General features: G+C 42.1%; 2 protein-coding genes and 1 long non-coding RNA gene across 4 annotated transcripts in view; all 3 read right to left on the bottom strand.

Annotated features, from left to right (window-relative positions):
• The window catches only part of ankk1 (ankyrin repeat and kinase domain containing 1), an 8855-nt gene extending 5929 nt beyond the window's left edge, over positions 1–2926 (bottom strand). The window contains exons 1-5 of the mRNA XM_024442070.2: positions 2580–2926; positions 2008–2290; positions 1640–1791; positions 611–669; positions 277–432 (exon numbers count right to left, since the gene is read on the bottom strand). Of these exons, the coding sequence (XP_024297838.1) occupies positions 277–432; positions 611–669; positions 1640–1791; positions 2008–2290; positions 2580–2764 (835 nt within the window). The 5' untranslated portion in view covers positions 2765–2926. The remainder of the gene's footprint in view (positions 1–276; positions 433–610; positions 670–1639; positions 1792–2007; positions 2291–2579) is intronic.
• A 7343-nt stretch (positions 2927–10269) lies between these two features.
• On the bottom strand, positions 10270–12013 carry LOC112265939. Its single transcript, XR_002955854.1, has 2 exons — positions 11340–12013; positions 10270–11126 (listed from the first exon to the last, which is right to left on the bottom strand). It is a non-coding gene; the product is annotated as an uncharacterized LOC112265939 (long non-coding RNA).
• A 7061-nt stretch (positions 12014–19074) lies between these two features.
• ttc12 (tetratricopeptide repeat domain 12) lies at positions 19075–62335 on the bottom strand. Of its 2 annotated transcripts, XM_024442069.2 has the most exons (21): positions 62140–62335; positions 57821–57990; positions 57549–57579; positions 53003–53080; positions 52768–52889; positions 52607–52666; positions 52088–52159; positions 51639–51699; positions 50221–50409; positions 49000–49069; positions 48534–48622; positions 47611–47779; positions 47053–47145; positions 44143–44206; positions 43803–43937; positions 43435–43527; positions 43025–43093; positions 32433–32534; positions 32160–32259; positions 31684–31912; positions 19075–20649 (listed from the first exon to the last, which is right to left on the bottom strand). In XM_024442069.2, the coding sequence occupies exons 1-21, from the start codon at positions 62192–62194 to the stop codon at positions 20580–20582; spliced, it is 2121 nt and encodes a 706-aa protein (XP_024297837.1). In that variant the 5' UTR covers positions 62195–62335; the 3' UTR covers positions 19075–20579. The 2 variants fall into 2 exon arrangements, with proteins under 2 accessions (XP_024297837.1, XP_042151758.1); XM_042295824.1 differs by lacking the exon at positions 47053–47145.
• Between the last annotated feature and the right edge of the window lie 9754 nt (positions 62336–72089).

The following is a 72089-nucleotide window of genomic DNA, read 5'->3' as shown; positions in this document are numbered from 1 at the left end:
GGCAATGGAAAAGTGTGAGCTGAATTGGCTACTGGAGGGCTGCTGGTGTCAGATCATTACCATTATGCCATTGAGTAAGCCACGTAGCCCCAAAAATATCTCTCCATCTTGCACTGCACAATGGCTGACCATGTGCTTCTCAACATGTGGGTGTGTCTGAGGTAGGGAAAAAAGCAGAATACTAATTTTCTTTTTAACCAAATGGACAATAACGCATCTATTCTACTCTACAGTATTTTACAGCACAAACAGATCTGGAATCAGGTGAAGTGTTACCTGAGAAGTCTGGCCTCTCTCTGGGATCCTGATCCCAGCACTGTTGCATTATTGTGATCATCTGCTCACATTCTTGTGGCTTGTCATCAGGGATATTTTCCAAGCCTGGCCTTCTACCTGATGACACCTTCATCAGGACTGTCGTTGTACTGCTTCCTGTGACACAGGCAGTTATATGTTTTGTCAGATGAGAGATGATTTTCAAAAATGACCTCTCAATGTGATTATAAGCTTGTATAGTTTAACTACCTGAACTTTGTCAAAGACTACTGTGTATGTGATTTGATTTTTTGAAAATCTGATACTTGAATCAGAATGCATTACCACTACTCACGTTTCCCAGCTTGATACGGTCTCTTCTGGGTCAGGATTTCCCACATCACAATAGAGAAGCTAAATTAAAACAAGGAACACGTAAGACCTCTCTGACCGGACAGGATAACTTCAATGTGGTTATCTAATAACACTGAAGAAAAATATCAACGCAACATCAACAATTTCAACGATTTTTCCTGAGTTACAGTTCATATAAGGAAATCCGACAATTGAAATACATTTATTAGGCCCTAATCTATGGATTTCACATCAATCAAATTTCAATCAAATGTATTTATAAAACCTGTTTTACTTCAGCCGATGTCACAAAGTGCTGTACAGAAACCCAGCCTAAAACCCCAAACAGCAAGCAATGCAGATGTAGAAGCACAGTGGCTAAGAAAAACTCCCTATAAAGGCCAGAACCTAGGAAGAAACCTAGAGAAGAACCAGGTTCTGAGGGGTGGCCAGTCCTTTTCTGGCTGTGCTGGGTGGAGATTATAACAGAACATGGCCAAGATGTTCAAATGTTCATAGATGACCGGCAGGGTCAGATAATAATAATCACAGTGGTTGTAGAGGGTGCAACAGGTCAGCACCTCAGGACCTCTGCACCTCTGCTTCTTTATATGCCACACTTGTTGGGTGGATGGATTGTCTTGGCAAAAGGGAAATGCTCACTAACAGGGATGTAAACAAATGTGTGAACAACATTTGAGCAAATGGAACATTTTTGTGCATATGGAACATTTCTGGGCTCATTTATTTCTGCTCATGAAACAAGGGACCAACACTAAACCTGTTGCGTTTATATTTTTGTTCAGAGTACATTAAATCTAAATTACATTATCAAAGATTATACCTCATTAGAAACTATATTGAAAAAATCGATGACTTTAGGATCAAATACTGAACAAATTATTTAAATATCTAGTTAGTAACTCATAATGTTTCTATTACAGAGAGAGAGAAAACTAGCCTATTAACACTGTTCTATAGTGGGCCTCTGTGTGAGTTTGTAGGAATTTGCCCTTGGCAACTACCTCACCTGTAAACATCGAACTTGGTTCCCGGATGCTCAGGGCACAGGGTGAATGTCTCTGGAGGTATGTAGAAAATGTTTCCTCTCGCAGTCAAGTTTTCAATGAATTCCTTCTTGTTCCCAGCCTCCTCCCACTTAATTAAGCCAAAATCTGAAATCTTTGGAGGGAAATTTTCTTCAGACAGATAATCATTACTGTGTACGTACCACTGAACTCTTATTCAGATATAACCCTACATTTTTTAATGTTTGCATGCCTAATTAACAAAATAGTCAAGATATCATTAAGGACCCTCGTCTCGCTCATTACACTTTTTTAAAATAGGAATAGCTGCTTAAACGGCATACCAGTCTCTCTGTGGAGCTATTCTCACCTTGATGTGGAGGTGATCGTCTAGAAGGATGTTTGAAGGCTTCAGGTTCAGGTGGAGAAGTGGAGGGTTCATGCTGTGAAGGAAGTTCATGCCCATGGTGACCTCGTGAATCATCTGGAACTTCTTGGGCCACATCAACACGTGGCTGGTGAGGAGACGATCCAGGGAGCCATTACTCATGTACTCCATCACCATGGAGGGAGGGTCATTACACACCCCGTAGATGGACACAATGTACTTGAATGTCACTTTCTCCATCTTGGATGCTTCCTCTATCATTCTCCTACAAATAAAGAACAGATAAGTGTAAGGAGGAGTTGACAGGTTTTTTTACACACCTGAGCAGCCTCAGCCCAAAGATTTTTGTTGTCACTTTCAACCTTTCTAATCTAACACACTTATTTTCCCAGTAATTAGACCACTACTGCAAACTGCTAATTATCCAAACTCCCAAATGTGCTCCCTTTTAGTGATTGTTATTCCATTAAAAATGATGTGATTTATTCTGTGAAATGTTTGCTCTGATCTAGAGTATCTCTTCTCGGCCTGTAATAAAGCCACATTAAACATACCTGTAGAGACTGGTGCCAGTAAGGGTGGTATTGAAGCTTTTCAGGGCACACTTTTCCCTCCAAAGCTTGACTTTCACTCTGTAGACCTGGCCAAAGCTGCGTTCTGTCACCTTAATCCAGTCAGCCTCAAAGTCATCCTTCCTGAAGATCCTGAACTTCTCCAGGCCCCCTTCAACACGATCCATGGGGGGGCAGAGCTCCTCCTGTGTGTCACAACACCGCCTCAAATCTCACACAAACTCAGAATAATTTCTCTGCGGGGTCACCCTTGTCCATGAAGTGTGTAGACAACTACTGAGGAGGCGAGGCAGCAAACAAGTGTGTCTAAGACTCGATTGTGGTTTACTGTGGGTTGTGGGAGGAGCCATGTCACTGCTTGTTTTCATAGCAATGTAACAAGACCGGTTTCCACTGCGCTATCTGCCAAGAAAATTGCTTAGGTTCCCACCAGAGAGCAGGAAGGAAACCTGATAAAGCAGATAGCTCTGATACCTGGAATGCTGTAGTGTATATACTCACTCAAGTGCTATGATGAGCTTTTGCGCATGAGTGTTTGACAGTGTTTGACAGAGTATCAACCAATCACAATAGAGACATCCATAATGATGGGTATTTTTTTAATTGTACTTTTAATTGTTTTAAGAAGGTCATCCTTACGATAATTTTGATATTTGATATATAATTTTAAGACCCCTTGAAGTATAAAAAATATATATTTTCAAAAACGATTTGATAATTGGCCTTACTGCAATTTGCCCATTCAAACGATTCACTACATGGAACAAAAGATAGTTCCCTCCCAAAAATCGAAAGGAAGTTTGTTCTGAAGTGTCTATCCTAAATCTGAAAGATATAAGATCAGGAAATGTTATATATATATATATATATATATATATATATATATTTTTTTTTTTTTTTTTTTTTACATGTATTTAACATCTTGTTTTTGTCCCCTAAACAGTCTCCACATACTGTATACTTCCCTAGAGCAAAACAACCGACAAGTACGTGTTGGTGAGAGTCTCACCTTTACACAGAGGGGTCATATTAGTGTGTAGCCCAGCTGTTTGGACGCTACAGACAGAAGTTGTCAGATCGGCTGTACCGACTTCAGACGAGTCCCAATGCACTTGTGGAGGAAAACAGAGAACACCATCACCAGCCGTTCAGAAGCTATAGATGATTTTGTGAGAATGTCGCATGGTCTGACAAACACCTCTCACCCTTAACTGCAGATGCGGAAGTGTTACATAGGCGGAGGTGGTGGATTGAGATGCATCCAATGCAGAACAACTGATACAGTATCTCTAGCTTAAACTGACAGATTTGAATGGGAATTGTTGTATTATGTTAATTCGAGGACATCGACCTTAGGGGGTTAAGAGAAATTGTGTGCACAGCAGAAAGAATTTGCCTGACTTGACACTTGATTACCAGCAATACTTTACTTTACGATTATGGAAATTAAACCATAATTCATGTTCTGAATGATGACACAGCATTAACGGAACATTACACAAACAAATCTGCTGTTTTCACCTGAAAAGTGGTCCAATGTTAAGATTCATTCACATTTTCCAGCTAAGGAAAAGATCATCTGGAAATGATATGGCTATTCTCTTTTCCACTTATTTTGGATTGTGTCATATCGCTGGTTATACAAAACAGACGGCCTCGGACGTCAAAGTACGTCATCAGAAGAAAACGTTTGAAATCAGAAAACATCTGATCAAACATTGATTTTGTCCTGTAATGATACATGAACTACTTGCTGAAGAGTCAGCTTCTTGGACCAGCTGAAAACGACTTTCAAAAACCTGTTAAAGAGAGCATATATGCTCATTATGATTTTTCAGACTCTGTAGGACACCGAAGCATTATCTCATATTATACTCTAATTTATTCTCAGACTTCACATGCATAGTCATCCTTGATAGCAGGGGCCTCTTCTGCACAATGAACAAAAACAATGTCACATTGTGAAACTCCTCCTGTCTGGAATCCTCCTGGAGAGAGATGCATTTCATTTGTATGACACTTGTCTTCTCTGTGCTCAGAGGAACTGCACTCAGAGTCAAAAGAAAAGTCCCCACGGAAGCTATACGCACATGCCTGGGAACTAATTGGACGACAGCACATACAGCGCTGGGCAAATTGCACATCATTGTGCTTTGAATATTCAGATTTTCGGGTGATGCAGCAGAGGCCGCCGCAGGAGGACTATCATAACAATGTCATCATAACAATGCCATTCCCTAGATAGAGAACAACCTTTGACCAGGGCTTAATAGGGGATGCCCATAGAGATCTGGTCAAAAGTAGTGCACTAAATAGGGAATAGGGTGACATTTGGCACAAACATTCTGTCTTTACCTTTCTGCTCCATTAGTTTAGCCTATCTTTCAGGAAAGGTGTGAAGCGATATCCTTTATGAGTTGCCCGGGGGTCATGTGAAGTCAATTCAGGGAGATGATAAAATAAAGATATCCTCCTCGAGCTACCCTTTTATCACCTGTGTTGTTCTGGTTATGGCTTGCACATTTATATCATATTTACACTCTTGTAAACTATTACAAGGTATATTTGTCTGAGACAGAGTGGGTCTTTGTGAACGATTTAGAAATGTAACATTGGTAGGCCTATCTTACGAATCATTCATGTGCATGGGGTTTGCTTCGAGGCCTCTACATTGTGGTACTGTACACCATGACCTCCTGCTGTTTTTAAATCACACGTTAACAAAACAAAATGATCATATGTTCAGCTTCAGGATATTTCAGAACTACTGAAAGCACATTCCAAATCTCCGCCACACTCAGATTGTTTTCGTCTTCCCTTCCGTCTCTCTTTCGCATCCGTCTCCTTCCCTGCAGTGCAGTTTTGAGGAGCTTTCGTATTAACGGTTCCTTGATTCATTTGGACTTGGGCTCATGTGTCTCAAAATGCCTGGAGGTTGGGATCCTGAGACTATTTCTCCTTTTATGAATCCAGCTGCGCACCCTTTCAATTACAAGACGCCATTAAGGAGTTTTTTAAATTATTAAACAAATCCTCTTCAACACAATTTCCCCACAATTCTCCTAAATCTGCTCAGCATCTTCTCCCTCCAGGCTGTCTGCGCTGGTCTCCCTTTGTGCGTGTGTGTTCATGCATGCGCTGTGCATGTGTGTGTGCGATCTGTGTTTTACACACAGAGCTACTGTATCTCAAAGGCGACGTCTGCCTATTGGCTGCTTTTCATTTATAGAAATCTTTGCCTGTCCAGGGAGAGAGCGTAAACACATCATAGTGATGCTTTATGCAATTCTGGCTGAGTACTTTGTCTCACAACGGGATGCTATGGATCATGGCAGCTGTTAATTTGAAAGGGGTGTGTGCATGAGAGACAGATACAATGTGATCCATCTTTATTAATAGAAAAAATAATGAAGAGTGATAGGCCTATCATTAAACAACTCAACGAGAAAACAAACAGCTTTTCTTTGGGATACTGCTACCTCCGGGACTTTTTTGTCAATTGGTAGGTAATAAAAGTCCAAACTCCAAACTCTTATATATATTTTTTAAATAGTACATTTTGCCAATACTCCACAAATGAACACTCCAGCCTTATATAGATTCCCCAGGTTACTTGAGACACCCATTTAGCTCAAATTGTCAACTACAGTACGCCAAATGTGAGTCACCTCAGCCTTTTTGTTATAAAACATCTCAGTTAGCAACGCTAGCTCGTTAACGCTATATGCTGACCACACCGCCAGCGTTGCGTGCGCAAGTGTTGCTAGAAAAAAAAATATATATATATATAAAAAAATGTTATTCAATCATTTCATTTAAACTGTTGGCGCACGTCAATGAGTGTCTGCATAGCCAGGCACTAAAATAGAACTTGATTCTATTTCTGAAACTTCACGCACTACAAGTCCCGCCTCTCGCATCTCCTCATTGGTTTTTAGGCTCATATACCCACCTGGGTGATTGAAATATGAACTGAGGTCTACACTCCAGTCCAGTTGGTGGTGGTAATACATCTTAAAGTTGGTTGCCAACCGCCATATAAAGTCCACAGAAGAAGAAGAAGACGACTGAAGGAGGAGAGATTACATTTGCATCCAACTTTTAAGGTGCACACACCGCCACCTACTGTACTGGAGTGTGAGGCCAGTCACGGCCTACCTACATTAAATTCTCTTCATTAGTCCTGTTCTTCTAAGAAAGTGAAAGAGACACCACCTCCGTCCCGTTTCCTCCCCCCACTACACCACCCAAACCCCAACCCTGTCCAGCCTCTAACCCTTTCTCACAATTTCTCCCAGTCTACGTCATACAGTTCACAAAATATCAACACATGCTCCCCCATTTCCCCCAAGAAACACTCATCACACAGACCTGTTTCATGTGACCCTATCATCCACAACGTGACATTCAGACCTGCGTGCCTAGTAGCCTACTCCACACAACTTCCTCTCTCTTACATCCCATACTCCCCAGGTTAACTGATCGATGCACAGGATAAACTACTACTAGCATCCCACTCCCTTTGCCAAAGATTGAGCCATTTTGCCCGGATCAAGGACTTAACTTCCCTGCGGCCCAATGTGACCTGAATATCTACCCCCTCTCTCCTCACCGCACACTTATCCACCACATCAGCCTTCTGATTACCCTCCGTAGCCACATGGGCAGGAACCCATCAAAAGCTTACTACCACACCCATCCTCTCCAATCCCATTAACAGCATGATCTCCACAAACAAGTCTCCCCTATCCGACTTGCCCGTCTCCACACCACTCAACACTGCAGCCTTATCAGAACAGATCTCCACTCTTGAGTGGTTTCACCTCCTCCATGCATCTCAAACCTATCATCATGTACTGACACATAATCAGTTAACCACTAAAATCTTGGATGTACACCCATGCCCCTACCCTACCACTGACTGAATCCTTTGAACCATCTGTATATATCCTTAAAAAATAAATAAAACCAATTAATCTATACTGTACATTTCTCCACACACACACCGTCTCACCCCATTCTCTCCTACCCTCAATAATATCCACATCTACACTTGGTTTCAGAAACAGCCACGGAGGAACATTTCCAATTGCTGGCCCTATCTCGCTCTCCCGAGTCCATATTCTACCACTTTCTGCCCAAATGTCCATCTGTACACCCTCTTCTTACCCACTCCCCGCATTCCCCAGTTACCGTGACCTCAGGATGTCCTTCTGAATTCCCTTTAAATCTCATCCAATACACTAATGCAAGTTTGTTCTGCCTTATCCTCAGTGGCAGTTACCCACTATCCACCTGAAATGCCTCAACAGATGTCATCCTGAAGGCACCAACACACATTTTTAAAAATTTTACCTTTATTTAACTGACTTGCCAAGTTAAGAACAAATTCTTATTTTCAATGACAGCCTAGGAACAGTGGGTTAACTGCCTTGTTCAGGGGCAGAATGACAGATTTTTACCTTGTTAGCTCGGGAATTCGATCTTGCAACCTTTCGGTTACTAGTCGAACGCTCTAACCACTAGGCTACCTGCCCCCCCGATCTCAGGGCCCTTGACTGTATCCTATCCAGGCGCTGTAGTACCGTTTTGCCCGATCAATGCCTGATACATACACAGCCGTGTTTATCTATCTGACCCCCTATCAAATCCTGCCACTGTCCTCATGAGGTTCAGTACCTTCCTACAATTAATTTTAATATACTCAACAAGTCTCTTCCATATGTGCCACAGGGTTCAATTCTTGTCGCTCTTGCTGCTGGTGAGTCTACGCAGACGACACCATTCTGTATACTTCTGGCCCTCCTTTGGACACTGTGTTAACAACCTTCCAGACGAGCTTCAATGCCATACAACTTTCCTTCCGTGGCCTCCAATTGCTCTTAAATACAAGTAAAACTAAAATCATGCTCTTCAACCGATCGCTGCCTGCACCTGCCAGCCCGTCCAGCACCACTACTCTGGACGGTTCTGACTTAGAATAACTACAAATACCTAGGTGTCTGGTTAGACTGTAAACTCTCCTTCCAGACTCACATCAAACATCTCCAATCCAAAGTTAAATCTAGAATTGGCTTCCTATTTCGCAACAAAGCATCCTTCACTCATGCTGCCAAACATACCCTTGTAAAACTGACCATCCTACCGATCCTCGACTTCGGCGATGTCATTTACAAAATAGCCTCCAACACCCTACTCAATAAATTGGATGCAGTCTATCACAGTGCCATCCGTTTTGTCACCAAAGCCCCATACACTACCCACCACTGCGACCTGTACGCTCTCGTTGGCTGGCCCTCGCTTCATACTCGTCGCCAAACCCACTGGCTCCAGGTCATCTACAAGACCCTGCTAGGTAAAGTCCCCCCTTATCTCAGCTCGCTGGTCACCTTAGCAGCACCCACCTGTAGCACCTGTATATAGCCCATCTACAGTATAATTTAGCCCAAACAACTACCTCTTCCCCTACTGTATATATTTATTTTACTCCTTTGCACCCCATTATTTCTATCTGTACTTTGCACTTTCTTCCACTGCAAATCTACCATTCCAGTGTTTTACTTGCTATATTGTATTTACTTTGCCACCATGGCCTTTTTTTTGCCTTTACCTCTCTTATCTCACCTCATTTGCTAACATTGTAAATAGACTTATTTTTCTACTGTATTATTGACTATATGTTTGTTTTACTCCATGTGTAACTCTGTGTTGTTGTATGTGTCGAACTTCTTTGCTTTATCTTGGCCAGGTCGCAATTGTAAATGAGAACTTGTTCTCAACTTGCCTACCTGGTTAAAAAAAGGTTAAATATATATATTTTTAAATCAGCATACAAGGCCACACCCTGTACCACCTCCTTAAATATGTAATCTATCATCAGGGTGAACAACACCGGACTAACCACACTTCCCTGAGGAGTACCATTGTCCACTTCAAACCACATTGACAATTCTGACCCCACCCTCAACCGTATGACCCGATCAAAAAGGAAGTCCATGATCCAGTTATGTATACAGACGTCCCCCAATGCCCAATGCACTCAACTTTATCAACAACCCGTCCCTCCACATGGTATTGTAAGCTTTTTCAAAATACACAACATTCATCGCGCCTTTTATTTTCAGGGCCTTGGCTATCTCTGTATTAACTGTCACCAGGGCATCCATGGCAGACCTCCCTCTGACCAGACTTTGCCTCCGGCTATCCTACAAAAGTACATTTTGGCTACAACGCAGCTTGCTAACATACTATTGGGATTGCCTTCTGAACGATCCACCAATGGGATCTGCCAATGATTATTCCAATCTCGCAGAGAGCAGAGTCGTAAGAGGCTACCTGAGGGGTGTGTCCATAGACACTCAAACCTCAATCAATCACTAAAACAAGCTTTTTCATGCAAGGAGATTTGATTGGGTAAGGCCCCTGGCTTCTATTCCTCCTTTGCACTCTAATTGGTTGGGTATCTGTATCTCATCTACATGGTGTGCACAGGGACACAACTCTGTTTACTTTCCCAAACACAATTAAGAAGTGATGAATTACGAACCAACACATTTCATATTCTGTTCTGTTGGCAATGCTACAGTGAACACTGTATATGAGCTTTGCATACAATGATATTAATTAGCATTTATTCATGCATGTGTATGAAAGGACCAGTCATCCATCTGAGCATTGTGGAAGTTGTTTAATCATTTGAGGTTGTGGCAAATCAGGAACAAACTGTTGTAGCATTTGAGGTAAGATGGTGCATGATGAAGTAGTGCAGACAGGGATGTTAATAAGTTGTCGGTGTCATTGGTGTCTTAGTGAAAGTAGCCCGTGATCTGTATTGTTTTTAAAAGCAATTGGCCAGAATTGGTATGATAATATGCGTCATGCTTGAGATGATGATTGAGAATCATTGAGAGGATAATAAACTTTTTTTGAACAAACACTTCCAGATAGTGGCAGGGTTAGAGGACTTAGTACAAGAGACTAGAAATAATAATATGGTGTATACACAATACACACATCGTGTTAAAAGTCACATGATCATAAAACACTCTTGATCGTCAATTCATCTTCACTGTGCACAGTTGTTTGGTGAATTAGCAATTGTTACCATGCAAAAAAATTGACCAAGATAATCGACCATCAGGTAATCTGTTCTGTACATGTGTTTATGTGTCATATTACTACAGTGTAAAGGTAAGGCATTCACTGCGACGGTGAAGGGAGTGAGATATGGGACCACAGAAGCTCGGCCCGGGTGTCACGTATGATAGGAGTGAATTGGATTGATTCTGGTCAGGGTCTGGTCTGGTCTGCAGGCTGACGTGATTGACCATTGTCTCCTACTTGGCTATGGTAAGATCATGTCTCCTCTACGCAGGCAGCCGCAGCACGCTCTGGACTCTGAGTAAACCATCCAATCGGCCCTCCGCCGTCTATAGGCCATCCAGAGAAGCAGCAGGGTCCCCGTCATCAGCGAACACCCCACCACCATCCCCAGGATGACAAGCATAATCTCCATCTCAGCTGCTGTATCTGAAATGCATACAGTAACACAAATTGTCACAAATGGCACCCTATTCCCTATATAGTGCACTACTTTTGACCAGGGCCCATAGGGAATAGGGTGCCATTTGTGATGCACCACAGTCTACACACAGCAGGCACTAATTTCTTCTCTGATAAGGATCTTTTGAGCGTATTATCAAGACTGGTCACATTTGATTCCTTAGTCGCGCTAATAATTACCCATCTCCCCCGGGAGAGAAGAATTCTCTGCTCCTTTCAACATGGGACCAAAGGATATGCGGTTCCTCAGATTGGTGATAGCCTCTGGACCCTCTTCAGAGAAGAGGTCTCTGTGCTGAAGACACTGCTGCAGTCAGAACAGAGAAAAACATGGCGTGTGTGTGTGTGGAAAACGATGAGTTGGAGGAGATAACCGGTAATTACGATGTTTCCGGGTCTCTTTCCAGGTGCATAGTGTAGTGTACATCACTCCTCTGTTATTAACATGCCTCAAACATGTTGCCTCAGTTGTTGTTGTTGTTGTTGTTTGATATCAATGTCACTGGAAATAAATAATTTTATACAGCACATAATTAATCTTCTAACAATAGTGAGGTTTTAGTTTGAAGGCTACATGCAAGGCTATATACCTCAAACAACACATAAAGGCCTATTTTGAGCTTGAAGGCAGCACACTAGGTCATATGCTAGGCAACATACTAAACAACACATAAAAGGCCTATTATCAACTTGAAGGCGGCTCGCTAGGCTAGGCTACAGGCTAAACAATAGAAATTGAAAGAAATGTAGCTTTATGAGAATGTTCCATCTCCAGCTATTCCAATGGGGGGGCATCTCCATCTCAGTAAGTCTCCTTGTTTCCCCCAATGGCTCTAAGAAAAGTGAAATAGAGCCCTAGACACCACCTCCCTCCCCTTTCCTCCTCCCACTACACCACCCAAAGCCCCAACCCTGTCCAGGATCTCTAACTCTTTCACACAATCTCTCCCTGTCGACGTCACCCAGTTCACAAAATATCAACACATGCTCCCGCATTTCCCCCACTGAACACTCATCACACAGACCTGTTTCATGTCTCCCCATCATCCACAACTTGGCATTCAGACCTGTGTGCCCGAACCGTAGTCTAACCCACACAATTTCCCCTCTCCTACATCCCATACTCCCCACCTCTTCCTTAACTGATCGGTGCATGCGATAAAATTGCCTCGCCCTTACTACTAGCATCCCAGTCTCACCCTCTCACACTCGGTATGGTTCCTGAGGCAGATGCTCAGATCACAGTGTAGGTATGCCATGGAGTAATTAATCATCTGGAAGAGACTGATGGTGAAGCTGGCGCGCTTTGACAGGATGCTGGGTAACAGCCTGATTCCTCGCGGGTTCAGCGGTAACCTGGAAGTTCACACAACAAATCACAACAACTGTGGGACTGAGAGGGGGGGTTGAGTGTCGGTCGACAGAAGCATAAAAACGTTCACAGGACATGTGATTGGAACGACACCGAACTTTGTTTTGAAGTGAATTTTATAGTGAGTGTAATTCAAAGAGCAAAGGTTCCAAATGTTTCTGACAACCGCAAGTCAACACAAAGTAAAGAAGAGTGGAACAATGGAGTTGGTTATCATTGACTTCCTGTTCATATTGATCATGAAGGCCTTGCCATTTGAGGTTATGAGTCTGCATAAATGCCCCCTCTCCTAAAACTCTTATGAGGATGTGTTTATGCGATATGATCTTAAGACAAGTCATTTGATAAAAGCATATTCAGCACTAATTCAGGGATTTAACAGACTTAAAAGATGGATCTTTGGAAATGATAGGCTACTCAGCCGACATAAGCGGAGTTCAGATTGGTCTGGGAGCAAACCTGACCGTAAGGAGACATGTTTCGCTGTCCTTCAATCCCCATCCTAACTGGGGGATTAAAAAGACACCCCTCTTCCTTGTCAACACTTTTCCAAGTAAATAAAACGTCCCTGTTCAGATATAGGCAGTGGTGGTAGTCCACAGCTAAAGAGTTTATTTACTGTTGGTAGACATGAGTTTTTTTTTTTTTTTTTTTTTTTTTTTTTTTTCGCTCTGCGCTCTCTAAATGTTTAATTTGCCATCCATCCCAGAAATGCTGCTTAATTAACTGCGATAAACTGCGATAAGACCATCAGCAAGCAAGCCTTGGGCGGTCTATATACGGCGAACAAAAATATTCCAACATTCAACACATGCCTGCTAACCTGGATCAAGCGGGATTGAGTTTTGATTCCAGGACATTATTTGACTTGATTGGAATGTTAGTCAGCATTGAGAGTTTAGTCCCATTCTGGAGCTGTTGGTAGTCGGGCTGCTGGAGATATTCCATATATGAAACACAACAATATGAACACCTACCTGGAAAACACATAACAGGTTATGTTGATGTCATCAAGCTGAACAGTGGGCGAGAGACAGCAGGACTTTATCTCTAGGTTCACCTGGCTGTTGTTGGTTTTCAGGTTGATGACCACGTGGAGAATCCCCAGAGCCGGGACCAAGTCTCCGGGCAGAACGTCGCGCTCCAGGTTCAAGTTCATCTCGGCCGTGTAGTTTCCAGTGGCACAAATATCATCGGAAATTATCGCTAATCTGAAAACAGATTAGAACAAACATGAAACCTATGATTTAAAAAAGCACTTGTGATGCAAATACATGTTTAAAAAAAGATCGATATTACTGTGTAGTCGCATAGGTATAGTTAAGTTAACTTAAGGTAAAGTGTTACCGCCTATCCAATTCAATTCAAATAACTTGACTAACTAATGTTGAATGTTAATATTAGAATGCACTTTTTAATATCACAATACATTATTTTGTTAATTAAATTAAATATCCTGTGATAATTACCCAGTGAGGAGATCAGGGGATGATAACCCAATTCTCTGGTGCAAGGCCAATGGATCTGACCCACTCCCAGACCCCAGGAGCTTTCTACCAGACTCATGCGCTGGACTTACTCCAGACAAAGCATGGTCATTCCCAACCCCATTAGTGGTCTGGTGCAGTAGTGCACGTGGCAGGGCGGGTTCCTTGGCCCTCAATCCCATGGTCTCATCAGGTCGTGATTGAGTTAAGTTAATGTGGCTGGTGGCAGAACTATCGGTAGCGAACGGCGCCGTCCATGTGCTAAACCCAGAATGCTCACTTTTCACTTCATGCACTATTGGAGCCTCTGAAGGGCTTATTTGCTCGTTATCGGCAGAAGCATGTGAGGCATTTGAATGCCGTTCCTCTTTCTCCTCCGAATCTGTAAACGAGTCCCATTGGCTTTGAGATGGAGCGCCGAAAGGCATTATCTCAGAAGAAGATTGCCCTTGGCGATGATGCAAAGCCAGGCTGGCGGTAAGTGGCCCTGTGGGCGAGTAATTGTCGGTGGGTGGACTAGTCGATGTGTCATTATACGGACGAGGCGGTAAGAGGGGAACAAGGTGGCTCCCCTTTAATGCGTCAGTGATGTCAGTGGTCATGACATCCTCTTTAACAATGTCAAAGAGAGGTGTCGCCGGTCCTACACGCTGTAGATGTTTTCCAACAGTTATGGACTGAGAGACTGAGTTTCCTGATGTTGTTGATGTCGAAATGCTTATGTGATACTTTTGAGCTGAAACATGTTGAATTACTGATGTGTGGGAAGTAGATGTCTTTACTGCAATATTAGGCTGAATAGTTGACTGCCCAACTGGGGTTAATGATTTTGCAGCGGTAAGTGAAAACAGATTTCCAACACTGTCAGGTGTAGAAAATGTTGACTTCACACTCTCTGGAGAGACGTCAAATGTTACATTCACATTTCTGATTTGATTTGGAGGGCCTGTGCTCCGCGAGGAAGTCGTCAAAAACACTTGTTTTTTACCTTTTGTTGAGTGCCTTTGCTGATTGCTTTGCTTATGTTTTGTTGACGCATCGGCATATTTTGTAAGCGTGACCCTATGGGTAGAGAATTGCTGTGGTTTAGACACAATATGTGGTTTCTTATTAAAAGATACCATTCGTGATAGTGTCTGGCTTGGGGTTATCACAGTCTGCACTGGCATTTTATGACTTGGCGCTTGGCTAGAGAATGACTTATTTTCTTCTTCCAGCGATTCAGATAGATTTTCAGCCCGATGAATGTCTCTTGCCGTTGCTCCCAACAGTTTCATTAAAAGATGGGAGGGAGACATGTTTGGAGAGGTGCGTTTTTCCTCTCGAGCCAGCCTTTCTGTGGTTTTCATTATCCCATGGTGAACAGTACTGCTCTTGTCCATTGTCATTTCTGTCACCTCCTCAAGAGAACCTTGAGGCTGAGAGAAGTCAGACTCCTGTCCTCTGTTGTTTTTCAGCTTTAGTATGTTCACATTTTTCAATTCTTTAGGTGGTTCAAGGTTCCCAGCACTGTCGGCAGAGATTCGAAAGGTGTCACCACTCGACTTTATGTCACCGCGACCTACGGCAAGTCTTTGCTCGGTTGACCTTTTCACATCGACGTGTGTTCTTGTCGTCATCATGGCGGACACATAAATGTCTAACTTACTTGTGGTTTCAGAAATACGCTTTGCGGAAAACGTAAGTCCTTTCTCTGTTGTTCTGGGCAACTGAGCATTTACTTTAGCACTTGGCTTCACTGTCTGTGACAAAACAACTGGAGGCGCAGTCCGTTTATCGATACCGTTTGCATTGTCGGCAAACGGCTTTTTGGACAATGTTCTCATCATAGTTACAGATGCACGTTGCATGTTAGGGACGTCTGGCAGGAGGCTCATAGGCTGCTGCTCTTTGAACAGAACACTGGGCTGTGCTGGCAGGTGGCCAGTGGTACTCAACACAGACATCAAAGATTTCGCACTCCCTGTCAGAGCCTGAGAGGCAGGAGGAACTTTGACAGCTGCCGTGGTCTGCCTCGTAGAGCGGAAGGATGTTGTTGCACTTTGGCTTTCGATTGATGGCATTCTCATAGGCAAGGCTGATTTGTCAATGTGGTCAGTGGTGTGGCTTTTTGATGTGATTATTTCACGAGCTTGGCTAAAGAGAGAATTAAACGAGTCTAGCATACCACTTATCATTGATCCATTGTTGGGGTCATTAGCCCCACTGATGGGGTCATTAACCCCACTGTTTTCAATGTTCTGGTCAGAGATAACATGGACAGAAGGAGATGGAGCATTGGTGAGAGGAATTGTCATAACTTGCCCAACAGCATGCTCCCGCTCTCCCCCTCCCCCATCTTCTAAACTAAACTCTGTGTCCTTATTTGTAATGTCAACACCCGCCAATGTGTGATTGCCAAGAAAACTATGAAGTAAACCGGAGGATATGTTTTGTAGTTTTACAGATGAATTATCTTGGATTTGTGAAACCAATTTTGACTGGTTTCTGAGATTCACAGTCTTCCCAGATATATTTTCTTCTTTATCTCTCAATGATAATAATAAAGTGTGAAAGATCTCTGAAGTTAAAGGATAAGGCATGCTGGTTGTTGATAACAACCTTTTATCAAAAGATTTGCTAATATCACTCAATCTGGAAACTGTCATATTTTCCACCTTTGAAGTAAGAAACACTGTTCTGGTTGTGTTTGCCTTGACTTCAATCGTTCCCGAGTTTGAGAAAGATGTACTAGCAAATGAATCATTCAACATGGTTTTACTGAGATTCATTTCAGAGTTTAATGAGGAAAGGGGTGGTATGAACTCATAATCTAGCCCATCCAAAAGATTTACAGAGAAATCAAATGTGCTCTTTTTGGATGTTTTGGCACCATCAAATAATACTGTTCTGTCCTCTTGTTTCTTTGTTGTCGCTTCAAATGAGCTCGGCATTGAGGCCTTGTGGTGACTGGAGTTTACAGTAAGCATATTTCCATTTCCTCCAAGACTGAGTGAGCTGCCTCGGTCGAACAACGCAGACAGAACAGCCATTTCTTCTGTTGACGATGGCCTTTTTTCTTGCAGGCAATTCAAACACATGTTTGTCATCACGCGCTCCGTAGTCAAAGAAACTTCCTTTCTGTCATGCAAGATGGATTCTGACTCACTCAATTCCAAAATCCCATTTTCATCTGCGTCTTGGCCTCGTTTTTCCTCATTGTCATTTGACTTGGCCCAGTTATCAATTATGTGAGGACGAGTGGCAGTCACCATAGGTACTCCCAGCCTCCGTCGTGTGGACATAAGAGTGATAGACTCAGCGATTCTTTGATTCCTGTTAACAAGTAGAGAGTGAAGCGGCAATTCTGAGGCTTTCTCTTTCTCTTCCTCCACGCCTTTGGACAAATGAGCCACAGGCATCACGGTGCCATTCTTCATCGATTCAAATCCAGCTTCATAATTAGAGATCAATGTGAGATTTGCTTCAGTGGCCTCAGCCGGCATAGGTAAATCGGAGCCCTCTTTCCAAACAAAGCCTCCAGTTGATGAAGCAGCAATTGCATCTTCAGCAGTTGTGGCATTCGTGAAATTGTGCCTTTCATGTGGCGTATGGAACAAATCTGTCCCTGTGGATGCACTTACAGCCACAGTCTGGAGGTGGCTATTCTCTGTGGGCATTGTTACTGCTCCACCATGACCTTTGTTGTTGTGCTCTTTAGACACAGACTCTATTGAGACTGGAACTTCTGCTGCTGCTGGCGGTGACGGATAGGGATAACCTTGCAGGTCTCCATTTTCAGCTTGCACTACAAGGAGATAAATCTGAGTCAATCGTCTTTTGGATGTCACGAATTGGAAATAATTTCCTATGAAGATGGTTAATATCAATCAACATAATGCAGAAATGTTTAATCATGCATGGCGAAATATCCAGCTTGGGTTCATTAAGTCGACCCAAACAGATCAATATTCATTACTATGTCACGTTTTTAATAAGAAACTAATTTGGAATGCACTCTAATTCCCGAATGTGTTGTACACTGTAGCAAATAACTAGCAATTACTCTAGCCTTAACAGATACAATATCATGATTCATCTGCCAATAAGGACACTAGTCTACTGTTAACCTATTAGTAGCCTCAGAACAAAAGCTGCAGTGAAAATCACTCTTTAGCCATTACCATGAACTATTACCAATATCTTTTGCTTAACATCATTGCCTTGCAGGGAAAACCACAAGCAGCAAGCAGCAAGGAGCCCACCAACATATCATCAATCATACATATATCATATAAAGGCACACAAAAAGCAAATACGTACCTGTGAGAATGAAAACAAATAGCATTAAATAGAAATGACTGCTCATCCTGTTTATACCAGAACAGGTGAATATTCTTCGAAATAAAAGTGTTGCTTGCAAACCCTGTTTGCTATTAATCCAACACAGGTGGGAGCTGTAGTTTTGTAGATATACAGCCAGTGTGATCACATACGGAGAGCTTTGTCCTCGGCTCATTTCATTTTGATACATGGATTAGATTTCGGTGACATGTACTGTAAACAAGCTCCAGGTCTCCTCTCTCTTCAGTCATCGTGGGGCTGATATGTTAATAGGGATCCCTTTCCCTACTGTTGCTCCATTTCTAAGATGGCATTATTAAAGAGAGAGCGAGACACACACACACAAGCAGACACACACACACACACAACCAGACACACACACACACACACATTGCCCTTTTAATTAAACTCATGGTTGTAATCTTTACATGATTGGCAGTGATGCAAAGCTGTTAACAAGCATGCAGTGTAATGATCCATTTAGAGCAGGGGGTCCTCCATGCCATAGATAGAATATATATCCTCAAGCTGTTTACCCAGTGCCAGGGTTTATAATCACATGAACAGCCCTAAACCACAGGAATATACGCTATCATCCTAATCCATTTTCCCCAAACACATCCAGTATGATAATGCTCTTTAAAATCAATGTCAAATGTGAGCATTTCAGCCATTTCCACACATGATTAATATACAGTCACCTCCAAAAAGATAGGCACCCTTGACAAAGATGAGCAAAACATTTTGGATTTTTATTTTATTTTACACGAATACAATTGCTCAGATAAAGACAGTTTGTTTAACAAGTAATATTTTTTCTCTCAAAAGCATAAGGGTCAAAATAATTGGCACCCCTGTTGTCAAAGTAGTTAAAAGTTTAGTACTCGGTGGGGTATTCCTAGCACGCAATGACTACATCAAGCTTGTGACTACAAACTTGTTGGATGTATTTGCAGTTTGTTTTGGTTGTGTTTCAGATTATTTTGTGCCCAATAGAAATGAATGGTAAATAATGTATTGTTGCATTGATGAGTTATAAAGTTACAGAGGCACAAAATGAATACGGCCAAGACATACTAACCTCCCTATTATTGGTAAAGGTGAGAGGTTAGCATGACTTGGGTGTATGATGTTTGTGCCTCTGTAACTTTCTCAATCGTCATTACTCACAATTCATTCAATATTATCCGTTATCATGGTAGCATCCACAATAATGTTTAGAAGCATATTCTATTCTCAATTTATAATAAAAATGACGAAATACTAAACTTAGCGGTGACAATGTTCTCCCCTATCTGTTTGAGAATACAAATATTACATGTTAAACAAAATCTTTCTCTGAGCAATTGTATTTCTATTAAAATAATATTCTCAATATGTGTTCAAATTGAGAATACAAAATAGCTCAGTATTTGTGTTATTTATTTTATAAAGTATTTTTTGCTCCTCTTTATCAAGGGTGCCAATCATTTTGAACCCCACTGTATGTTAGGACATGGCTGAGTGATGTTCACTGAGTGTACAAAACATTAGGAACACCTGCTATTTCCAAGACAGGTGAATCCAGGTGAAAGCTATGATCCCTTATTGATGTCACCTGTTCAATCCACTTCAATCAGTGTAGATGAAGGGGAGGAGACATGTTAAAGTAGGATGTTTAAGCCTGGAGACAATTGAGACATGGATTGTGTACAGTATGTGTGCCATTCAGAGGGTGAACGAGCCAACTTGGCGTAACTGAACACTTTGCTAATGTTTATGACCTTGTTTGTGTACAAAATGCAAAGAACAACTAAATCCAATTAAAAATAATGACTTTTTGTTTAATAGCGTGCACTCTGCTTAGCTATCTGAACATCTTAAATGCTGTTTGAAGTTAACCTTTACATATTAAATATTACGCCAGTTGGTAGGGAGGAACTTTTTCATTTACTAGTTAGTGTTACATAACAGAAAATTAAAAACCCTGTGTGAGGCTTAGCTACATTGTCCTTGGGCAACCTGTCATAATACACAACAGAACACAGGGGGGTACATGGGAATATAAAACCGTGCTACAATAAAAAAAAAAAGGCTTAAGAAACAGCTACTTAAAAAAATGTCTGCCTCGGGATATGTTAAGCGTGATATGCTGAATGAAAGGTGTCATTTCCAAATGGCATATGTGAACTTGGTTTTCACGCACAAGATAGGGATATAAAAAGACTGGGAGCCTTTTTTGGGGTTGGTTGGAGAGACTCATGTGATCAGCTTCATACAGGAGTGGAGTATCTCCAATCCGTGAAGTTCTCTGAGTTTTGCCATATGCCTAGAAACAAAAACAGACAAGAATCATGTAAGCAAACATAATGATGTCCCTCTAAATTGACCTGTGGGTGAACCTATTGTATTATTTTCTCTCCCCTGAATTGGATGTTGTCATGGGAAGTCAAAAGAAGAGTAGAGACACAGAGCATACTCCAGTTACATCCGCATCAGCAGGGTAGAAACAACTTGCTGAAGGCTGCTGTCTACTGCACCACAGAGTTTAGTAGGAGGAGCATATACAGTGCCTTCAGAAAGTATTCACGCCCTTGACTTATTCTACATTATTGTGTCACAGCCTGAATTCAAAATGGATTAAATTGCTTTTTTTTTATCACCAATCTACAAACAATATCCAATAATGACAAAGGAAACACGTGTTTTTATTTTATTTTAGCAAATTTACTGAGAATGAAATACAGAAATATTATAATCACCTTTGGCAGTGATTACAGTGGTGAGTCCTTCTGGGTCAGTCTCTAAGAGCTTTGCACACCTGGATTGTACAATATTTGCACATTATTCTTTAAAAAAATTCTTCATGCTCTGTCAAGTTGGTTGTTGATCATTGCTAGATAGCCATTTTCAAGTCTTGCCATAGATTTTCAAGCCGATTGAAGTCAAAACTGTACTCTTTTTATTCAGGACATAAAGTTCCTTCTTTGACAATTTTTTGGCAGTGTCTGTAGAAAAGCAGACTAAACCAGGTTTTCCTCTAGGATTTTGCTATGAAACTCCCTAGACCTTACCGATGACAAGCCTACTCATAACATGATGCAGCCACCACTATGCTTGAAAATATGAAGAGCTGTACTCAGTGATGTTTTGGATTTGCTCCAAACATAACTCTTTGTATTCAGGACAAAAATATAATTTCTTAGCCATATTGTTTGTAGTATTACTTAAGTGCCTTACTGCAAACAGGATGCATATTTTGTAATATTTTTATTCTGTACAGGTTTCCTTCTTTTCACTATGTCATTTAGGTTAGTTAGGTGGAGTAACTACAATGTTGTTGATCCATCCTCAGTTTTCTACTATCACAGCCATTAAACTCTGTAACTGTTTTAAAGTCACCATTGGCCTCATGGTGAAATTCCTGAGCGGTTTCCTTCCTCTCTGGAAACTGAGTTAGGAAGGACACCTGTATCTTTGTAGTCACTGGGTGTATTGAAATGCAGACTGTGTGAAGTCACAATGTTTATGTAACCACGTCCATTAGACTCACATCAGCCCCCGAGTTGATGAGTACCTGGAGAGACTTGGGCTGGTCGCCCCACAGCAGGGTGGCATGGAGAAGGGGGCGAGTAAGGGGAGAAGAACAATTATCTTTAAGACCCACCAGAGTACTCACTCCAACGAATGAGCTGGGTCTCCTGAAGGGACAAGTAGACACAAAATGACCGGCAATACCGCAATACAGACAACTCTGGGTCTCAAATCTGCGTACGTGTTCGGCTGGAGACAGCCCAGCCCTACCGAGCTGCATCGGCTCGGGAAGCGGTGAATCGGCAGTCTTCGGAGGCTCTTGGAGGAACTCGGGTAAGCTCAGAACCTATCAGGGACTTCCAGAGTTCATCAGATGCAAGGTGGGATCCTACAATGCTAGGTCATGACGTTCGGCCACGTCCTGGAACCCTTCCATCAGACCACAAAGCATCTCCCCATGTCTAACAATGGTGGCTCCTTGGGAGGAAATGGCGTTGCGGAGCTGGTCCAAGTCTGCTGGATCAGTCATGGCCAGTTCGTACTATCAGGAATCAAGGTAAGACCCAAGTGCAGACTGTGTGAAGTAACAATGATTATGTAACCACAGGGGCAGGCAAACGACAGGTTAAGGCAGGCAGGGGTCGATAATCCAGAGCAGTGGCCAAGGTACAGGACCGCAAGCAGGCTCAGGGTCGGGTCAGGCAGAGGTCGGTAATCCAGAGGTGGAGCAAAGGTACAGGACGGCAGGCAGGCTCGGGATCAGAGACAGACAGAGGTCAGCCGGGCGGGTATAGGGTCAGGACAGGCAAAGGTCAAAAACCAGGAGGATGAGAAAGAGAGAGACTATGGAAAAACAGGAGCTGAGACAAAATGCTGGTAGGCTTGAACAAACAACACGAACTGGCAACAGACAGAAAACACAGGTATACAGTGGGGCAAAAAAGTATTTAGTCAGCCACCAATTGTGCAAGTTCTCCCACTTAAAAAGATGAGAGAGGCCTGTAATTTTCATCATAGGTACAGTGACAGACAAAATTAGAGAAAAAAAATCCGGAAAATCACATTTTAGGATTTTTAATGAATTTATTTGCAAATTATGGTGGAAAATAAGTATTTGGTCACCTACAAACAAGCAAGATTTCTGGCTCTCACAGACCTGTAACTTCTTCTTTAAGAGGCTCCTCTGTCCTTCACTTGTTACCTGTATCAATGGCACCTGTTTGAACTTGTTATCAGTCTAAAAGACACCTGTCCACAACCTCAAACAGTCACACTCCAAACTCCACTATGGCCAAGACCAAAGAGCTGTCAAAGGACACCAGAAACAAAATTGTAGACCTGCACCAGGCTGGGAAGACTGAATCTGCAATAGGTAAGCAGCTTGGTTTGAAGAAATCAACTGTGGGAGCAATTATTAGGAAATGGAAGACATACAAGACCACTGATAATCTCACTCGATCTGGGGCTTCACGCAAGATCTCACCCCGTGGGGTCAAAATGATCACAAGAACGGTGAGCAAAAATCCCAGAACCACACGGAGGGACCTAGTGAATGACCTACAGAGAGCTGGGACCAAAGTAACAAAGCCTACCATCAGTAACACACTATGCCGCCAGGGACTCAAATCCTTCAGTGCCAGACGTGTCCCCCTGCTTAAGCCAGTACATGTCTAGGCCCGTCGTAAGTTTGCTAGAGAGCATTTGGATGATCCAGAAGAAGATTGGGAGAATGTCATATGGTCAAATGAAACCAAAATAGAACTTGTTGGTAAAAACTCAACTCGTCATGTTTGGAGGGCAAAGAATGCTGAGTTACATCCAAAGAACACCATACCTACTGTGAAGCATGGGGGTGGAAACATCATGCTTTGGGGCTGTTTTTCTGCAAAGGGACCAGGACGACTGATCCGTGTAAAGGAAAGAATGAATGGGGCCATGTATCGTGAGATTTTGAGTGAAAACCTCCTTCCATCAGCAAGGGCATTGAAGATGAAACGTGGCTGGGTCTTTCAGCATGACAGTGATCCCAAACACACCACCCGGGCAACGAAGGAGTGGCTTCGTAAGAAGCATTTCAAGGTCCTGGAGTGGCCTAGCCAGTCTCCAGATCTCAACCCCATAGAAAATCTTTGGAGGGAGTTGAAAGTCTGTGTTGCCCAGCAACAGCCCCAAAACATCACTGCTCTAGAGGAGATCTGCATGGAGGAATGGGCCAAAATACCAGCAACAGTGTGTGAAAACCTTGTGAAGACTTACAGAAAACGTTTGACCTCTGTCATTGCCAACAAAGGATATGTAACAAAGTATTGAGATAAACTTTTGTTATTGACCAAATACTTATTTTCCACCATATTTTGCTAATAAATTCATAAAAAATCCTACAATGGATTTTTTTTCCTCATTTTGTCTCTCATAGTTGAAGTGTACCTATGATGAAAATTACAGGCCTCTCTCATCTTTTTAAGTGGGAGAACTTGCACAATTGGTGGCTGACTTAATACTTTTTTTGCCCCACTGTAAATACACAGTGGATAATGGGGAAGATGGGTGACACCTGGAGGGTGGTGGAGACAAAATACAAGGACAGGTGAAAAACATATCAGGGCGTGACACACCATGCTCAAAGGGATATTCAATGTGTGCTTTTTTTATCCCCAATAAGTACCCTTCTTTGTGAGGCATTGGAAAACCTCCCTGGTCTTCGTTGTTGAATCTGTGTTTCAAATTCCCTGCTCGAATGAGGGACCTTACATATAATTGTATGTGTGGGGTACAGAGATGAGATAGTAATTAAAAAGTCATGTTAAACACTATTATTGCATACAAAGTGAGCACATGCACATTATTATGTGACTTGTTAAGCACATTTTTACTCCTGAACTTATTAGGCTTGCCATAAGGTTAGATCGTATGGCCAGTAACCGAAAGGTTGCTGGATCGAATCCCTGAGCGGACAAGGTACAAATCTGTTGCTCTGCCCCTGAACAAGGCAGTTAACCCACTGTTCCCTGGGTAGGCCGTCATTGTAAATAAGAATTTGTTCTTAACTGACTTGCTGAGTTAAATAAAGGTTTAAAAAAATAAAAATAAGAAAGGGGTTGAATACATTGACTCAATTCACATTTCAGCTTTTCATTTTTAATGCATTTTGGAAACATTTCTAAAAACATAATGAGGTATTGTGTGTAGGCCAGTGCCACAAAATCTCAATTGAATCTATTTTAAATTCAGTATTAAGTTATGTTTTACAATTGTGTTTTAAACAAGATAGAGTTCTGTATAAAATGATATCCTAAATAAATTATATTTATTACAAATAACTTTTAAGGGATACTTAATCCCTTATTTCCACACAGTATTTCCAGGCAAACGAGAACAGAACAGCATAAAGAATGAGCCAGAGGTTGACACACTACCTGTACGTAAGAGTATTAGGGCAAAGTGATTTTTTTTTAAAGAATACTTGGATTTTTTTGGGGGGGCACAGATAGTACTTTAAAAACCTGAAATATCCTGAGAATATAGTCTAAATAAAATAGCGTGAATAAAGTGACAATATTTCGAAACTAAAGTGGCAATATCTCGAGAATAAAGGGACAATATTTTGAGAATAAACCCAACATTTTATTTTGAGAATGGCTCCCTGTTGCTGTGTGCACCACCGTTAAAATACCTTAATTAGATGACCTGGTGAAACTATACCTTAGAATTGGCTTTAGTAACAAGAAAATCCTTGCTCTTTTAGCACATACTACCCATATTATTATAAGTATTAGGACCTGGAAGAGGTTGCGCCAGAGATAGGGTATTTTCAGAGGGAGGAACCACACTGACTTGGATAGTTCAATACATAGGTAGAGATGGGTGGGCTGTGTGTGTGTATGGAGGGGGGGTACTACTCTTCAAGTATGGTGATGGCTGCATCATGTTATGAGTAAATACATATTTAACAGGCGTGACTGTACTGCACACACACACACACACACACACACACACACACACACACACACACACACACACACACACACACACACACGGTATCCCCAAAGCAATACCATTCTAACGGTCATGGTGCATTGTCAGGACACCGAATGAAGTTCACTCTCTTGTTACCGTTACTGATCGCGAAGAGAAGTTGCATGCACCAGTCCCTTTCGTGGTACCCTTTTGAATTCGCTACAATGTTGTTCTTAATCCCATACGTATGTCAACACCTTGCATAGTATCTAAAGAGAGTAACAGTTAGGTCAGTAGCCTATATGTTGAAATGAAGGTTACATATTTGTGTGTAATGGCATGGGGTTTTTATGTACATTTCTAATGAAGGCTTCTCCGCATAAGCGACAGAAGCGACAGTTACAGGGATGATTAAAAACAGCCTGATTGCCGTAGCAACATCAGGGAAACTGGGCAGAAGAGAGTGCTGCTTCAAATACAGCAGTTCTGCAACATCTTTGATTGAGCCTCTCATAATTGCCGGCCTCAACATGCTACAGAAAGAAATTACTAACTGTATAGGAAGCTCTGGGTACAAGTCGTCTGGATAGTGAACAGCCAATAAATCGGCCGATGCAAACAGACGATCATCTTTAGCTGACAACACTTCTTGAGGGCTTGAACAACAAAAAAAGCAGATTGAGATTTTGTTCGTACTGGTGAACTTGCATTTGAATTGTGTATCTTAGCATGCATCATTCAAGACTAAGTTTCAAATGTGTGCAGCGCAATGGACATATAATGCACAATGTCTCAGTAATGACTGTCTTGGTTGGCAATACTCAGTATAGGCAGTCCAGGCAACCTGGACCTACAGGCCCTGATGAAAACATTTGCCCACAGAAAAACGCAAGGCGATGCTGTCGCATACTGTAGCTACTATAGGCCTCAAGATAGAAAAAAAGAAAGAGACAAGCACAAAAACAGAAAAGCAGGAAGGAGGACTTCAGGAGACCAGAGAAGATTTAATTTGACTTGATTTAACTTACCTTGAAACCTGTTGAGTTCAACAATAAATAGTGGCTGAATTTATCCTAAAGCCGACTACTTTTTTCCTCATTGTTAGGCTATTTGATGTGTCATTTTAATAAAGGTTTATAAACAGCAGTTAATTAGGAGCTACATACAGTATATAGCCTAGCTGTAGATAGTAGGAAATACTGCATAATAAAACAATCCCTAGTAAGCAAGTGTTTTGAGGGTGGACTGACTATAATTTGCGATTAATAGACTGGTTTTACGCACAACAACTTTCTATCCCAGCTGGGAGATAGGCTATACAGGACAGTATATTCCAAAAAATATTTTGGTAGTGTAGCTGATTAGTATGCTGTTGCATCAAAAATGTATTTTACAATCGGCAATGTTTGAATGTCCAACTTTAATTACAAGTAATTACATTATTCCTGCCAGCCAGCTGTCTAACATGACAAAATGACGGCCAATTGGCCTCCCAATAAACATTTATACATTAGCTAACGCAAAGCAATGGCTACGTGCCATGGCACCACAGAAAGCCTATCATCAATTCGTTAGGCAGCCGCGTAGACATTTCACAATTTCAGCACCATGGATTAATAAAGGAAATCTGAGGAAAATGCTACAGAAATTCTATCAACACATCTATTGTGCTACATGAACATCGGGGACTCTGGGTCATTGCTACTCTCCCTTCCGGGACGACTACAAGGCCCTCCCCTACCCTCCCTTCGGCAAATCATATCACACCTCCATTCTGCTCTTCTCCAACCATAGGCAAAAATTTAAGCAGGAAGCACCTGTGGTAAGGATTATTCAACGTTGGTCTGACCAATCAGAATATATTCTTCAAGATTGTTTTGATTACGCGGACTGGGAAATGTTCCGGGAAATAGTACCGACGTATACACGGCCTCAGTGACTTTGTTCGATTAGAACTTATCCAAACTAAAAAACGTGGATAGATGGCAACACTTGCGCAAAACTGAAAGCGCAAACCACCGCATTTAACCATGGCAAGGCGACTGGGAACATGGACGTGTACAAATAGCTATGCCCTCCGTAAGGCAAAGAGGCAAAACGTTCAACGTCTCAGACATGACATATGTGGCAGGGACTCCAGACAATCACTGATTATAAAGGAAAAGCCAGCCAGACAAGCAAAACACCTTCTTTGCCTGCTTTGAGGAAAACAACATCAAACTGCTTCTCACGAGGACTTGTGTGCTCTCATTCTCCATGGCCGACGTGAGTAAGTCATTTAGGCGTTAAACCTCGCAAGGCTGCCGGCCCAGGCGGCATCCCAAGCCGCATCCTCAGACCATGTGCAGACCAGCTGGCTGGAGTGTTTACGGACATATTCAATCTCTCCATATCCCAGTCTGTTGTCCCCACTTGCTTCAAGATGTCCACCATTGTTCCTGTACCCAAGAAAGCAAAAGTAACTGAACAAAATGACTATCGCCCCGTAGCACTCAATTCTGTCATCATGAAGTGCTTTGAGAGGCTAGTTAAGGATCATATCACCTCCACTTTACCCGACACCCTAGACCCACTTCAATTTGCATACCGCCCCTACAGACCCATGGACGACGCAATCGCCATTGCACTGCACACTGCCCTATCCCACCTGGACAAAATAAATACCTATGCAAGAATGCTGTTCATTGACTACAGCTGAGTATTCAAAACCATAGTGCCCTCCGAAGCGCATCACTAAGCTCAGGGCCCTGGTTCTGAACCTCACCCTGTGCAACTGGGTCCTGGACTTCCTGACTCATGACTGATTGGCCACTCACATTGTCAACTCAATCATCAAGTTTGCTGACAACACAAAAGTGATTACCAACAACAACTAGACAGTCTACAGCGAGAAGGTGAGAGCCCTGGTGGAGTGGTGCCAGGAAAATACCCTCTCCCTCAACGTCAACAAAATGAAGGAGCTGATCGTGGACTATAGGAGAAAGCAGAAAGAGCATTCCCCCAGTTGAGAGGGTCAAAAGATTCAAGTTCCTTGGCGTGCACATCACTGAGGACCTGAAATGGTCCCTCCACACCGACAGCATGGTGAAGAAGGCACAATAGCACCTCTTCAACCTCAGGAGGCTGAAGAAATACAGCTTGGCCCCTAAGACTTCTACAGATGCACCATCAAGAACATTCTGGGCTGTATCACCACCTGGTAGGGCAGCTGCACCGCCCGCATCCTCAGTGCTCTCCAGAGGGTTCTAAGGTCAGCCCAACACATCACTGGGGGCACACTGCCTACCCTCCAGGACATCTATAGCACCCGGGGGCAAAGATAGGCCAAGAAGACCATCAAAGACCTCAGTCACCCGAGCTATGGCCTGTCCACCCCGCTACCATCTAGAAGACAGAGACAGTACAGGTGCATCAAATCTGGGAACCAAAGATAACAGCTTCTCTCTCCAGGCCATCAGACTGTTAAACAGTCACCCCCTAACCAGCCTACACCCAGTTCCCTGCCCTGATCCTTAGACTGCTGCCCTATTTACATAGAGTCATTGAACACTGATCACTTTAATACTTATATACTGTTTTACCCACATCATATGTATACTGAGTCTAAGAGTCCAAAACATTGGGAACACCTCTATAAGAACTGCTGTAAACACGTTCTCTATGAATATGTCCGTACCGTCTATAAAAACCATTATACATGCAGTACCATTAAAACGTTTGGAAGCACACCTCCTCATTCAAGGGTTTTTCTTTATTTTTACTATTTTAGAATAATAGTGAAGACATCAAAACTACGAAATAACACATATGGAATTATGTAGTAACCAAAAAAGTGTTAAACAAAAGTATTTTACATTCTTCAAAGTAGTCACCCTTTGCCTTGATGACAGCTTTGCACACTTTGGCATTCTCTCAACCAGCTTCATGAGATAGTCACCTGGAATGCATTACAATTGACAGGTGTGCCTTGTTAAAATTACATTTGTGGAATTTCTTTCCTTCTTAATGCGTTTGAGCCAATCAGTTGTGTTGTGACAAGGTAGGGGTGGTATACAGAAGATAGCCATATTTGGTAAAATACCAAGTCCATATTACGGCAAGAACAGCTCAAATAAGCAAAGAGAAGCGACAGTCCATCATTACTTTAAGACATGAAGGTCAGTCAATGCAGAAAATACAGAGGATAAGTTCATTAGAGTTACCAGGCTCAGAAATTGCAGAGGAGACTGCATGAATCAGGCCTTCATGTTCGAATTACTGCAAAAAAAAAACACTACTAAAGGACACCAATAATAAGAAGAAACTTGCTTGGGCCAAGAAACACGAGCAATGGACATTAGACTGGTGGAATATGTCCTTTGGTCTGATGAGTCCAAATGAGAGATTTCTGGTTCCAACCTCTGTGTCTTTGTGAGATGTAGAGTAGGTGAACAGATGATCTATGCATGTGTAGTTTCCACCATGAAGCATGGAGGAGGAGGTGTGATGGTGTGGGGGTGCATTGCTGGTGACATTGTCAGTGATTTATTTAGAATTCAAGGCACACACCAGCATGGCTACCACAGCATTCTGCAGCAATACTCAATCCCATCTGGTTTGCGCTTAGTGGGACTATTATTTGTTTTTCAACAGGACAATGACCCAACACACCTCCAGGCTGTGTAAGGGCTATTTGACCAATAATGAGAGTGATGGAGTGCTGCATCAGATGACCTGGCTTCCACAATCGCCCGACCTCAGCCCAATTGAGATGGTTTGGGATGAGTTGTACCGCAGAGTGAAGGAAAAGCAGCCAACAAGTGCTGAGCATATGTAGGAACTCCTTCAAGACTTTTGTAAATCATTCCAGGTGAAGCTGGTTGAGAGAATGCCAAGAGTGTGCAAAGCTGTCATGAAGGTAAAGGGTGGCTATTTGAAAGAATTTCAAATATAAAATATATTTTGATTTGTTTAACACTTTTTTGGTTACTACATGATTCCATATGTGTTATTTCATTGTTGTGATGTCTTCACAATTATTCTACAATGTTGAAAATAGTGAAAATAAAGAAAAACCCTTGAATGAGTAGGTGTGTCCAACCTTGTGACTAGTACTGTATATTCCGGACACTGACATTGCTCGTTCTGATATTTCTTTATTTTGGAATTATGTGTGTATTATTTTGTATTGCTGGGTAATACTGCACTATTGGAGCTATAAACGTTGATTTGATGGACAGCGATCGGTAGTCTATAATCTCAGTGGCGGAAAAAGTACTCAATTGCCATACTTAAGTAAAATAAAAGATACCTTAATATAAAAGTACCTTAATACCTTAATATAAAAGTGAAACTCACCCAGTGAAATACGACTTGAGTAAAAGTCTAAAAGTATTTGGTTTTAAATATACTTAAGTATCAAAAGTAAAAGTATAAATAATTTCAAATGGCTTATATTAAGCAAACCAGATAGCACAATTATTTTATTTAAAAAATGTACTGATGGCCAGGGACACAGCACAACATGCAGACATAATTTACAAACAAAGCATTTGTGTTTAGTAAGTCCGCCAGGTCAGAGGCAGTAGGGATGACCAGTGATGTTCTCTTCATAAGTGCGTGAATTGGACCACGTTCCTGTCCTGCTAAGCATTCAAAATGTTACGAGTACTTTTGGGTGTGTCTTAAATGTTTGGAGTAAAAAAATACATTTTGTTTTTAGGAAAGTAGGAAAGTTCTCAAATATAAATAACTGCGTTATGCCAGTGTAAGAGCTGAGATGTTGAGGAGTGTGTGTGGGTGCATGTGCCTGCATGTGTATGTGTGTGTGTGTGTATGGGTGCGTGTGTGTGTAAGCATACGTGCACGTGTGATTAATTAACATAGCAATTACCTGGGCTCTGCTTTACACAGCTTCCCCAGAGTGATGGCAGAATTTTTCTGCACAGCACTTCTCTTGGCGTCGCCCGCAGCAAGGCGGAGCAGGAGCAGGACAGTGTCGGTTCCCAGGAGGCTGCTGGCTGCCCCCTGCACCCCCAGGCAGTGGCCCAGGCACAGGGCAGCGTTCCCTGCCACTGCCTCCTCACTGCTGGGACCCAGGAGCCTCCTCAGGGTGTGAAGTCCTGATGAGTAGGACAAAATAAAAGTTGACCAATGTAATCACGTACACTCACAGACAAAAGCACACACACACACACACAGGCACATACAAACAAAATAAAAACAGACGTGCTCATACACACAAACCAACACGCACACGCATGTGTGAGGACACATCTTATAATACAATATCTGTTTTTGTTATTTTGCATCTGTCACATAACACACTAGTTCAAAAACCAAGACCAATGCATCATACATGTATCTTACGATTATCACATTTCACCCACTCCTCCTGAGCCGTTTGACTGATAGCCGTGCACACAGTGAGGGTCTTGATCAAATATTTAGTGGTGGTCTTCCCTGATCCCTGCATGGCAAGATAAAACGATAATTTCTCTCACACCATATACAGTATATAGAATACATTATATCAGTCCATATAACACATATTTATTATTTTATCAAGAAGCTGAATCGGGCAGGCAGTGATCACCTAAAAGAAATATAATAAAAAAGGCAATAAATTATGCTTGGCATTACTTTCAGTAGCCTCCGCATTGTCCCCACGACTCCTCTCTGCACGGCGTCTTCAGTAGCAGTGGGGGACTGTGGGAGCACTTTACTCAGCAAACCTGTGGCTCTCTGAGGCCAAGAGAAAGAACAATATGCAGTCAGAGGGAAAAGAAAGAGAGTGAGTGGGGAAAGAAACAGAGCAGTCATCAACACCTGTTGCTGATATTCTGTCACATTTACTGACCCGGAGAGAGAGATCCTTAATGTCACACTGAATGTCAGAGAGAGAGAGAGAGAGAGAGAGAGAGAGAGAGAGAGAGAGAGAGAGAGAGAGAGACTCTTAGGAATGTACAGTGCATTTGGAAAGTATTAAGACCCCTTGAATTTTTCCACATTTTGCTACGTTACAGCCTTATTCTTAAATTGATTAAATTGTTTTTTTTTCTCTCATCAATATACACACAATACCCAATAATGACAAAGCAAAAACAGGTTTTTAGACATTTTTGCAAAAAACAATCACATTAACATAAGTATTCAGACTCTTTACTCAGTACTTTGTTGAAGCACCTTTGGCAGCCATTACTTCCTTGAGTCTTCTTGGGTATGATGCTACAAGCTTGGCACACCTGTATTTGGGGAGTTCCTCCCATTCTTCTCTGCAGATCCTCTCAAGGTCTGTCAAGTTGGATGGGGAGCGTTGCTGGAGAGCTATTTTCAGGTCTCTCCAGAGATGTTCGATCAGATTCAAGTCCGGCTCTGGCTGGGCCACTCAAGGACATTCAGAGACATGTCCTGAAGCCACTCCTGCATTGTCTTGGCTGTGTGCTGTCATGACTCTCCTGTGAGGATCCAAAGATCAGGTTTTCAATGGATCAATTTCTACCAGACCCCTCTCACCCGCAGAGGGGAGGAGGGATTGATGTGGGGGTTTTGTGACACCTCAAATCAAATCAAATCAAATTTTATTTGTCACATTCACATGGTTAGCAGATGTTAATGCGAGTGTAGCGAAATGCTTGTGCTTCTAGTTCCGACAATGCAGTAATAACGAACAAGTAATCTAACTAACAATTCCAAAAAACTACTGTCTTATACACAGTGTAAGGGGATAAAGAATATGTACATAAGGATATATGAATGAGTGATGGTACAGAGCAGCATAGGCAAGATACAGTAGATGATATCGAGTACAGTATATACATATGAGATGAGTATGTAAACCAAGTGGCATAGTTAAAGTGGCTAGTGATACATGTATTACATAAGGATGCAGTCGATGATATAGAGTACAGTATCTACGTATGCATATGAGATGAATAATGTAGGGTAAGTAACATTATATAAGGTAGCATTGTTTAAAGTGGCTAGTGATATATTTACATCATTTCCCATCAATTCCCATTATTAAAGTGGCTGGAGTAGAGTCAGTGTCATTGACAGTGTGTTGGCAGTAGCCACTCAATGTTAGTGGTGGCTGTTTAACAGTCTGATGGCCTTGAGATAGAAGCTGTTTTTCAGTCTCTCGGTACCAGCTTTGATGCACCTGTACTGACCTCGCCTTCTGGATGACAGCGGGGTGAACAGGCAGTGGCTCGGGTAGTTGATGTCCTTGATGATCTTTATGGCCTTCCTGTAGCATCGGGTGGTGTAGGTGTCCTGGAGGGCAGGTAGTTTGCCCCCGGTGATGCGTTGTGCAGACCTCACTACCCTCTGGAGAGCCTTACGGTTGAGGGCGGTGCAGTTGCCATACCAGGCGGTGATACAGCCCGCCAGGATGCTCTCGATTGTGCATCTGTAGAAGTTTGTGAGTGCTTTTGGTGACAAGCCGAATTTCTTCAGCCTCCTGAGGTTGAAGAGGCGCTGCTGCGCCTTCCTCACGATGCTGTCTGTGTGAGTGGACCGATTCAGTTTGTCTGTGATGTGTATGCCGAGGAACTTAAAACTTGCTACCCTCTCCACTACTGTTCCATCGATGTGGATGGGGGGGTGTTCCCTCTGCTGTTTCCTGAAGTCCACAATCATCTCCTTAGTTTTGTTGACGTTGAGTGTGAGGTTATTTTCCTGACACCACACTCCGAGGGCCCTCACCTCCTCCCTGTAGGCCGTCTCGTCGTTGTTGGTATTCAAGCCTACCACTGTTGTGTCGTCCGCAAACTTGATGATTGAGTTGGAGGCGTGTGTGGCCACGCAGTCGTGGGTGAACAGGGAGTACAGGAGAGGGCTCAGAACGCACCCTTGTGGGGCCCCAGTGTTGAGGATCAGCGGGGAGGAGATGTTGTTGCCTACCCTCACCACCTGGGGGCGGCCCGTCAGGAAGTCCAGTACCCAGTTGCAAGGGCGGGGTCGAGACCCAGGGTCTCGAGCTTGATGACGAGCTTGGAGGGTACTATGGTGTTGAATGCCGAGCTGTAGTCGATGAACAGCATTCTCACATAGGTATTCCTCTTGTCCAGATGGGTTAGGGCAGTGTGCAGTGTGGTTGAGATTGCATCGTCTGTGGACCTATTTGGGCGGTAAGCAAATTGGAGTGGGTCTAGGGTGTCAGGTAGGGTGGAGGTGATATGGTCCTTGACTAGTCTCTCAAAGCACTTCATGATGACGGATGTGAGTGCTACGGGCGGTAGTCGTTTAGCTCAGTTACCTTAGCTTTCTTGGGAACAGGAACAATGGTGGCCCTCTTGAAGCATGTGGGAACAGCAGACTGGTATAGGGATTGATTGAATATGTCCGTAAACACACCGGCCAGCTGGTCTGCGCATGCTCTGAGGGCGCGGCTGGGGATGCCGTCTGGGCCTGCAGCCTTGCGAGGGTTAACACGTTTAAATGTCTTACTCACTTCGGCTGCAGTGAAGGAGAGACCGCATGTTTTCGTTGCAGGCCGTGTCAGTGGCACTGTATTGTCCTCAAAGCGGGCAAAAAAGTTATTTAGTCTGCCTGGGAGCAAGACATCCTGGTCCGTGACTGGGCTGGGTTTCTTCCTGTAGTCCGTGATTGACTGTAGACCCTGCCACAAGCCTCTTGTGTCTGAGCCGTTAAATTGAGATTGTTGTTGTCTGACGCAATACGAAACCTCATGCTCGGTCGTAAATTGTATGCAGCAAAGGACTCTCTTGGCTCCTTTGTATCAACCAAAGGAATACCTTTGTCTCCAGAAGACTCTAACGTCCAAACTCTAACTCTAACGTCCAAAAAGTGAACTTTGGAGAAATATTTCTCACACCAGAATGTGGGAAATGGTCAGTGGGTAGATGTAGAAAATGTATGTCATATTGTTTGTAATTTTATGATGTTATTAAAAACTGTATGAACCAAATACTGTAACTTAGGAAGGAAACCCCCTTTAGCCATCAAGTTTTCATCCAATCTGATGTGAAAAAAACTATTTTTTGTTAAGATAAGAATGTGATTTCTAATGAGATAAAAAAAATTGATGTCCTTTTCACATTAAGTAGCCACGCCCCGAGTGATGTCAGAAAAGCGTGTCAGTGTGATGGAACCGCCTTATTTGACCAGAGTGCTTAAAAGGACTGGCTAGGAATTAACATATCAGACCAGAAAGATGTGAGACAGTGGTCCACACACTGAAATGGTTAGAAACTCTGAAACTCTCAACACGAGGTGAAGAAAATGAACTTACCAGAACAGGACACCGTCGGTCTGCAGCTGTGCGTGTAAAGTGGTTTTGTAACTTTGACTATCTACCCGAGGAAGAGGAGAAGAAAACTCCCCTCTCAGACAATCACTGGTACGGCTAAGTAGCTAATTCTTAGGAAACAGTCCATTGGAGACAACTAAGAAGGACATTGTGACCTCTGGTGGACAATCAGAGCATGTACAAGTGGCCCACAGGAAAAGCTCACTGAAACAACTTTCCGAGAGTGATTGGTTCCGACCGAGATAAACGATGAACGAATGGTATTCAACGCGTAAATACAATATATTTTTTTATTCCAAATGGCCGTCGGTTTGTGTGCAAGGTATATGATTAATGTGAGGACAGTCCTAGAATGTATCCACGACAAATGTCCCCTTTTTCTCTCTCTATTTTCCCCACTCCATTCTCTATTTCTGTGTAATAAGCCGCCATATTTTGTCAGTCCACTAGGGACCTTTGTCTCATGTAACTGTGTATGTGTATTCTGTGTAATTATTTAGTTAGCTAGTAAATAATGCTCACGGTTGGGGTTCTCACAGATCCAAGAAGGTTACGACTGTTCAGAATGAGACTGATATGAGGTAATGATTAATAAGTAACTTAGATCATCTAGAGTTTAATTTGGGAGATGGCAACTCGTTAAACAACTTCTTCCGAGGCATCCTAAATTCCTAATGAGTTAAAAAAAAAATAATAATAATCAACAGTATTATTCCCCGCAAACCTTACCACCAATTGGAGTAAACTAATAAACTGTAACACTTAGGCTTCTACCTTCAGTTTATACTTCTTATTCACATTTTAGACACAATCTATTTTACAATAGTTATATTTTGTTTGTTTTTAGTCCTTCCTCTATTTCTGATGTCCATCCCGTTTGATTTCTATTTGTAACTGTGCTATTTCACAAAATTTCTGAACCTAAACACATTTTACAGACCCCTGTTTGTTTTACATTGGTTATCTTGTTATTAGTCCCACCCTTCAGCTCCATTCAACCTCTCCCATCTATCTCTTAACATCATCCATTTTGGATTTCTATTTGCCATATATTTTTTAACTGTGCTGTGATGCTTCACAAAAGTACTGAACCTTTCTATTCTCAGGAATGGGCCAAAATACCAGCAACAGTGTGTGAAAACCTTGTGAAGACTTACAGAAAACATTTGACCTCTGTCATTGCCAACAAAGGGTATATAACAAAGTATTGAGATAAACTTTTGTTATTGACCAAATACTTATTTTCCACCATAATTTGCAAATAAATTCATTAAAAATCCTACAATGTGATTTCCTGGATTTTTTTTCTAATTTTGTCTGTCATAGTTGAAGTGTACCTATGATGAAAATTACAGGCCTCTCCCATCGTTTTAAGTGGGAGAACTTGCACAATTGGTGGCTGACTAAATACTTTTTTGCTCCACTGTAACTCCACTAGTGTCACGCCCTGGTCGAAGTATTTTGTGTTTATCTTCATTTATTTGGTCAGGCCAGGGTGTGGCATGGATTTTCGTATGTGGTGTGTATGTATTGGGATTGTAGCTTAGTGGGGTGTTCTAGTTAAGTCTATGGCTGTCTGAAGTGGTTCTCAATCAGAGGCAGGTGTTTATCGTTGTCTCTGATTGGGAACCATATTTAGGCAGCCATATTCTTTGAGTGTGTCGTGGGTGATTGTCCTTAGTGTCTTGATGTCCTTGTTCTGTGTGTATGTGCACCAGTATTAGGCTGTTTCGGTTTTCGTTACGTTTATTGTTTTGTAGTGTTTGTATTTAGATTCGTGTTACTTCAGTTTAATAAACATGGATCGCAATCTACACGCCGCATTTTGGTCCGACTCTCCTTCACCACAAGAGAACCGTTACAGAATCACCCACCACAACCGGACCAAGCAGCGTGTCAACAGGCAGGAGCAGCAGGAGAGGCAACAGGTGCAGCAGGAGAGGAGGCAACAGGAGCAGCCCAAAGAGGAGTACAGTATGGACTATACTTCTTGGGAGGAGATAGACAGGTGGGCGGTCGACCCAGGGAGAGTCCCGGAGCCCGCCTGGGATTCGATGGAGCAGTGCGCGGAAGGTTATCGGAGAATGAGGTTGGCGAAACAAGCACGGCGGTGCGGACGGAAGCCCGAGAGTCAGCCCCAAAAATTTCTTGGGGGGGCTCACAGGGAGTATGGCTATGCCAGGTAGGAGACCTGCGCAAACTTCCTGTGGTTACCGGGGGGCTAGAGAGACCGGGCAGGCACCGTGTTATGCAGTGGTGCGCACGGTGTCCCCAGTGCGGGTGCATAGCCCGGTGCGGTATATTCCAGCTCCGCGTATCGGCCGGGCTAGATTGAGCGTCAAGCCAAATGCCATGAAGTCGGCTCTACGCATCTGGTCCCCAGTGCGTCTCCTTGGGCCGGCTTACATGGCACCAGCCTTGGGCACGGTGTCCCCGGTTCGCCTACATAGCCCATTGCGGGCTATTCCACCTCGCCGCACAGGTAGAGCGACCAAATAAAGGAGTATAGGGAGTATTCAACCAGGTAAGGTTGGGCAGGCTCGGTGCTCAAGAGCTCCAGTGCGCCTGCACGGTCCGGTCTATCCAGTACCACCTCCACACCCCAGCCCTCCGGTAGCAGCTCCCCGCACCAGGCTTCCTGTGCGTGTCCTCGGTCCAGTACCACCAGTGCCAGCACCACGCATCAGGCCTACAGTGCGCCTCGCCTCTCCAGCGCTGCCGGAGTCTCCCGCCTATCTAGCGCTGTCAGAGCTTTCCTCCTCTACAGCGCTGCTGGAGTCTCCTGCCTGTTCAGCGCAGCCAGAGCTGTCAGTCTGCATGGAGCAGCCAGAGCTGTCAGTCTGCATGAAGCAGCCAGAGCTGCCAGTCTGCAAGGAGCTACCAGTCTGCAAGGAGCTGCCAGTCTGCACGGAGCTGCCAGTCTGCACGGAGCTGTCAGTTTGCAAGGAGCTGCCAGTCTGCAAGGAGCTGCCAGTCTGTAAGAAGCCGCCAGAGATGCCAGTCTGTAAGAAGCCGCCAGAGCTGTCAGCCTATATGGAGCAGCCAGAGCCGCCAGTCAGCGTGGAGCAGCCAGAGCCGCCAGTCAGCATGGAGCAGCCAGATCCGTCAGTCTGCCAGGATCCGCCAGTCAGCCAGACTCTTCCAGATCTGCCAGTCAACCAGACTCTTCCAGATCTGCCAGTCAACCAGACTCTTCCAGATCTGCCAGTCAACCAGACTCTTCCAGATCTGCCAGTCAACCAGACTCTTCCAGATCTGCCAGTCAGCCAGACTCTTCCAGATCCGCCAGTCAGCCAGACTCTTCCAGATCCGCCAGTCAGCCGGACTCTTCCAGATCCGCCAGTCAGCCAGACTCTTCCAGATCCGCCAGTCAACCAGACTCTTCCAGATCCGCCAGTCAACCAGACTCTTCCAGATCCGCCAGTCAACCAGATTCTTCCAGATCCGCCAGTCAACCAGATTCTTCCAGATCCACCAGTCAACCAGACTCTTCCAGATCCGCCAGTCAGCCGGGATCTGCCAGAACTGCCAGTCGGCCAGGATCCGCCAGTCGGCCAGGATCCGCCAGTCGGCCAGGATCCGCCAGTCGGCCAGGATCTGCCAGCCGGCCAGGATCTGGTAGATCCATCAACCTGCCTGAGCTTCCTCTCACTCCTGAGCTTCCTCTCACTCCTGAGAGTGAGATAAACATGGATCGCAATCTACACGCTGCATTTTGGTCCGACTCTCCTTCACCACAAGAGAACCGTTACAACTAGTCCTTTTTATGATATCATTCACAAATATTATACTTTTTTAAAACATTTCTTTGAAAAATATGTTTTTTTTAAATCAATTAGTATATTTGAGTTTAACCACAATATTTGTTGTATTATTTGTTCTGTCTTTTCAGGTGGATTAAACTGAAATTGCAACCAACTTTCTAAGGCTTGTTTAAAAAATAACAATATTTTGGAGATTATTTCCTTTTCAAACAACCGAAAGTGAGCAGGTGTAATCTGAATAAAGGGAAAAAGGCCATTCTTGAACATAGGATGTTCCTACCAATTTACTAGAGAACCAGTGATCATATAATTTAAAAAGCAGGTCACTCGGTGTAGGAAAAACCATAAGCAAATAGGTAAAGTGACTAAATGACTAAAGAGTTAATCCGGGTGATTTTTCCACAAATAGACAGGTATTTTCCTTTCCATGTTAGCAACATCTTATCTATTTTTTGCTAACTTTCTATAAAAATGTATTGGAGTGAGAATTTCTTTCTTTTGGGATTTGTATACCGAGTATGTCCACATCTCCGTCAGACCATTTAATTGGTAAACTACACGGTAATGTAAAATTAGCATTTTTTTAGTGATCCAATACGTAATATCATTTGTAACACTAATTTGGTTTTAATCCAGAGGGGATAGCAAGTATCTAGATCCTCCATGAGGCCGTGGAGAGATTCTAATTGTGATTTTAAAAGAAAACATGAATCATCAGCGTACAATGACACCTTAGTTTTTAAGCCACGGATTTCTAATCCCTTAATATTATTGTTTGATATAATTTTAACAGCTAACATTTCGATGGCAATAATAAATAGATATGCTGATAGTGGACAACCTTGTTCTAATCCTTTAGATAGTTTAAAACTTTCTGAGATGTAGCCATTATTTACTATTTTACACCTAGGGTACCTATACATTACTTTAACCCATTTTATAAGAGATTCCCCAAAATATAGGCATTTCTAGGCATTTACATATAAACTCCAGTCGTACTTTATATAAAAGCCTTTTCAAAATCAGCTATGAAAACCAGGCCACTATATATATGCCACTTGGGTCCTGTTTCAGTAATAATGATATCAGACCTTCTTGTTGTGTGTCTGATAATCTACCATTTATATAGGAGTGGTTAAAACATGCTAATAACGGTCAAAAAAAGTTTTGTATACTTCCACTGGTATGCCATCCAGCCCTGGAGTTTTCCCAGCCTTAAAGGCTTTAATTGCATCAAGACGTTCCTCCTCTGTAATTTGGCCTTCACATGAGTCTTTCTGTACAGATGTTAATTTTACATTATTATTAGGAAAAAAAATCCATACAATTAAGTTTCAGTTAGTGGAGATGGAGGAGACTGAAATGAAAACATTCTTAAAGTACTTTTCTTCCTCTTTCAAAATGTAATTTGGTGAATCACGCGTGACTCCATTTGTAACAAGTTTCAATACATTTTTTGGGTAGCATTTCTATATTGAAGATTGCCACAACCATGCTTAACCGTAGGGATTGTGCCAGGTTTCCTCCAGACCGGACGATTAGATTCAGGCCAAAGAGTTCAATCTTGGTTTCATCAGACCAGTGAATCTTGTTTCTCATGGTCTGAGAGTTCTTTAGGTGCCTTTTGGCAAACTCCAAGTGGGCTGTCATGTGCATTTTACTGAGGAGTGGCTTCCATCTGGCCATTTTACCATAAAGGCCTGATTGGTGGAGTGCTGCAGAGATGGTTGACCTTCTGGAAGGTTCTCCCATCTTCACAAAGGAACTCAGGAGCTCTGTCAGTGTGACCATCGGATTCTTGGCCTTGGCTAAGGCCCTTCTCCCCCGATTGCTCAGTTTGGCCGGGTGGCCATCTCAAGGAAGAGTCTTGGTGTTTTTCGTGATTCTTCCATTTAAGAATGATGCAGACCACTGTGTTCTTCGGGACTTTCAATACTGGAGAAATGTTTTGGTACCATTCCCCACATCTGTGCCTCGACATAATTCTGTCTTGGAGCTCTACAGACAATTCCTTCGACCTCATGGCTTGGTTTTTGCTCTGACATGCACTGTCCACTGTGGGACTTTATATAGATAGGTGTGTGCCTTTCCAAATCATGTCCAATCAATTGAATTTACCACAGGTGGACTCCAATCAAGTTGTAGAAATATCTCAAGGATGATCAATGGAAACAGGATGCACCTGAGCTCAATTTCGTGTCTCATAGCAAAGGGTATGAAAACCTATATAAATATGTATTTCTGTTTTACATTTTTTATACATTTACAAACATTTCTAAACACCTGTTTTCGCTTTGCTATTTTGGGGTATTGTGTGTAGATTGATGAAGAACATTTTTTTATTTAATTAAGCAATATGGCCCGAGGGTAGATGCCTGGACACAGCCCTTAGCGGTGGTATATTTGGGCGCTCGAGTGGCGCAGAGGCCTAAGGCACTCCATCTCAGTGCAAGAGGCGTCACTGCACTCTCAGGTTCGCATCCAGGCTGCATCACATCCGCACAATTAGCCCAGCGTCGTCTGGGGTAGGCTGAATTTGTTCTTAACTGACTTGCCAAAGTAAATAAAGGTTAAATAAAAATATATATAAATATTGGCCATATATCACAAACCCCTGAGGTGCCATACTGCTATTATAAACTGGTTCCAAAATAATTTGAGCAGTAAAAATACGTGTTTTGTCATACCCGTGGTATACGGTCTGATATACCATGGCTGTCAGCCAATAAGCATTCAGTGCTCGACCCACCCAGTTTACAATCCATTTTAGAATATGGCTGTAATGTAACAAACTGTGGAAGAAGTCAAGGGGTCTGAATACTTTCCGAATGCACTGTATGTTCGAGATACGTTCTGAATAGTTTTTAGCCCCTTGAGACTGCTTAGACCAGACCGTGCTATGTTTTCTTATACGTGTTCTAATCTTAACTTTTCAATGCTTCGGAATACACGCTGACGAAGCAGGAGTTGTGTTTATATCTAAAACTAGTTGCTATACATAAAACAAGTATGGTGTCGTATTGTTTCTCTCCAAATACCCATCTCTTCCATCTTTGTTTGCATATGAAAAATGCTTGCGATATGGATAGTTAGAGCATGATAGGCCAGAGGGGCCGTAGAGAAGTGTCCGTGAGAGATGCCGTGGTTTTGGTCTCATCAGCAGAGCTGCGTCGGGGCCCTGTGGTGCAAGCACTCACTGTGATGATGCCCCCGTCGGGATCACTCAGCAAGCCCAGGCATACTCCACTGATGGGAACAGCATGCTCCTGCAAGATAAAGGAGAGAAAGAAAGCGAGAGAGAGAAAGGTTAATCAAATGTTCACTGTACATATCACTTTTTCATAGGGGTGCTTATTATTATTACACCAAAGGGTCTGAAACAAAAGCTCTCAGTGCTCTCTTTGTTCTTGTTTTTCCATTCACCTCCTTCCCTCCCTCTTCCCATCAAATTGATGTGTTACCCTGATAGGTGGGCCAAGGACTAGTCAATCACTGCCCAACTCCAAATGGCACCCTAGTGTGCCATGGGCCCTGGTCAAAAGTAGTGCACTATATAGGGAATATGGTGCCATTTGGAATACGCCCAGCCTAACAGCCTCTATCGTACCTGGATGGCTGTGGAGGGATTACCAGAGAGGTTGATCATCAGTCCCAGGAGGGGATAAAGGATCTCTCTGTATTCACAGTGAGTACACCACTTCTGTAATAGAGAACCACAGTGCAATACAACACTCACTGGATTTGGTTTGAGAAATGACCATTGTACATTGTTATCTATTCTGGCTTATAAGTTTCAGTCTGTGACATTTCAAAACCTTTATTTTATTGGAAAGAGACAAAGCAAGTGTGCCATCATTAGAATTGAAAAATAATAAAATAGAAAAATAAACATCCCAGTTCAGTTTAGGAAAATAACAAAGTTGTGTGCTCCTTTAAAATAAGCTAGTCATAAATACAATATGGAGCAATATTCACCATGGCGATTAGAAAGGCCTGCCAAAACTCCTGACAGTTGGCAACCTCGTTATGGATGGCATCATCTCCAATCATATTGCCTATTGTTGATATGAGCGATGGGAAACAATGCTGGTTGAATGTGGTGATGTTTCTCTGCAAGCGGAGCACAAGGAAAGATTATCCCAAAAATATTTTGACAATGTCTGGTCGCAGATGAGCTTTTGCTGTATTGCCAACTCATATGGTTGTATGTCATGTTTGGCATGGCAGATCTAGGACCAGGCTACAACAACTACAGTATCAGGAGCAAATTAAGTATTTGATGAGATGTAGCTAACTTCCAACACAAATATCTTACCAGCAAACTTGCGAAAGGGGGCACAATCAATGTTGTAAACGTGTCCCTTAACTGCAAGCAAAATCTGTAACATGAACAGGGAGTTAACCATGATGAACATGAAATGTTCAAGAATATACAGTAGATATGCTACAAATCACTTGCCTATGCTGTATAGTGATGTAGCATACTCTATACAATAGGTTCCCACATGACAAGGAACAATAAAATAATTGGCTGCACACTGCATACAGTATGGGACACGGACAATGAATCTCAGGAGGTTACAAACACAATCAATATTATATTATTATTCATGAGTCATGACGTGCGGTACCAAACCACAGTATGTGACGACATTATCTAAATGTTTTATAACACACACAAGCACACACATACTTAATAAGTCAACACACACCCCCCACCATTAGCAAGTAAAGGTCGGCTTTTGGCCCACCAAAAAAGAAAAGACGCTAAATTAAATTGTAGAACTGAAGCCAAACAAATTGTCCTGGAGAGGCTGTCTATCATAGGCTTACACCCCAATTTCACACTCCACCATTCTCTCACTCTGCAAGCATGTGTGTGTGGTGCTGAGGATAGATAGAGTGAGAGAGGAGCCTTGGCCTAGGCTGTTGTTGATTGCGAAGATTGAGGCTTTTTTCATTGAAGTAAAACGAAACAGTATGCCTACAGTGAAAAAACAACAAGCGGAATGTCCTTTGTGTGGACAAGTTTGAATAATGTAGTGGACAAAGATGAGAAGAGCGTTGGCACAGCCAAATGCAAGCCACTGTGCAAACCGCTATTCAGAGAGAATGCAATTTTGGAACTTAAATGTATTTATTTTCGTATTTATAATCATATGCTTTATCATTAGCCTATTATTATTGTATATCATTGTTATTATTGTAGGTCTATTAATCTAAACCAGTTCTTTAAATACGCTAAACGTGCTTTGTTTAATTCTGCTGAGACATTTTCGTTGGCTAAATTAAGTTAGAATTGTCTTTTCAAATGTGTGCTCCATCTTTAGTTTAAGGTAAATTAGTTATAAGAAGGCCCGTTGTAAAATAAATATCATTAGAGGTTAATTGCTGCAATATAGCGTGTTCAAAACTCTTGTGATGTTTTAAACCAGTTCGTCTTTTTAAACCAAGTCTTTTGATTCATTCTGTTGAGCCATTTTCTTTGGCCAAATTAAGTTCCAACTGTAATGTTGTGTTTGCCATATTATAATAGCCTTCTCCTATTTTTCCTATAAATAATGGCTTGATTTACTTTTGTTATTACCCTAATAAAGTTTAGAAACGTTTGTGAAGGTTTGGTGTGGTGTGGCTATTATTAAGCTTAACTAGTGCCGGCTTATGATATGAAGGCAGTGTGTACCAGCGCTCCAACTGAATCCGACAGTTGAACTTGAGGTGAGGACCCTAGACAAGACAAAAACACACATACCACCCTCATCACACCCTGACCTAACCAAAATAATACAGAAAACAAAGATGACTAAGGTCAGGGCGTGACAATAAGCTTCCTTCTGTATGCCTATATCTGTCTAGCAGACACAGTAGCCATCTGACAAATGCATGTCGGTGGCATAGCATGCTGCCGGCACATCTCTATATCTCTCTGGGGCTCCTCTTCCTTTATGTCATTTTTTCTAATATTAATATCATACAGTGGACGCAAATGCATGCAATGCTCTGATGCACTTAGCGCTCAAATTGCCAAAAACTGAACCGTGAAGTGGACACTTATTGTTTTCGGAAAGTAAAAACCAATAAAGCCAATTGCTATTAGGTTTAGCATATGCTACACATCGAAACACAAGGAATAGTGTTTTTGTCATTTTTGGGGGGCTGTTTTTAAGGTCATGTAGCCTAAATGTTGCTAATTTGGCCAAAATCCCTCATGAATTGATGGCGTTGGCTAAACCAGTTCGGAGGTTTCATTAACTCTCTCTTTCTACAGTCGGATTTGAATGCATATAGATGTCCGGTAAATTGCTCAAATGTCCGTAAATTAAAATCTATCCAGTCACAAATCTTCATAACGGAAACCCTGACACAGACGTCAATTCAATGTCTATTCCACATTGGTTTCATTTAAATGACGTGAAAACAACGTTGATTCAACCAGTGTGTGCCCAGTGAGACGTCTCACACAAACAGCACCGTAGAGTAGGTGATAGCCTTGTTTTCGCAAACGTTAACAAAAAGCGAGTCCTTGACAAAGGCTCCAGACTCACATTAGTAATGTAATCCCTTCCAGCACCATTCAAGTCCAACCAAATAGACTGTGATCTTCCCATTTCAACCACTATACGCTCTCTGGATTTATTCCTGTAGCTCTGACTCTGCTTCTGTGGCTTAGTCCCAAATTATATCATATTCCCTTTTTAGTGCACTTCTTTTGACCACTACATCAGGAAAAGGGTGCCACTTGAGATGCAGAGACGCAGACTCTATTTTCATAAGTGACAGTGTGAGTTTAGGAATGGAGCGGCCATTCGGGCTTTCAACTGAGATTAACGGTGGGATAGAGCCTGGTGATGGATTGGGATGTCAACCCCGCTGTTCACTTTGCATTTGCTTGGAGCCTCCTAACTGTCCAGCCAAGTGAATTAAAACTGCTCTTTAATATTTACGCCGATGATATATGGCAATACAATAGACTAGCCTGGTGGGTCATGTCAGAATATGTATTTATTTTTTCCTGTGAAGTGATATCATTGTGATAGCATTGTCCTTCAAACGCTGACGAAGGCTGACGCTGAAACGTGTCCATTTGTTCTGAAATCTGCTGCTAAGAAAATACATAAAAACTTAAAAGAATATTTCAGTGACTGAGTTTTTCCCTCCTTCAAGTAAGAGCATCCACCATTTTGTTACGGAAAACTATCTATTGCATTAGCTACAGTGTACATACTGGTTTTCTGTGGCAAAGTTCTCCAAAATAGTTAGAGCTGTGGTTTCCAGCTGGCTCTGTGTGGATATGCACATCATCAAGTTTCCCACCAACCTGCAGAGTTGTGTGAGAAAGTCAAATATTTCATTTTCACACGTCATTAACACCTCTTTAAACCAAGACAATTATCCAACTTACTATGTCATTGTTTTACTGATTAAATAAGATGGATGACACAATATTCAGAATAACAGGGACCAGCAAGTGCAAATGCAGGTCTGATGTGAAACTAAATACAGCAATAGAATATCAACGTGTTTTCAATTCCCACAGTACATAAGGGGTAAAATCCTAAATTAAATGTTTATTGTTAATAGAGCACAACATATTTTGCGACCCTACAACCATACTTTCCCCCCATATTTTAATTTCCCTGAACTCTGAGTGGACGGCTCTACCTGCTGTCTGAAAGAGCTGAAAGAGCTGAAAGAGGAGAAGGCAGGTAGGTTTGATTTGATAATAGTGTGTGGTTCTTGTCAGCCAGAACACGCAATTACCAACAGGGATCTGATCTCTTACATGTGCAAATTCAGGTTCTCAATGGCCAAGCATCTTCCATGTGGAGTTTGGGAGTACAAAGACAGAAACGCCAGGCATTCTTTCCGCACCGCCGCCATTCCTGATACTAATAAGTCAACAATGTACTCTTTGGAGGCTGGGCATCTCATCAGCATCTTTTGGTTTTCATCTGAAAGCAAGCAGCCCAGGAGAAAAAATGTCTTCAGCAACAGGGACAGTTCCAGTGACAGTTGTGGCAAAGATTGAATTGAATAACACATTGCATGCACTTTGAATCGATTCGAACGCTATTTGTCAGGGGATGATTGTAGGCCTACTTTAAATGCAATAGCAACAATATAATTGCACTTGCCTCCTTAATTGGCAGATTTTTTACATCAAATGCATTTCCCCTATTTTGACATTGGCACAACAGGTTTTGGATAGCTGTATAATTGATTTGTCACCGTTTGGGAGAAGAAGCAATTATTTCCTCTTGGTTACAAGTGTTCATGAATTTTGATGTGGTAAAAGGGGCAGTCCGGGATTCAAACAACAATGAAGCAGTCACAAAGTGTGTTTACAATTACAATGTTGACAAATAATGGAGTAAAACAAGCTTATATTTTGTGGGTTCTGCAAAACACGAGGCATGTATAAATTATATTCTTCAAGAATCAATGGCTATATCATTCATAAATAATGGATGTACCAATCCCAGATTGCCACTTAAGCACACATTGCCTGTGTGACTACAGAACAAGTGGGCACTTAATAAGGAGTTGGCAAAAATGCATGACAGGCAGAATAATGAGAAAACAATGGGATAATTGAAGATGTTTGACATTTCATGCATTTTCTTCACACAATTTCTCTTGACAAAAAAAATCTCTGTGCAAAAAATAGGGGGAGGAAATATCACACTAATGTCTTGTCTTACAAACCATTTCCATCGCAAATCACCCTCCACAATTTCAGTACGGACACGCATAGCTCCTCTGCGCATGGCGCTGTCGATTTCTGCAACAGGCAACTGAAAATAAGGAAACCCAATTGTGTTCTTTATGAGTACGGCATATTTTTCTCATTATTTTCTGCTGAATAATGAGAAATAATAATAATACCCTCACTAATTTCACATGAGGGAGTTTTGATTAGTGTCTCAACCTACATAAAACCTACTATACATACATGTAGTACATTGCGTGGGGCACAGCACATTACAGGGTCATCCAAATCTCTAAAGGAGCTCATTCTATTTTGGCAATATTTAACTAGCAACTAACAGAGAGAGAGTAACTTTTAAAGACAGCATCTCTTTGGTTTGAAAAACTTTTTAGGACCACGGTTGGCGGCCTGTCCTTAACTCCCTATCAGTGTCAGTCAGGGGCGTCTCTCGGGTCCCCTTACCTTCTTACGGTGTCATTGGTTTGGATGATACTGAAGCCATTGTTTATTCGGAACAGCGTCTGGCCAGTGCCTGTTAGGAAGAGCAGATAACGTCAGGACTGGGAGGCCTCTCCGTACCTCAGTGAGCCACATACATCATCACAGTGCGCCCGTGGCCAGGCTTCAGAAACACAATGCCTGGCGGTCAAGGGCAGGAGAGAGTGGAATAAATAAAACTCATCCAGAGCCAAAGATCCTCTGCTATTTCCCTCATAAAGATGGTGAGACCGGGCGTGTGTGCAGAGAAAATCTAGAAGAGCGGGGGGAAAAAGCTCCCCTGAGGTGATTTGGTGGCGAGAGAGCCGGTAATGTCAGGCAGGCCATTTCTACACTCTTCTTAGAGATGTTCAACTGGGAATTATGTTACATTTGCCCTTTCATTGAATGACATTGTAAGACAGTCAGTCTTACAAGCAGTAGATCATCTGACAGGTTGTATTCATCCATATGAGGGAAGTGAAAACACAGACTGGAAATGTGTGGTAGTAGTCTACCATTGATCATTGATTATTATCCCTGGTGGTGTAGTTGATACCGGCAGTTCACAGATATTATGTAAATGTAACATTATAGTGCAAACGCGTGTGCATCTTAGGCCCAGTGCACTCAAAATTTGCAGAAATCATCCAGTACTGTACCTCGGCATTCTACACAATCTGAGGTGTTGGTAATAGAACAGCTCACATGGATGCTTGGATTGTAAACACATATTTATCATTGCACTTCCGTGTGTCCTTTCCTCTGCCTACCTCGCGCCTCGGCTGGGCAATATTGGGGAGTTTGCTGAACTGTGATAAAATGAACCATGAAGATAAATCAATACCGCAGAGGGGTCAGGTCAGGTCTTCCCTTCCGGATTTTATTTTCAGAGGATTACAAATTGACCATAACCACCACAACAAACATTAGGTCTGTGCAGTGATTTGATCTCCTAGGAGTTTCACATTTCTTCAGTAACAGTAGATGAACTGCATTTTTTCGGAGTCGACTACTAGAACCATGAATAAGAGAAACCCACCTGTCGACGCTGTCCTCCCTTGACCTGAAGGAGCATCCATTGACATCCTTCTGGCCCACAGGATAGGATGAGGAGGGTTGGGGAAAGCGAAGCGGAAGAAATAACATTCACACCCACTCACACAAGATTTAGAGGGATGGGGAAACTCCCAACAGCGTACTCACAGTCTGTAATGGCGTGCGACAGAAGCTTGAGCCCTGCGCAGTAGTATAACGGGAACTGATCGGGTCTCTCCAGCTTTTTCAACAGTTGGAGCACTGTCGTGGCCTTTTCTTCCCCCTTATCAAACTCCTCCCACGCTTTGCTTTCCTGGCATTCTCTTTCTTCCTCCAAATCCACTTGGGTCAGATACTCTTGAGGAAGGAAGGAGAAAACATGGGCTCGGAGACAGATGGCTTCTGAGGAGCCTAGTATGAGGTAACCTAATGGCAGTGGATCAAAGGTGTGTAGGACAGTATGACCACCGTGTTTCTCATAATATGCTATTCGTATGTTTTAAATTGCATCATATGCTATAAACAGGTAGTAGGGCCACAGATTAGAAATGGAAACAACTTTGCAAGGAGGCCATACGAATGTTTCCTAACCCTACTGAATTAAAGGTATCACCAATTAAATACACGGATTCAGTAATTATCTTACTTTCAATACATTGAGGGAAAGTTAATGAGAGTATTCCAGAAACGTTGTTGCCGTCTTTTCCGATGATTCATAACATGTCCATAATCACACGTTGACAACGAACAACAGCTTCAAAACGTGTGAAAATGATAGTGTCATTATTCATTGGGAATCCATCCTAGTCTAAATTGACACAAAACAGTGAAATGAGCATGCGACTCAGAACAAAACGCTATTGGGACCATCTGTTTTAATGAAGCAAAATAAGCTTACCACAGTTGACAACGGCAATGATGGCACAAAGAAAAAAAAGAATGCTTTATTTGCAAGGTAACAATGAGTGCCATCCAGCTTTGGGTTGTCATTGTAGGCTTGTCCTTTTTACAGGGCTGTTATCATGTGTAAATAAATGAGGATGCCTAACAGACCTCTCTGCCTAGAGGGGATGATTTGGTGACAAGATGGTGGGATGTGATCAGGAGTCAGGACAAAATGTGAATTTTGGCTAAGTGATAGGTTGGTTTCTATGATATACTGTATATGAATGGAGTGTACATAAAAAAAAACAGTAATTTCTGATTAATCAGGAAGAATCACATCCCTGATGATGGTGGGTTAGCCTAGGTCCTTGGGTTCCCCTACTTGTGGAGATTTGATTTTGATTTGGCTCTCCTTGATTTGGCACTTTTCTGAGCAAAAAAATTATTACACCTGCAGCTGAATCTAGTTGATGATCCTCGCCCTATGATTACATGGGTCATATATAACCCTTACATAGTATGACTTTGCTGAGTTTGTTCATAAATGATTTGTGAGGCATCTATGTAGTGTTTATTGAGATGTTATGATTGCTCTATAAAGGCCTTTATAAATTGTAGTTTGTTTAAGTGGGACCATGAGCAAATCTGAGTAATAAGACTTCACTTGCAACAAGACTTTTCAGCGTGTTATATTGCCTTACCTTTGAGCATCTTTTCCCGTCCTGGCTCAATTTCCAGTATCTTTTGATAGCACATTCGTGACTGTAAAAGAGAAATATGTCAATTACGTTTCCTACAGCTACTTTTGGTCATGAGATAGGCTGATGCACTCTACTAATCTCAACCAGCCATAGATCAATATATGGGACTCTGGTCTCACTAATACACACAGGCAGAGAGTAAGCAGAAATGTTGAGACCATTAAAGAAAGAAATGCAGTCACTTTGTATTTTAAATATTGTATTAAGCAGAACGCTTGCAGGACTCTACTTGCTGAAGGAAGGGTAAGCTTAAAAAGTTGCAAAATCTGCATTTTAGGAGATCAACATAAGGTTTGAAGCAGATAGGCATCCAGAATGACTGAATACAGTTGTAGGCTGTTTTCTCTGCAATGCAGTTAGATGTGGTTCAAATGAAATGGAATGCCCACCTCGTTATAATTCTTGAGTGCCAGGTGTGCTTTCCCCATGTGAAGATATGCTTTAACACACTTGTCATTACACTGTAATGAAATAATATGAGCAAGAGAATCATACGTGACACGTCAACTGAACACATCATCTGCAATATGGACATCATTACACAAAACTGGACAAAAACCACATTTACTCAAGCTTCAAATACGGTACTCCCTTGAATTAGGCCAAACCCATTGTCTAGTTAGTTTGTATGTTTTTCAAAATAGATTGTCCTGAAAGGTGAGCACTGATTTTTTTGTACTGCTTTTATTACAGATTCTAAGGGGTATATACAGTACTCCAACCCACTTTCCTCCCCTCTCCACACCACTTACAGTTAATTGAAGTCACTGAGCACTGTACTGTACTCTACACTGCACGGTATGTTCTGTGCTCCCAAGACACTACAGGATCACCAGGGCACTGCCTGGAATGGCATTATGAAAAATGAGGGAGCTAGTGATTGACCCAAAGTTCCTAGTCAGCCTTACCTTTAGAGCCCACTCACAGTCACTTATGGCCTCCTTATATTTCTCCAGTTTGATATAGGACTGCAGAGGAAAAAGTGGGGGAAAAGTGGACCGATAGTATTCAACATACTGTTTTTAAGTTAACTAAAAGTGAAGCGAAGCTGAAATGAAGTTGAGAGTACTTGTGCTCTGTTGGTATACAGCGGCTGCATGTCTCGTCGCTCGTCTAAACCGTCGCTATAAAGCTTCACAGCAGTCTCGTATTCTCCCTGGGCGTATGCTTCATTCCCCTTTTCTTTAAGGGCTGAGGGAGTAAGGACATATACAAACACAGTGTCATGTTCAAAACAGCTGAATTAGTAGCGACCCTAATTAGGAAATTGCAAGAGCATGCTAGAGAAATGACTTCATACACACCGTTTGCCTTTTCCTGTCTCCTTTGTCTCCTTTTATGTCTGTCCTCTGCATCGCTTTCCATCATTTTCATGAAATGATCTACAGAATTGAGAATATAAAACAATATTATTAAACAAGTGTTTTATATGGAATGTAAAACTCTACATTTCTAAACGGTGAAATTAGATAATGCATTAATGAGAAGAACATTTGTGGATCATTAGTGGTCAGCTGGTAACATAGTAGTTCATTCTTGGAGTTGCACTAAACTTTGCACTAAATGATGTTAAATACGATGGGAAATCTTTGGGATTGACTCTATTCCACTCTTTGTACCTGAGTACAGTACGTGTACAGATATTCAATTTTACACTAGGCACAGAAGAGAACCATGTGAGAAGCAGAACCAATTGAAATTAATTACAATTGAATTGGGGACTACAGTATATACTTTTCACAGGGGGGATTTAGAGAGCACTAACTGGATTACGAAAGATACATTATTTGGAAACATAAGCACAGGCACAGAATACATTTGAGGACAAACAAAAAGACCTACAGGAACTTATTCAAGAAAGATCAAGTGTAATATATTATAAAAAAATCAAGTGAAATAAAGGTAGTTGGGGAAAAATGCACCAAGCTATTTTTTAATCCACAAAATAGAAATGCTATCAAAAATCATTTACAGAAACATGTTACAAATGACGGAGTCTTCCATGATTCACCAAACAATATTTAGAAAGAGGAACAAAAGTACTTCCTGCATGAATTTTTGTTTCAGTCTCCTTCATCTCCACTAACTGAAGTTAATTGTAAGGATTTTGTTCTATTAATAGTGTAAAATTAATATATGTACAGAAAGACTCATGTGAAAGCCAAATTACAGAGGAGGAACTTCTTGATGCAATTAAGGCAGTTAAGTCTGTGAAAACTCCAGGGTTAGATGGCATACCAGTTGAGGTATATCAAACTTTTTTTGATGTACTCAGAGGTCCGTTATTAACCTGTTTTAACCACTCCTATATAAATGATAGACTATCAGATACTCAGATTTCACTATTACTGAAACAAGACCCAGATGGTAAATATAAAGATCCAATCCACCTAAAAGAAACTGGAGGCCCCTTACACTTCAGTGTTGTGATGCCAAAATTCTAGCAAAATGCATAGCGCATAGAATTGAAAAGGTATTGTCGGATATTAGTCATCCTAATCAGAACGTTTTTTTTTTTACATGGACGATACATTGGAGATAATATAAAACAAGTACTGGAAACAATAGAAAACTATGAAAAATCTGAGAAACCGGAACTGGTATTCATAGCTGATTTTGAAAAGGCCTTTGATAAAGTAGACTAGAATTTATATATAAATGGACTATTTTAATTCTGGATCATCTCTTATACAATGAGTTAAAGTTATGTATAGTAACCCCAGGTGTAAAATAGTAAATAATGGCTACTTCTCAGAAAGCATTTTAATTTATTTACTTTATTTAACTAGGCAAGTCAGTTAAGAACAAATTCTTATTTACAATAACGGCCTACCCCGGCTAACCCGGACGAAGCAGGGCCAATTGTGCACCGCACTATGGGACTCCAAATCACGACCGGATGTGATACAGCCTGGATGCAAACCAGGGACTGTAGTGACGCCTCTTGCACTGAGATGCAGTGCCTAGACCGCTGCGCCACTCAGGAGCCCAGTATTAAACTGTCAAGAGGAGTGAAACAAGATTGTCCACTATTGGCATTAGTATTTATTATGGCCATCGAAATGTTAGTTATGAAAATTGGATCCAACAATATCAATGGGCTAGAAATCCAGGGTTTAAAAACAACGGTGTCATTGTAGGCTGACGACTCATGTTTTCTTTTAAATCCACAATTTGTATCCCTGCACAGCCTTATAGAGGATCTAGATAATTTATCTAACCTCTCTGGATTACAACCAAACTATGATAAGTGTACCTACCATATTACGTATTGGATCACTAAAAGAAAGTTAGCAAAAATTGATAAGATCTTGCTACTATGGAAAGGTAAATACCTGTGTGGACAAATTACCCTGTATAATGATTTAGTCATATCCCAGTTTACCTACTTACATATGGCCCTGCCTACACCAAATGACTTGTTTTTATAATTATATGGGCAAAATATATTCCTCTTTATTTGGAATGGCAAGCCAGACAAAATTTAAACCCGCCTACATATATAATGAATATGAATTTGGAGAGCTGAAATGATTAAATATTCAAGAATTTAACCTCTCACTAAAGGCTTCAGTCATACAAAAGTAGTATTTAAATCCGAACAGGTTTTCCAGCAGATTAGTAAGAATGGCTAACCCCGGTTTAAAAAAAATCCCTTTTCCCTTTATGCAGATTACAACCTCTCACTTTCGGTTATTTGAAAATGAAATCATCTCTAGAATATCTCCAGCTATTTTTTTAAAAGCCATAGAAAGTTGGTTGCAATTTCAGGTTAATCTACCAGAAAAGACAGAACAAATATTGCAACAAATATTATGGTCCAACTCATATATAGTAACTGATAAAACATTTCTAAAAATCTATCATCTTTGTTAATGATGTCATAAATTGGACTGGTGGAGTTATGTCACACATGCAGCTAACAAAAATATATAGAAATGTCTGCTCCTATCCAAAAATACAACCAACTGATTGCAGCATTACTGTGAAAATGGAAGAGGCAAGTGGAAGGGGGAGAAGATAAGGAACCTGTCAGTCAACCCTACATTAAAGACCACATTTGGTTAAAGAAAATGTGCTAAATAAAAAAGTATACCAGTTTAATTTAAGTACCAACAAAAATGAACAGCTGCGCCATACAGTTCACAAAATAGTTGGGAAGAGATTTTTGATCTACTGATTCCATGGCACATGGTTTGTGAACTGATTCAAATTATTATATAAAACTCTTGCAATCAATACAACCATCCCAGCTCTGTAGATTTTGCTGCGAAGAGACAGAATCATTAAATCAATTGTTTTGGTACTGCCCATACGTAGTTTGCTTTTGGTCATAGGTTCAGGAATAGCTGAAGAATTGTAACATTTACCTGGAGCTAATCCTGCAAATAGCACAAATATAGCACAAATATAATAATACTCTTAGTAAAATTACAGCAGGGTTGAAAAATATATGGTAATTAGAAACTGGATGTTTTACAGAGATAGATGGGAGTGGTTGAGAGTAGCTGAAGGGTGGGACTAAAAACAAAGAAAAAATTATAACTATTGTAAAATATACAGTGTCCGTAAAATGTATACAGTATGATTAAGCTGGAAGTAGAAGCCTAAGCATTGTCGTCCATTAGTTTACTCCAATTAGGGGAGGGGTGTATGGGTTAGGGGAAAATAATCCCCAGTTTACAATTGGCTCATTCATCCCCCTCCTCTCCCCAGTAACTATTCCCCAGGTCGTTGCTGCAAATGAGAACCTGTTCTCAGTCAACTTACCTGGTAAAATAACAGATAAATAAAAATAAAAAGAATAAAGAAGATAATTATATATTTTTTTTAACATATGGGAGATTGGAAATTATGCAAACAATTACATTGATAGAACCCCCAATCTATCTGCAATATTAAAGCTAATCTAACTCCTAACAAAAAAGAAAATACAATTTAATAAAAACACTGTTACCGAACCTTGATAGGCTGATCTTGGTAATCCAGTCAAGGGTATTGACATCCATATGCTATTGAATTGGAATTTACTGTGTGGTGCAATTTACTAGGTTTGAATCGTATTTATTCTGAGCAAAGCCGATTGATGTTTAGGGATTTATTTATTTAGTTTAAATAAATGTTTAGGGATAGTACAATTAAAGGTGGAGTTGCAGATTAAAAATACCCAGTGCTCTGGGCAGTATGATGTAGTACCATGTAAGCACTTGAAGGGGCAATCTGCAGTTCAAAGAACAACAAAGCGGCCATCCCGCCAGCGTTTCGGTAAACAGCTGAGGGACGTGGCTGGAGAAATGTAAACACTCTCAAATTCATAGACAGAGCTATGGATTCAAGGACTGACTGAACATCCATGAGATCAAAATGATAGTTTTAACTGTGCTTTGAGGTTATACAGTGTTTGTTGACAATAACATTGTTTACAAATCGCAGATGGCCCCTTTAAAGGCACAAATCCTAACTTGCGATACATGTACTGTATACAGAGCCAGACGCTACCCAAACTTTTCGTGTTTGATTTATGCAAATGTGAAGGATGTTACGCTGCTTACTTAGCGAGTACCGCTTCCTCCTGACTCGGCTCATACCGAGGCTTGAACCCATGATCTCTGCCTCGTAAACACAGACCACTGCCCTACTGAAGCATACCCAGTAGCGCTACCAAAAATCTAGCTATTTGTCAACGCAAGTGGAGACACTTCAGGCGGAGAAGTGAGTTGCACAGATCCCGATCTGCTACACATCATGCTCAAATGAAGGAGTTGTTCCTAAATGATTGCTTATATAGTTGTCCCAAACCTTAGAATCTCATCATACAGCAAAAGAGAGACCCATTTTAGCTTCACACACCTGCACTTGAAACGGGATCATTTTGTGAACCCTGAAATAAAAGAATAGAAGAAAAATATTCAAAAACACACGTTTCTGCAGCGTCACATCAAATTACTCAACTATAACTTCAAAGACAAAAAACACCAAATGAAAGGATGCTAAAAATGTACCTGCTGTTATACAATGCACACCTAACCAACCTATTACAGACCACAGGAAAGATCTCAAGTCGATTGGTATACAATCTGAAAAGTCATTAGAGTGAGTGAGAGTGAGTATTGAGCTGTTACCGTCGGTGCAGGTGCCTGTTGTGAGGGATTGGTGTTTATCACTGTCCTGTTGAGGAGGGTTTTGCATGGTTCCTCCTTCTCCTTCAAGGTACTTATGTAGCAATCAGCCTTTTCCACAGCTCTCTGCTGAGACGTTACATCAGAGGAGCTCAGATCCTTGACCAGGTCGCCTGTATAAGAACATCACAGATTACATAGAGTAAATTAAAGAGATTACATCCAATATAATTTGATTTGTCACACGCCCCCGAATAAAATGGGTGTGGTCTTTAGCGTGAAATGCTTGCTTACGAGCCCTTCCCAATGATGCAGAGTTTAAAAAATAATAACAAAAAGGAAATAATAACACAAGAGGAATAAAATACACAAGAATGAAGCTACAGTATATATAGTATATAGAGAGTACCGGTACCAGATCAATGTGCAGGGGTACGAGGTAATTGAGGTATGTATTTACATGAAGGCAGGGTAAAGTGACTAGGCATCAAGTTGGATAATAATAAGAGTACAAATAAAGAACAGAGTAGCAGCAGCATGTAATGACTGTAAAAGTGTGTGTGTGTGTGTCGGTATGCATGTGTGTATTTGTGTTGCCGTTATACGTGTGTGTGTGTTATCTACATGTACTGTATGTGTGTGCATGTATGTAATGTATGTGAATGTGTGGAGCTTTTATATGAGTGTCAGTGTGTGAGTATGTAACGTGTATGTACTGTATAGACTTGTGAGTGTGCATAGAGTCACTGCAAGATAGGGTCAGTGCAAATTGAACGGGTAACCATTTAATTAACTATATAGCAGTCTTATGGATATGGGGTAGAAGCTGTCTCGGAGCCTGTTGGTCCGAGAGTCGATGCTGAGGTACCGTTTGCCAGACAGTAGCAGAGTGAACAGTATATGGCTTGGGTGGCTGGATTCATTGGTCATTTTTCACGCCTTCCTCCGACACCGCCTGATTTTATTAAAAAAAATATATATATTTAACCAGGTAGGCCATGTTCTCATTTACAACTGCGACCTGGCCAAGATAAAGCAAAGCAGTGCGAACAACAAATCAAATCAAATTTTATTTGTCACATACACATGGTTAGCAGATGTTAATGCGAGTGTAGCGAAATGCTTGTGACAGAGTTACACATGGGATAAACAAACGTACAGTCAATAACACAATAGAAAAATCTATATACAGTGTGTGCAAATGTAGTAAGATGAGGGAGGTAGGGCAATAAATAGGCCATAGTGGCTAAATAATTACAATTTAGTATTAATACTGGAGTGATAGATGTGCAGAAGATGAATGGGCAAGTAGAGATACTGGGGTGCAAAGGAGCAAAAAATAAATAACAATATGGGGATGAGGTAGTTGGGTGGGCTACTTACAGATGGGCTGTGTACAGGTGCAATGATCGGTAAGCTGCTCTGACAGCTGATGCCTAAAGTTAGTGAGGGAGATATAAGACTCCATATAAGACTCCAATATCACTTCAGTGATATTTGCAATTCGTTCCAGTCATTGGCAGCAGAGAACTGGAAGGAAAGGCGGCCAAAGGAGGAGTTGGCTTTGGGGATGACCAGTGCTGAAGCGCAGAAGGATGCTTTGTTGCAAAATAGGAAGCTGATTCAAGATTTAATTTTGGATTGGAGATGCTTAATGTGAGTCTGGAAGGAGAGTTTACAGTCTAACCAGACACCTAGGTATTTGTAGTTGTCCACATATTCTAAGTCAGAACCGTCCAGAGTAGTGATGCTAGACGGGCAGGCATTGAATGTCAATGTATGTCATTGAAGCTCGTCTGGATGTTTGTTAACACAGTGTCCAAAGACGGGCCAGAATTATACAGAATGGTGCCGTCTGCGTAGAGGTGGATCAGAGAATCAAGAGCGACATCATTGATGTATACAGAGAAAAGAGTCAGCCCGAGAATTGAACCTTGTGGCACCCCCATGGAGACTGCCAGAGTTCTGGACAACGGGCCCTCCGATTTGACACACTGAACTCTATCTGAGAAGTAGTTGGTGAACCAGGCGAGGAAGTCATTTGAGAAACCAAGGCTGATATAGAGGTCCTGGCTGGCAGGGAGCTCAGACCCAGTGATGTACTGGGCTGTCTGCACCATCCTCTGTAGCACGTTGCGGTCGAGCGCAATGCATTTGCCATACCAAACGGTGATGCAGTCAGTCAAGATGCTCTCAACGGAGCAGATGTAGAACTTTTTGAGGATCCAAGGGCCCATGCTAAATCTTGTCAGCCTCCTGAGGGGGAAGGAAGAGGCACTGTTGTGCTGTCCGGCAGCCTTGCGAGTGTTGACTTGTTTAAAAAATGTACTCACATCGGCCACAGAGAGCGAGATCACACAGATTAAAGGGATAGTCCACCCAAATGACAAAATTACATTTTGGTTTCCTTACCCTGTAAGCACTCAGACAAGGTAAGATACACTGTATATAATGCTTACAGAGTAAGGAAACCAGTGACATTTTGTAATTTGGGTGAAATACTCCATTAGATGTGTTGACTTTGTCACTCCTCTGGAAATGGTTGTGACCTGCTTTATTCACTTAGTACCACTCCCATAATCCCTGTTATTGTCTGAATTTATACATGAACACCTTAGGTCTTCCTTGGTAAAGTTTTAGGTTGTAGCCTGCCTTCAGCAGTATTATTCTTTATCATTGCATTACCCTGAAATGACTGTGCGCCTCACTAATCTAAAGTAGCTATCTAGCTATTGTAGACAATACCCTATCAGGAATAAACAAATAAAGGGAAAACAAATTAGGGTCTTTCCATTTCATTTCAATCACTTTTTTACTGCACCCTTTTTGAATTGAACAAAACTTACCATACATATTTGCTCATGGTAGAAGTGGTCAGAAAGTTACTTTTTGGACGTGAATGCCAAAATAAAAAAAAGACTTACACAGTAATTATGACTACTTCCAGAGGACGTCCTCCAACCTACCAGAGCTCTTGCAGCATCAACTGACATGTTGTCCACCCAATCAAAGGATCAGAGTATAATGAATCTAGCACTAAAAGCATAAGCTACTGCTAGCTAGCACTGCAGTTCATAAAATGTGGTGAGTAGTTGCCTCAAAGAGATAGAAAGACAACGGTTATCAATAAATGTATTTCTTCAAAAATGAAGGAGAAGCAAGAGAGCGAGAGAGTCATTTTTTAACTTTCAGTTTCACTTAATTACTTAGCTAGCAAATGCAGCTAGATAGTTTAGTTACTCAAACACCTAGCTCAAACAGAGGGATGCTATGTTTGCTAGCTGGCTATGACTATCCAACACAACACTGGAACTCTTCCAAGTCAAAGTAAGCTTTTGGTTGTATTAATTTCTTACCACCAGGGCCCACCGGTGTAACTGTTTACTGACTCTGTACTGTAACATTACTGCATGATTGTAGCATTACTAAGGCATTAGTTATATTAGCTATGTTGACTAGGACGTTAGCTAATATGGGGACAACGATGTAGGCTGTGTGTAGCAGTTATGACATGGTTTGGCTTGGAAAGTTTTTTTTGCATGGTCACATACAGCTGATGAATGACAACAACTAGAATGACTACAGGCTAGAAGGACTACAACGTGGCTGCTATGAAAGTGAACTGTGTTTATGCATGCTCAGGGGTGTATTCATTCCACGGATTCTGTTGAAAAACGTTTCTTAAATGGAAGCAAACGAAACAGGGATACAAATACCTGAATTTGACCAACACACCCTAGATAAGCTAGATGCAGACAAGAGTGCACAAGGGGGTATTGCATGTGTCACGGTCTATCATCTAAAATGTTTCTCTCTACCTGTGTGCACCTAAGTTGTAAACGTTAATTCATAAACTGGGTTGTATCAACCTCATGATAGGTATAGGGAAAATTCTAGTATCATGTAGTAGCATAAATCTCTGTTTCATTGAACTGGGTGCATGGAATGTGAATGACAGTCATCCAACATGCTGTAATAGAAAATAAAATCGTCCTCCCGCATCATAAACGGCATTGGCCGCCACTGCTTTCCAGAAATTAGGCTACTGGCTGTCCTGAAAGCCTAGATGCTAGCTAGCTAACGTTAGATACAGTATTTTAAAGTTAGAGCTAACGTTAGCCCAACTACAATGGTCTTATGTCTTTCACCAGTACAGTCAGCTAAAATGACTTGACTGTATCTGTCCCTAACAAATTTCCCACACAGCTCGTTGCTAGTACTCTAGCCAGCTAGCTTCAAACCCGAACGCACACGTACCTAACGTCAGCTAGCTAACGTTACTGTGGATTAATAACTGGTGGTGGTGCTGGTACAGTACTTACTTATTTCATCAACATTCTTCAAGAAACTCTCAAAATCCTCGAACTCTTTTGTCATGTTGATTTGTTTACAAGTAATCTGCTACACGGAGATTATGCAATACCAAGGAAACGAGGTATTTTATTTGTTTAGCTAGCTACTGTAGCTACAATAGTTGTGGCAGTCAACCTTTACTATTCCTCTTCATTTGAGTGTGTAGTGTACCTGTAACTATGGTAACGGTAAACTTTTTTACCGTGGGGATTGGATTTCTAAAGGTCACGTGCTCGAAGTAGGGGCGTGTGTGGTTTCGAAGCGTTCAATATCCCGTGCAGCACCTTAACTACATTTTCCACAAACATATTAGGCCTGTGACAACAGCTCCAGTCATATAGCAGAGAGTGCTTGCCACTGCCACCCCGCTGGAGAGCACAAGCTCACCCTTATTTCAGTCAACTCTTCGGTTCATAATGGACCATTTACAGCAGTATCTGAACACAAAAAGACCAAGAGTGCCGCCATGAGATTTTCAGGGGTATTGAAAATGTGCACAGTTTACTAAAAGTTATTCAAATGGAGTGATGTCCACCTATTGTACCCTAAATTGTACTATTACAAGCATGCATTTTTATCATGTAGCATAATTGCACCATGGTACTAGGTCATTCTATAATTTTAAATGAATAATAACTACTGGAACTGGATTATGCATCACAGCCAAGTAATCAATATTTTAGAAAGACAGATTATCAATTTACTGAATAGTACCCCCCAGGTGAGTAATTAAACCTGATTCTGCTGGGAAGGATTATTTTGAATCTGAGTTGCAACCAAAGTAGCAGCAAATTAAAACAACCACGGAATAAAGGCCTGTTGATCCCCAATCACCACCACTTATTTGCAGTGGCAACCCGACATTCATTTTTGCATGTTATTTTGGCATTAATACGTGTCACATATCAGCTTGCAACAAATGTAATAATAATAATAATAGAGTTAATAAAGCCGCATACAAACATGGTCTCTTTTTTGCTTTTTTGAGTAAGGTAGCTCCAAAATGTAGGTGTTTCAGCCTTGCTCGGTGCTTTCTGTAGTTGTGGGGCAGTCAGCGGAAAATATGGAGCATAGGGGTTGGTAATATTATCTAGTTGCGCCGTGATTGGCTCAGTGTTCTGTTACTCATGGGGACACTACGTCACCGCAAAATCTATGGGTAGAGCTAAAACAATTCAAGCCCCTTGGGTGCTGCTATAGAGTTACATTAGAAATACCCATCCAAGAAGGCTCAAGGTCATTGGCCACAGATAAAATGGCGTCAAATCCCGTTACATCTACCGTAGCTTTGATTGGACTGATCAAGTCAGCATCATACTTTCAAAATCTTAGCTAGCAAGTTAGCAGTCATCATCATGAATCAAGTCGACAATCTACTGGCAAATCCTTTTTAATCCTTGTCTTATGAAGAGAAATTATGAAGAGAAATTATAGATAAAACCTATCGGTGCTTTTCGGCCATTAGACATAAACATTACACAACAAGTTGGAATCACAAATTCAACAATGAGTGATTTGGAAGGAATCAGTGGCAAGCATTGTAAAGCAATCACTAGCCTACTATTCAGTTGAGTGGGTGTGTGGTCAAAGTCTGGGTTTAACGGTCTCTTTTCCAGGCTTAAAAGGATACACATTTAACACCATGAGCCATAACAGGTTGAATACATTGGTCGTGTTGTCAATCCAGCATGACTTCTGCAATGTTCAAAACAACTGGAAACTCTGAAATCTCAGAAATTCAGTGAGCTCAAAGCAACTGGGAAGTCAGAAAAAACTAGCTCCGACTGGGAAAATACGGCCATCAAACTCGAAATTCCAAGTCGGGAACTCAGGCTTCTTTCTAGTGTGCCGACTTGAAGATCACTGACATCATGATTCAACCTTTTTTCAGAGTTCGCCGTTCTCTTGAAGCACCATAAATCCAGAGAATTGTTTGCTTATATGTCCCCTTTATTTATCCTACAGTTCTGACTTTGTGTACTGGGAGAATACTGTAAGAAGGTCCCATGTTCTGAATTCTGTCGCTGTACTTTAAAAAAATTCTGAACAAATAGTTATATTGACTACATCCGTCCTAGCTCGCTTCATTAATATCTTAATCAAAATTGCGGATTGCTTCTTATACGCTCATCATCCCATTATTCCATAGTTTGTACATCTCAATTGTCAGTAGAAACCACATTTGTTTAAACAAGTCAGCCATATCAGCCATGTTTTTAAAAAGGCATTCTTGGGCAAAAGGGACTTTACTATTACAGACTGGGTCAGGGAGAAATTGAAAATGTCAGTGAAGACACATGCTCTGAGTAAGCGTCCTGGTAATCCGTCTGGCCATACGGCCTTGTGAATGTTAATGTCACAGCCGTCGTCGGAATGACGACGAGTACCCCCCCCCACCCAAGGCTACAAAACCTGAACCTATAGGTGAGGGTCCGGGTGGGCATCTATCCGCGGTGGCGGCTCTGGTGCGGGACGTAGACCCCGCTCCACCTCTGACTCACCCCACTTCGTTGCGGGCCCCGGACTGGGGAACCTTGTTGCGGGCCCCGGACTGGGGACCGTCGCTGAAGGCTCCGGACTGGAGGCCGTCTCTGGAGGCTTCGTGCCACTGATCATCACTGGAGGCTTCTTGCCATGGATCATCATTCTCAACAGAGAGAATTGTATGAGTTTCTGTGTGTGGGGTAAAGGTGATCTAGAGTTTTGTTGCTTCTAGTTGCACAGGTGACAGGCTGGTAAAAATGAGGTAAAAACAGATTTCAGTTTCCCTGCATAACAATCACCGGCCACTAGAAGCGCCACCTCTGAATGTGCATTTTCTTGTTTACTTATGGCCCTATCAAATAAAAATAAAAAGCCGTCCAGGATAGCCAAAATCCTCAACATCGTTGTACTTGTGTTGGGCATCATTATTATTGCACTAAAACTCACCACAGCATGAAAAAGGAGGATATGTTTTTTTGACCATCTTTTGCCCATTGCATTCCTAGGGCTGCAAATGTTTTCTTTTTACAACTTCATACAACACATCAGCCCAGACCAGCCCTGATGAGGACCAGCTGTGCCCCTAACCGAGCCCCAGTGTAAACAAATGCCCTGCAAGCAATTAACAGACCAGCGCTTGTGCTCCATACTCACAGAGTGTGTTCTTATCATGATACTGTATTTTCTTTTGTCAAGACCCAATTGTCATCCCTGCCTCGCGGGGCGGGCGGGTTAAGGTCATGAAATATTGTGTGGGTGGAGGACGGGTTGAATAAAGAGAAAACAATGCATTATAAAAAGACCCATAAATCATGTATATTTCTTGTGCAATTCATATTTCTAGGCTACATTGAGGTTTTTATTTTATTATTTTTTATCTGGCATTAGTGAGTAAGCCTAAGCTTTAGGGCCTAACTGTGCGCGCGCCAAATAAATGAATCAATGTTGAAGAACAATGTCATTGTTCTATAAATGTTCAAGAGAAAAAAAGGGAACTGTACAGCACATCTTCCATATTTGCAGCTTAGGGTCGGGTGTGGGCCTGAGATTTTAACTTCGGCTTATTAGCAATTGTGGGTGGGTGCGGGAGAACAAACAGCTGACCCGCGCATCATTAGTACTCAGGCTACATTATGGTAAAACACTCATTATTTTCTGTTCTCATTATTACTCCATAATAAAGGTACTTGTCTACACCATTGTAGTCTCTTCAAAAAGCCGCTGTGCCTCAGCAGTGACTTCAGCAAACACTAGAGGGTGGCATTTACTGATTGGCCCAAACCATGTTGGCAATCATCTAACTATGCACTGTATTGTGAATCAGTGGCATTGCTGCACACACACAAAAAAACATCTGCTCGGTTATATAACCCACCTTTTGGTTTTAATTTAATTAGACCAGTTGTTCCCAAGCTTTTTCGGTTACTGTACCACCAGCTGAATTTGTCTCTGCCTGGAGTACAGCTGAAGCACTCCCTCATATGCACTTTACCAGTAACCCTATGAGCTCATGAGTTTTTTGCAGTACACTCTGTGGGTAGGCCAAGTACCCTCAGGGGTCCTGTACCCCTGGTTGGGAACCACTGAACTTTTTTGTTTGATAGTGTAATATCATCTTTCCTAAATTGTTAATCCACGCTGGGGATAATTTATTTTAAATGAATAGATTAATATATCACAAAAACAATACATATTATTTTAGAATTTTGTCTTCTTCCTGCATCTCTTGCTACGTTGGAGTTAGTAGAGTGACTTGAAACAGCCTGAATGTGTTCCTGTATTACAGTTGGAATGTTAATGAGAACCAGACAAGCCCAAAAGGATGCATGTGTGGGTTGTTCATAGTCCTCATCGGCACGCAACTCCAGTACTGAATATACTCACCAAGGAACACTTTTTGTTTGTAAGAGCAACTGTAGCCTACAATAGCCTTCATTAGTTATTCCGTCTGATGAGAGCCAGACCTGGGTTGAACTAGTATTTGGTTTCTTTAGCTTTATTGAGCTTACCTGGTGTAATGGGACCAGCGGAATAGTCACAAAACTGCCAACCCCACCCTTATGGCACTTCAGTCAGGCTCAAACAAACGTTCAAAACATTTGAAAGATTTGAAGTACTATTTGAATCCAGGTCTATTTGAGAGCCAAAATAAAAAAAGAGTACATTATTATATACTGAACGAAAATATAAACGCAACATGTAAAATGTTTGCCCCATTTTTAATGATCTGAAATAAAATATCAATTATTTTTCTCCATATGGACAAAAAGCCTATTTCTCTCAATTTGGTTGCACAAATTTGTTTATATCCCTGTTAGTGAACACTTCTCCTTTGCCATGATAATCCATCCACCTGACAGGTGTGGCAAATCCGATTAAACAGCATGATCATTATACAGCTGCACCTTGAATTGGGGACAATAAAAGGCTACTCTAAAATATGTCGTTTTTGTCACACAACACAATGCCACATATGTCTCAAATTTTGAGGGAGCATGCAGTTGGCATGCTGACTGGAGGAATTGGCAGAGTATTGAATGTTCATTTCTCTACCATAAGCCGCCGCCAACGTCATTTTAAAGAATGTGACAGTACATCCAACTGGCCTCACAACCACAGACCACGTGTAATCATGCCAGGCCAGGACCTCCACATTCAGCTTTTTCACCTGCGTGATCTTCTCAGACGAGCCACCTGGACAACTGATGAAACTGTGGGTTTCCACAACCAAAGAATTTGTGCACAAACTGTCAGAAACTATCTCAGGGATGCTCATCTGCGTGCTCGTCATCCTCACCAGGGTCTTGACATGACTGCAGTTCGGCATCGTAACCGATTTCAGTGGCAAATGCTCACTTTTGATGGCCACTGGCACGCTGGAGATGTGTGCCCTTAGTGATTAATCCCGGTTTCAACTGTACCAAGCAGATGGCAGACAGCGTGTATGACGAAATGTGGGCGAGCGGTTTGCTGATGTCAACATTGTGAGAAGGGTGTCCCATGTAGGTGGTGTGGTTATGGTATGGGCAGGCATAAGCTATAGACAACAAACACAATTGCATTTTATCGATGGCAATTTGAATGCACAGAGATACCGTGACGAGATCCTGAGGCCCTTTGTCGTGCCATTCATCTATCACCTCATGTTCCAGCATGAGAACATGTTCAAACGTACAGTCAATAACACAATAGAAAAATCTATGTACAGTGTGTGCGAATGTAGTAAGATTAGGGAGATAAGGCAAAAAATAGGCCATAGAGGCGAAATAATTACAATTTAGCATTAACACTGGGGGGATAGATGTGCAGATGATGATGTGCAAGTTGAGATACTGGGGTGCAAAAGAGCAAAAAAACAATAACAATAACAATATGGGGATGAAGTAGTTGGGTGTGCTATTTACAGATGGGCTGTGTACAGGTACAGTGATTGGTAAACTACTCTGACGGCTGATGCTTAAAGTTAGAGAGGGAGATATAAGACTCCAGCTTCAGTGATATTTGCAATTCGTTCCAGTCATTGGCAGCAGAGAACTGGAAGGAAAGGCGACCAAAGAGATGTTGGCTTTGGGGATGACCAGTGAAATATACCTGCTGGAGCGCGTGCTACAAGTGGGTGGTGCAATGGTGACAAGTGAGCTGAAAAGACGGGGCTTTACCTAGCAAAGACTTAGATGACCTGGAGCCAGTGGGTTTGGTGACGAATATGTAGCGAGGGCCAGCCAACGAGAGCATACAGGTCGCAGTGGTGGGTAGTATATGTGGCTTTGGTGACAAAACGGATGGCACTGTGATAGACTGCATCCAATTTGCTGAGTAGAGTGTTGGAGGCTATTTTGTAAATGATGTCGCCGAAGTCAAGGATAGGCAGGATAGGCAGTTTTACGAGGGTATGTTTGGCAGCATGAGTGACGGAGGCTTTGATGTGAAATAGGAAGCTGATTCTAGATTTAATTTGGGATTGGAGATGTTTAATGTGAGTCTGGAAGGATAGTTTACAGTCTGACCAGACACCTAGGTATTTGTAGTTGTCCAAATATTCTAAGTCCGAACCGTCCGGAGTAGTGATGCTAGTCGGGCGGGTGGGTGCTAGCAGCAATCGGTTGAAGAGCATGCATTTAGTTTTACTAGCATTTAAAAGCAGTTGGTGGCCCCGGAAGGAGTGTTGTATTGCATTGAAGTGGTTTGTTAACACAGTGGTTTCTTAACACAGTATCAAAAGAAGGGCCAGATGTATACAGAATGGTGTCGTCTGCATAGAGGTGTATCAGAGAATCACCCGCAGCAAGAGTGACATCATTGATATATACAGAGAAAGGGGTCGGCCTGAGAACTGAACCCTGTGGCACCCCCATAGAGACTGCCAGAGGTCTGGACAACAGGGCCTTCGATTTGACAGACTGAACTCTATCTGAGAAGCAGTTGGTGAACCAGGCGAGGCAGTCATTTGAGGAACCAAGGTTGTTGAGTCTGCCGATAAGAATACAGTGATTGACAGAGTCCAAAGCTTTGGCCAGGTCGATGAAGACGGCTGCACAGTACTGCCTTTTATCGATGGCGGTTATGATATCGTTGAGCGTAGCTGAGGTGCACCCATGACCAGCTTGGAAACCAGATTGCATAGTGGAGAAGAGTGTCTTCCTCTTTGAAAAGGGGGATGACCGCGGCAGATTTCCAATCTTTGGGGATCTCAGACGATACGAAGGAAATGTTGAACAGGCTAGTAATAGAGGTTGCAACAATTTCAGGTGGATCATTTTAGAAAGAGAGGGTCCAGATTGTCTAGCCCGGCTGATTTGTAAGGATCCAGATTTTGCAGCTCTTTCAGAACATCAGCTGTCTGTATTTGGGTGAAGGAGAAGTGGTGGGGACTTGGGCAAGTTTCTGCGGGGGGTGCAGAGCTGTTGGCCAGGGTAGGGGTGGCCAGGTGGAAAGCATGGCCAGTCGTAAAAAAATATTTTTTGAAATGATAAGTTATCGTAGATTTATCGGGGGTGACTGTGTTTCCTAGCCTCAGTGCAGTGGGCAGCTGGGAGGAGGTGCTCTTATTCTCCATGGACTTTACAGTGTCCCAGAACTTTTTGGAATGAATGCTACAGGATGCAAATTCCTATTTGAAAAAGCTAGCCTTAGCTTTCTTAACTGACTGTGTATATTGGTTCCTGACTTGCCTGAAAAGTTGCATATCGCAGGGGCTATTTGATGCTAATGCAATATGCCACAGGATGTTTTTGTGCTGGTCAAGGGCAGTCAAGTCTGGGGTGAACCAAGGACTACATCTGTTCTTAGTTCTACATTTTTTGAACGGGGCATGCTTATTTAAAATGGTGAGGAAGCACTTTTAAAGAGCAACCAGGCATCTTCTACTGACGGGATGAGGTCAATATCCTTCCAGGATACCCGGGCCAGGTTGATTAGAAAGGCCTGCTCGCTGTTTTAGGGAGCATTCGACAGTGATGAGGGTTGGCCGTTTGACCGCGGACCCATTACGGATGCAGGCAATGAGGCGGTGATCGCTGAGATCCTGGTTGAAGACAGCAGAGGTGTATTTAGAGGGCAAGTTGGTCAGGATGATATCTATGAGGGTGCCCATGGTTACAGATGTAGGGTTGTACCTGGTAGGTTCCTTCATAATTTGTGTGAGATTGAGGGCATCAAGCTTAGTTTGTAGGACGGCCGGGGTGTTAAGCATATCCCAGTTTAGGTCACCTAACAGTACGAACTCTGAAAATAGATGAGGGGCATTCATTTCCCATATGGTGTCCAGGGCACAGCTGGGGGCTGATGGGGGTCTATAACAAGCGGCAACGGTGAGAGACTTATTTCTGGAAAGGTGGAATTTTGAAAGTAGAAGCTCAAAATGTGTGGGCACAGACCTGGATAGTATGACAGAACTCTGCAGGCTCTCGCTACAGCAGATTGCAACTCCGCCCCCTTTAGCAGTTCTATCTTGACGGAAAATGCCCCATAGCACTCACATCTTTAGCCAAGAAATGCTTTGAAAGGCGGGTCATGGCTCACATCAACACAATCAGCCCAGACACCTTGTATCTCTATTGCACTTCACACTGCCCTCTCCCACCTGGACACGAGGAACACATATGTGAGAATGTTGTTCATTGACTAAAGCTCAGCATTCAACACAACATAGTGCCCACTAAGCTCATCACTGTGCTCAGTAACCTGGGACTGAACACCTCGCTCTTCAACTGGATCCTGGACTTCATGACGGTCTGCCCCCAGGTGGTGAGAGTAGGCAACAACACATCCTCCATGCTGACCCTCAACCCGGGGGCCCCTCAGGGGTGCTTGCATAGTCCCCTCCTGTACCCCCTGTTCACCCTCGACTGTATGGCCAAGTACAACTCTAAAATCATCATTAAGTTGGCTGACAACACAACAGTGGTAGGCCTGATCATCTCTGCAGTAGATTGCAACTTCGCCCCCTTTGGCAGTTCTGTCTTGTCAGAAGATGTTGTAGTTGGGAATGGAAATTTCAGAATTTTTTGTTGGCCTTCCTAAGCCAGCATTCAGACGTGGCTAGGACATCAGGGTTGACGGAGTGTGCTAAAGCAGTGAATAAAACACACGTAGGGAGGAGGCTTCTGATGTTAATATGCATGAAACCAAGGCTTTTACAGTTACAGAAGTCAACAAATGACAGCACCTGGGGAATAGGTGTGGTGCTGGAGGCTACAGGGCCTGGGTTAACCTCTACATCACCAGAGGAACAGAGGAGGAGTAGGATAAGGGTACAGCTAAAGGCTATAAGAACTGGACGTCTAGCGTTTTGGGAACAGAATAAAAGGAGACGATTTCTGGGCATGGTAGAATAGATTTAGGGCATAATGTACAGACAAGGGTATGGTAGGATGTGAGTACAATGGAGGTAAACCTAGGCATTGAGTGACGATGAGAATGCAAAAGAGCTATCTAAGGCATGTTGGGTGGGGCTGGGGGCTCTACAGTGAAATAAAGCAATAATAACTAACCTAAGCAGTGGATAAGGCATATTGTCATTAGGGAGAGGCATGTGTAGCCGAGTGATCATAGGGTCCAATGAGCAGCAATAGGTGAGTCAGGGAGCCATTCGGTAGTTGCTACTATGCTAGGCGAGCTGGAGACACGTTGATTCATAATGCTAGCGGGCCGGGGCTAACAGATGGGTCTTCAGCGACGTCGCAACGGAAATGCCTGTTGAAACCTCCTCGGACGATTAGGTCGTCAGACCAGTCTTGATGGATCGGCGGGGCTCTACGTCGGCAATAAAGGGTCCAGGTCAATTGGCAAAAGAGTCATTGTAGCCCAAGAATTAGCTGGTAGACCTCTTTGGGCTAGCCGGGAGATGGGCCTAGCTTGAGGCTAGCTCAAGGCTAACTGGTGCTTGCTTCAGGATATAGGCATTAGCCAGCAGTAGCCACTCAGGTTGCAGATA

The sequence above is a fragment of the Oncorhynchus tshawytscha genome, linkage group LG13, assembly GCF_018296145.1.
Source record: "Oncorhynchus tshawytscha isolate Ot180627B linkage group LG13, Otsh_v2.0, whole genome shotgun sequence".
Lineage (NCBI taxonomy): Eukaryota > Metazoa > Chordata > Actinopteri > Salmoniformes > Salmonidae > Oncorhynchus > Oncorhynchus tshawytscha.
This window is presented reverse-complemented; position numbering and strand designations above follow the sequence as displayed.

Excerpts from the sequence above, each read along its gene's own strand:
- ttc12 (XM_024442069.2), bottom strand. The coding sequence starts at position 62,194 with ATGACAAAAGAGTTCGAGGATTTTGAGAGTTTCTTGAAGAATGTTGAT. Across the intron at positions 47,146-47,610 it reads GAGAACCTGAATTTGCACAT|GTTGGTGGGAAACTTGATGA; the intron begins GTAAGAGATCAG and ends ACAACTCTGCAG. Across the intron at positions 43,528-43,802 it reads AGGCCTTTCTAATCGCCATG|AAGTGGTGTACTCACTGTGA; the intron begins GTGAATATTGCT and ends TCTCTATTACAG.